Source organism: Xenopus laevis, chromosome 8L (assembly GCF_017654675.1).
Source record: "Xenopus laevis strain J_2021 chromosome 8L, Xenopus_laevis_v10.1, whole genome shotgun sequence".
Taxonomy (NCBI): Eukaryota; Metazoa; Chordata; class Amphibia; order Anura; family Pipidae; genus Xenopus; species Xenopus laevis.
In genome coordinates, this window is record NC_054385.1 from 132620487 (window position 1) to 132692575 (window position 72089).

The 72089-nt window shown below is 43.6% G+C and overlaps 4 protein-coding genes and 1 pseudogene across 5 annotated transcripts; 2 read left to right on the forward strand and 3 right to left on the reverse strand.

Annotated features, from left to right (window-relative positions):
* Window positions 1-1591: 1591 nt before the first annotated feature.
* LOC121397360 lies at window positions 1592-4004 on the forward strand (annotated as a pseudogene).
* Window positions 4005-4196: 192 nt separating this feature from the next.
* Window positions 4197-9959, forward strand: LOC108699460 (serine/threonine-protein kinase N2). Of its 2 annotated transcripts, XM_041573766.1 has the most exons (8): window positions 4197-5339; window positions 5516-5542; window positions 5799-6162; window positions 6445-8619; window positions 8828-8970; window positions 9182-9286; window positions 9468-9548; window positions 9718-9959. In XM_041573766.1, the coding sequence occupies exons 4-8, from the start codon at window positions 8502-8504 to the stop codon at window positions 9907-9909; spliced, it is 639 nt and encodes a 212-aa protein (XP_041429700.1). In that variant the 5' UTR covers window positions 4197-5339; window positions 5516-5542; window positions 5799-6162; window positions 6445-8501; the 3' UTR covers window positions 9910-9959. The 2 variants fall into 2 exon arrangements, with proteins under 2 accessions (XP_041429700.1, XP_041429699.1); XM_041573765.1 differs by lacking the exon at window positions 4197-5339 and having other exon boundaries at window positions 5352-6162.
* A 7200-nt stretch (window positions 9960-17159) lies between these two features.
* LOC108699461 (E3 ubiquitin/ISG15 ligase TRIM25) lies at window positions 17160-18773 on the reverse strand. The gene has a single exon (XM_018231548.2). It carries the CDS (start codon window positions 18467-18469, stop codon window positions 17276-17278), a length of 1194 nt encoding a protein of 397 aa, XP_018087037.1. The 5' UTR covers window positions 18470-18773; the 3' UTR covers window positions 17160-17275.
* A 6179-nt stretch (window positions 18774-24952) lies between these two features.
* LOC108699462 lies at window positions 24953-38864 on the reverse strand. Its single transcript, XM_018231549.2, has 4 exons — window positions 38303-38864; window positions 35933-36202; window positions 32988-33527; window positions 24953-25511 (listed from the first exon to the last, which is right to left on the reverse strand). The coding sequence occupies exons 1-4, from the start codon at window positions 38862-38864 to the stop codon at window positions 25021-25023; spliced, it is 1863 nt and encodes a 620-aa protein (XP_018087038.2). The 3' UTR covers window positions 24953-25020.
* Window positions 38865-46080: 7216 nt separating this feature from the next.
* hax1.L (HCLS1 associated protein X-1 L homeolog) lies at window positions 46081-50323 on the reverse strand. Its single transcript, NM_001086014.1, is given in 7 exon segments — window positions 46081-46691; window positions 46783-46906; window positions 47109-47224; window positions 47421-47469; window positions 47648-47832; window positions 48453-48679; window positions 50164-50323. Coding segments are annotated over 6 exon segments (786 nt in total). The 5' UTR covers window positions 48661-48679; window positions 50164-50323; the 3' UTR covers window positions 46081-46587.
* Window positions 50324-72089: the final 21766 nt, after the last annotated feature.

The following is a 72089-nucleotide window of genomic DNA, read 5'->3' on the forward strand; positions in this document are numbered from 1 at the left end:
CACGTTGTACTACATTTCCCAGCATCCCCTCAGTCTACTCCCTGTTACAATAAGGGCTTATTATTGGGGACAGGCGCAGATTCCTGTATCAACTACAATGTTCCTGACTCACCCCCATCTCTGTACCCATCTCTGTACATAATGGGGGGGGTGTTGTTTATCTTTGGCTCAAACCCCAATTAGGTCTCCTGCTGTTTCGAGTCTTGTCCTTTGTTATAGTGACACGTGGGATCATTCCCTTGCTGCTTCTGGACAATAAAGGGGAACTAAAGTACCGACGGCTCAGTTTAACATTTCTACTCCCCAAAAGCTCAGGTGCAGGGGGTGGAATATATATTTATATGTATATATATATATTATATAACTACAGAGCAAGCAGGGGGCCCATCCTTTGCATATTTGGGGGGCCCTAAAATAAATTTGCTGTGGGGCCCAATAGTTCCGCCACTGCCCAGACGCCTGATCCTTCTCTGGACACATCTCTTGCTCTTTGTTCTATGTTATAAAATGTCCAATTCTTAGCAACTTTGCAATTGGTCGTCATTGTTCATATTTTTTACTTTTTGAGCTGTTTGACTTGCTCTTTACAGGGCCACTGACCCCCATCTAAAAAAAACCAAACCCATTGTTATTGCAACTCCTCTTTCTATTCAGGCCTCTCCTATTCATGTTCCAGTCTCTTATTCAAATCAATGCATGGTTGCTAGGGGAAATTGGACCCTAGCAACCAGATGGCTGAAATCGCAAACTGGAGAGCTGCTGAATAAAAAGCTAAATAACTCAAAAACCACAAATAATAAAAAATGAAAACCAATTGCAAACGGTATTAGAATATCCCTCTCTATATCATACTAACGGTTAATTTAAAGGTGAACCACCCCTTTAAGGACTAAATTACACAGGAGATTGTTATCAGATGAGATTTGTTAGCCCTAAATCTAATAAACTGGTGATCAATGAGAGAAGAATGCAGAGATGCTGCAGGTTACTTTATTAAGGAAATCCAATATGGCGGCTGCTGTAGGAAAGGCACCGGGAGAGTGAACTTGGCAACAATGGGACTGAGTTTGATTGATACCCCCTGGGTGGAGCCGTTGATTAAATGGCTGTTTAACCTTCAAATTAACTTTTAGTTTGCTGTAGAATGCCTAATTTTAAGCAACTTTTCAATTGTTCTCCATTATTTACTTTTTATAGTTTTTTTAAAATTATTTGCCTTCTTCTTCTGACTCTTTGTAGCTTTCCAGTGGGGGTCACTGACCCCATTTAAAAACAAATGCTCTGTAAGGCTACAAGTGTATAGTTATTGCTACTTTTTATTCCTCATCTTTCTATTCAGGCCTCTCCTATTTATATTCCAGTGTCTTATTCAAATCCATGCAAGGTTGCTAGGGTCATTTGGACCCTAGCAACCAGATGTCGGAAAACGCAAACTGTACAGCTGCTGAATAAAAAGTTAAATAAGTCAAAAACCACAAATAATAAAAAATGAAAACCAATTGTAAACTGTCTCAGAGTATCACTCTCTAAATCATACTAACAGTTAATATAAAGGGGAACAGCCCATTTAAGCGAGTAAAAATAACAAACACTATGGCATCTCCTTTCAGTGGAGAAAAATAAACTGCTTCTAAATGGTAGCTGCTGCACTTTTATACCACACTTATGCTTATTGCATGTGGTCTATAGTATTACCTGCACACTGAGTATTTCTCCTGATATATTATCAGCCCCCCAGACAGCTTCATTTGCTCCCCTTTTCCCATTCTCCTCTGACACAGGGCACATAGTATCCCTATACCACAAAACTCACCTGTCTGACTTGCAGAACTAGTGTCCCTCAAGGAGAGCAGATCCACCATCCCCAGAGCTTATTTGCCCCATCACTTCTCCAGCAGGAAAGGTAAGGAGCACTGGTTTGGGGGAGCAATGCATTTCCAATCAGCACACACACCCCCTCCTATAGGGATAGAAGTGGCAGCAATAAATATCTGATTGATTACACTTTCCCCAGATACAGATTTCTCAGCACTTACCCTATGTCTCTGCTCCCCACATCCCTTGTACTATCATTAATATGACACCAGCTGAAAGGACAGGCACAGGTGATACAGGTGATTGAGCTGCAGTTTCATTCCTATCCAGCAGGTGTCGCTGTATTTCTGTGTAGCAGATACAATAGCTTAGAGTAGGTGCAGATCTCGTCCTATAGTGAATTCAGCCAATGATATTGAATCATAACAAGAAAGACTTAATCTTATTTCTCCTTTGTAGATTGGCCTTGGTGTGTGTTATGAACTCTGATTCCCAGAATTCTCCTTGGCACTGGCCCAACAAGGAGCAAAAGTTCTCACTTACCTTCTGCCTTTACCCTCACTACTGGTCTGGCACATTGTGAGGTTTGTATTGAATTTGTATTCTGCCAATATAGAAACTACCTACCCACATACCTACTGTACCTACTGTACTGGGACTGTGTATCCCTCCCCTCTCCCACCTGCACACAAACTACCTACCCACATACCTACTGTACCTACTGTACTGGGACTGTGTATCCCACCCCTCCCCCACCTGCACACAAACTACCTACCCACATACCTACTGTACCTACTGTACTGGGACTGTGTATCCCACCCCTCCCCCACCTGCACACAAACTACCTACCCACATACCTACTGTACCTACTGTACTGGGACTGTGTATCCCTCCCCTCTCCCACCTGCACACAAACTACCTACCCACATACCTACTGTACCTACTGTACTGGGACTGTGTATCCCTCCCCTCTCCCACCTGTACACAAACTACCTACCCACATACCTACTGTACTGGGACTGTGTATCCCTCCCCTCTCCCACCTGCACACAAACTACCTACCCACATACCTACTGTACCTACTGTACTGGGACTGTGTATCCCTCCCCTCTCCCACCTGTACACAAACTACCTACCCACATACCTACTGTACTGGGACTGTGTATCCCTCCCCTCTCCCACCTGCACACAAACTACCTACCCACATACCTACTGTACCTACTGTACTGGGACTGTGTATCCCTCCCCTCTCCCACCTGCACACAAACTACCTACCCACATACCTACTGTACCTACTGTACTGGGACTGTGTATCCCTCCCCTCTCCCACCTGCACACAAACTACCTACCCACATACCTACTGTACCTACTGTACTGGGACTGTGTATCCCTCCCCTCTCCCACCTGCACACAAACTACCTACCCACATACCTACTGTACCTACTGTACTGGGACTGTGTATCCCACCCCTCTCCCACCTGTACACAAACTACCTACCCACATACCTACTGTACCTACTGTACTGGGACTGTGTATCCCTCCCCTCTCCCACCTGTACACAAACTACCTACCCACATACCTACTGTACCTACTGTACTGGGACTGTGTATCCCTCCCCTCTCCCACCTGCACACAAACTACCTACCCACATACCTACTGTACCTACTGTACTGGGACTGTGTATCCCACCCCTCTCCCAATCTTGAATACACAGGAGTGACTTAGTCCCTAATTTGCTGTATATTTTCTGTACCAGGTGCTGCTGAGAGCCTGTTCCATAGAAACCCAGTGCTATGTAGTTGCAGCGACACAGACAGACAGACAGACAGACAGAATCAGAAGAGAGATCCTATGGTCACACATGTTGGTAGACCCTTGGGGTTTGGTCATTGGCCTGTGCCAAGAAGGAATAGGAATGTGTTATAATGAGATTGACATTCACTACATGGAGAGTGTGCGGTGGGACAAGTCAGTGTGACTCTATGGGAAAATCTCCTTTAATAAACCTGACTGACTCCTTAATGGATCCATGGATCAAGCTTTGTGCTGTCACCTGCACCTATGGGGGCAAAGATTTTCTCCTGATTGTCCAAATTCCTCAATCTGTGAATGACTTAAAAATTTGACTTGGAATTGCAGGTTATAGCCCTGACACTATGGGAACTGGAGTTTTCCGGATAATGGATCTTTAATTTATTTAGATCTTCATGCCTTGAGTCTACTAGAAAATCATGTAAAGATTAAATAAAGCCAATAGGCTGGTTTTGCTTCCGATAAGGATTCATTATATCTTAGTTGGGATCAAGTACAAGCGACTGTTTTATTATTAAAAAGAAAATCATTTTTAAAAATTTGGATTATTTGGATAAAATGGAGTCTATTCGAGACAGCCTTTCCGTAATTCAGAGCTTTCTGGATAACAGGTTTAAGGATAAAGGTACCTGTATTGTGACATTTGGTGACATTTAGTGCTTATGTTTTAGTGCATTTAGACTATTTTTTGTTTGGTTAGGACAATATTTTAATATAAGCATTTGATTCAGGAGTATTGTTACATCATGTGGTCAGGGACTCTATACACAGCTTGTAGGTGGGTCATGTGATGTTTACATCTACAGGTGCAGATGATGTCACAATGCCCCAACATCCTGGTCTTGGATGTCCAGCTTGTAATTACAGGTGGGTCATGTGATGTTTACACAGGTGCAGATGATGATGTCATAATTGACTTATGATGTCATAATGCCCCAACATCGTGGTTTTAGTTGTACAGCTTGATTTTCCAGGTGGTCATGTGATGTTTACACAGCTGCAGATGGTGATGTCATAATGTCCCAACATCTAGGTCTTGACTGGCCAGATTGTTGACAGATCAGTTGGTGTTCAGTCGCAGTAGAGTTAACAGCTCTGCTGCTTTTGTCATCAACTATCTTAGTTTGTGCCAGTGTTATTACTGTGTACCAAACTTCATCAGATTTAAACTTTTTTAGACTTTTATCACATTTCATCAAACTTCATCAGACTTAAACTTCATTAGATTTTCATCAAATTTCATCAAAAGAATTGACATTTAATCAAGTAAGTGCTCGGCTTTCTATGTCCAGGGAAGTAGTGTGAGAGCCTATATTGTGGCCCGCACCTTAGTTCTACTTATAGGATTGCCATTCCCTCATTATAGCAGGCGAAAGGCAGTTCGGGGAGATTGTCGGCCCGCAGAAGAGGCGATTAGTTGCCAGGCGACTAAATCTCCCCGAATCTGCCCGTGTGCCCCTGCCCTTAGAAGCGCAACACAACTTACTACTATGTACAGGGGCAGTTGCTGTTACCATTTCATTACTGACTTTAACTGGGAATAATATAATTGTATTGGGTTGTTTTATCTATGGAAAGTTCCTTTTGTTTCCAAATACAATTAGAGATAATGACCTATTTATCACTGTTTATGTTGCAGGAGTAGAACAATGTCGAGAAGAGAATGTCGATGTTTAAGAATTATCCGAAATGTATTTCGACGTAAAAACGAGGTAAGGCGGCTCTGACCCTTTCTCTGTGTGACGTCAATGAGACTCGGGCGGAATGAAGAGGCTCAGGCTACACCTGATTAAAGGGGCAGCGCAGTGCGATTATTCCTATTAAAGCAAATACTGTTCCCTGAATGTACAGAGATTTCCTACTGACTCCTCTTTATTCTTATTTACAGGTTCATCCTCTGATCATCGATGATACTGTGAGTCCCACTTTTAGCCATTATTACTATTTATATTTCCTTTAACATAAACTGGCACATTTACACTAAGATAGTGACACCTTTATCTCACCCCCAATTTCCACTTACCATCAACAATAATAAACAGAGCAATGTCCATAACTATAAATCATATATAAATATATATAAATATGTACATGACACAAAACTGCTGTCTTTATATGTTTCTAACTATATATGATTCTAACAAAATCCCATACGTGTTTATTAAATTCAGAAGCCGATGAACTACAACGTGCCGACCCCCGTGCACCTTTTCCAAGTGTCGCCGGTGATGTGTCCAGAAGCACGGATAGAGAAAGATCAGAACGAAAAGGAGATCGAAACAACGGTTATAATAGAAAAAACCGTAGAGGAAGAGAAAGTAGAAATCGAGGTGCTTCTTCCCCACAATAAATATTGCCCATATATGATTTATAGATATGTGTAAAGTGTCTATGAAACATTTGATTTTGCTCTAAACTCTTTTCTTTTCAACTTTATTTTGTAGGATTGTGAAAGCAGCTTTTCTGAGCCGATTCAGATGTTTCCAAGTTCTGTAGCGATATTGATGGTCGTACAAGAAGCTGAAAACCGACTCGGTATAGTACAATTTCAGTAGAATCCATGTCCTATAATGTTATTCATTGCTGTATTGGCAGTGCCCACAGTTCCCTGATGGTTGTAGCCACTGCTCAGCCAACCTCTAACCAACAGCTGGGGGCACGAGACAGATTATAGACAAATCAAACAAATACAAGTCCTTTAAAATTCCTTATCTTTACGCTTCTTAGTGAAATTGCTAATTTCCTCCATTCTCAGACCCCTCACTATATAACTTATTTATAGGCACTTTATAATGGATTATCTATTGTTTCCTACAGAATACACTACAGAAATCGCCCCTGCTGTTTCCTTACCTGCCGACTGTACTGAACTACTGGAGACACATAAGAGTCGTCAGATAGAAGGAAAAGTAAGTATATATAGAAAAAGTAGAATTGCTGGTTCTGCTCATGTCACTTATAAAACATATTTGTACAAAAGCAGTTGGGAATCCCAGTCTGTCCTTCTGCCAATGAGACCTTTCAGCTGATCTTTATATATTTCTCTTTCCAGGATCTTATAGATGACTCAGAGATCAGTACTTCATTAGTGATGGAACATCTAGCAAATGATTCAGATACAACAACAGGCAGTGTGAATATATTAAAGATTGAATATTCATCAGAAGTCAGTGACAACACTTCGTATGCGATATCCGAGGATCTGTCTGAAGACTCATATACCAGACCAGGCAGTGTAAATATATTAAAGATCGAAAATTCTTCAGAAGAATCATCATATTCAAATCTACCAGAAAGCAGTGAAAATACATCAGATTCCCTATCCGAGGATCTGTCGGAAGACTTGAATAGAAGTGGAAGTATCTCAGTGAGTATATTCTCTTTTACACAATAGAAAGGCTTTGCTATCAGACCAAGCGTCAGTATCACCATAAAGTATGAGAAACCTGTCCTGGACCTAATGATCTAATGTTCTAATTATGATTATGGTTCTAGTGATACAGTTGTAACAACATCATTGTAAGAAGATTATTTATAGAACATTGTAACAGGACAGTTTGCTTTGCATAATAAACCTCAATATTCACAAATGACTTTTTGCCACAAGGCATCTGAATTAAGTGTCTTTTTGCTTTTTAGGTTCCCTGGTCTCGTCCAAGTTCTTTCATTATTGCTCCTCCTGCCCAGACAGAGACATTGGCAGAGAGAGCAGAGACTGGAGCTGCTTGTGCCTATCAGAAGTGTCCTGGCTCAGTGTAAGTTAAACTGTTCCTGGTACCAATACTCTAACATAGAAGAATATTTACTGATGTGACTAAACTTGACTTTTATTTTCATTCAGTGGTCAGACCTCTTTGATCTCAACTGACGACTTCCAGTTCTGCCGATGGCTTGGCAGCGGATGCTTTGGACAGGTGAGTTACTCGTCCCTGGTTAACATTAGGCTGTTAGTTGCCACTTGCAGAGAAATATAATATTCTCGCTCTCGTTACAGGTCTATCAGGCAGAACACAAAAAAACGAAGAAGATGTTTGCCATCAAACGCGTCGACAAGAATAATTACCATGAAAATGGAATAATTGAAAGGTTGGTAGAGTTTTTTCTTTTAACATGCATGGACTGATTTATTAACATCGGAGCTAAATTGCACTGGAGCAGTTTCTCATAAAGTAACCAATCAGATCTTTGTTTACATTTTCTAACATGTAGAAAACTAATTATCCTATGCACATTAATTGCTATGGGTGAAGACCTATGTGAACTGTCCTGACATGTTGGTTGGCTTCTGTTTCAGGCTTTTCCTGGAGAGAGACATATTGAGATTGGCGAGGAACTCCAGGAACCCTTTCCTTGTGAGTCTGTTCTGCTCTTTCCAGAGTGAGCACCATGCGTATATAGCCATGGAATTCGCCGCTGGAGGCAGTTTAGCGTCCCGGCTGAAGAACGAAGCTCTCCCCTATGAAAGCACTTTGTAAGTATCACTGGGTAACTTCCTGCAATTTCTGTATATTCCCCATCTACTGTGTGTGTGTGTCTATAACAAGTGATTATGTGTTTATTTCACAGATTCTATTCTGCGTGCATCGTCCTGGGGATCAAGTTCTTACACGAGAACCGTTATGTCCACCGGTAAGTACTAGAGAGACAGGCAACCGGCTTGTAGCTCGGGAAAAAGAGACTAGGAGAATAGAGGTTGAGTGAGGAGAGGAAGAATAATAGTACTGAGAGTGGGCCCCTGGTCTAAAGTTTTTGGGTGGGCCCCTGGTGTCCCAGGCCGACACTAAGGTAGCAGTCCCAGTGGGCCCAGGACCCCCAGTCCAACACTGGGGTTCACAGTATATCTGAGCAACTGGGTGTGCCATTCAGCAGGGGAAATGATATTGATGGCCTTAACCTTATGTTTCTTTACTTGCAGAGATATAAAGCCTGAAAATATCGTTCTGGACAGCGCTGGTTATGCAAAATTGGCAGATTTTGGACTGTGCAGAGATGGTAAGATATACTGGTATAATGATATACGTTGGGCTGGGCTGTATTTAAGTCTGGTGCTTCTCTAGGCACCGGATATGAGTCCACCTCCACTCAGCCATCAGCTCATTTGCAGATGGAGCTGAGCCTATTGCAGAAGAGCAAGATACCCCCCTCAGATACTCCTAGTTGGGTCTAAGATAACACTGTTTTGTTTCTGCTTGTATTCAAGGTATTGAATTCAGTTCTGTAATGAGCTACCCATGCGGAGATTTTCGTTACGCAGCTCCTGAAATTCTCAGAGAAGACCTCTATAACAGAACAGTGGACTGGTGGGCTTTAGGTGTCACTATGTATGAAATGGCTGTTGGGAAGGTAAGTACAAAGCACCCATTGGTAGATCCCATTAGGCTCTAGAATTCTGTCTTCCTTTTACTTGATACTAGAGATGTCCCATAATCCCTCTTGCAATAATCCCCTCATTATACCCCCTAAATAATAACACAATCGGCTCAGAAACGATTGCCCTACCGTAACACTGCTGCCCTTTCCCAGCTCCTAAAGAAATGTGTTTTTGTTTCTGCAGTTGCCATTCACCGGAGAAATGGAGGAGTTATGTGAAAATGTTCTGAATACAGAACCAGAATATCCAACCAACCTGGATAACAGAACCGCTACAATAATAAGAGCAGTAAGTTGTCACGTTATATCACTGACTAACCCACTGGGATGACATTTGTCCCATATGTATGTGTGAGATATATATACACATACACAAGACTGGGTTTGAATTATTTAGTAGAATAGAAATACATAATAAATAGACATGATTTAATTGGTGCTGATGTGTAACTATTATTTTCCTTGTGCAGCTCCTAGAGAAAGACCCCAAATTCCGTCTGGGATCAGTTAGAAACGATGGGGAACAATTGCAGAAATTCTATTACTTTGAGGTAAGTTCATGTTTCAGACATCGAGCAGGGCAGATGTATTTGGGAAAGTGTGGGGGGGGGTAGATTTCACTTGCACATTAGTGACTGAGTTTCTCTGCTGGGTAATCTCATATGGCAATAAATCACTTAATTCAGCAGAAGATAAAACGGCTTTTATTTGTATTTCTAGCCAATAGACTGGAAAGCTCTGAGGGACAGGCAGTTGCAGGCGCCATTTATACCCAGCCAAGATGTCCAGGCTGCAGAAGAAGAAGAGCAAAGTGATTGTGGGGTTGTAACACCCACAGATTGTATGACACCACTTCCCTCAGACGTGCACAAGGCATTCACAAAATTTGAACAGCTGCCAGAAGACTTCTAAACTAATATATAACAGTCATATATATATATTTGTATTTATATTTTTAATGTTATTTATTTTTATAATAAAAATATATATATTTTCGTATATTTATATTTTTAATGTAAACTATTTTTATAATAAAACAAAATTATTTGTGTACATTTGCATGATCCTTGTTTGTTTCTAATGGTTCCTAAGCAGCCTGACATCATCACTTACCAAAGGCAGATATTTATGTAGAGGCAGTGATGTCATCAGTGTTCCACAAACTGAACGACAAATAGTTCATTTGGGTTGAAAAATAAGGCGACTGTAAAGTTTCGTTGTTTGTAAACACACAGTGTGAGGCCAGTGTAGAGCAGCAGATTAACTGATTGTCAGGCAGTATTTATCCACAGGCCAAGAATCAGCCCCGTGTGACATTGGCAACAGGCACCACCAGCCAGTGGTACATGTATATGAATAAACCATTTTGTTTTTATTAAGTATATTCCTGTGAAGAGGCCTGTCTGTAGAGGTGGTTGCCATACAGTAGGGATCACTTTAGTATATGACCCCTATACCCTGGCATGAGTATATATTATTATAACTATGTATTTTAAAGGTGCCTTACCCTACCTTTTTGTACTTGCACTGGGGAATCTATTTCCTGGTACTTGTCTGACACAAGAAAAGTTAGGATCCCATGTCCTCCTCCTACTCATTGAATGACTTATAAACATTTCCCACGTTGCTGTCAGGAATGCCTGTGGCTGCTGTAACAATGACAGTGATGGAAATAGGATCAGATACTACAATGGACACACTGCACATATTTACACTATTTATTATAAACATTATAAGCAGCACATACAGTATATTGACAACATATGCAGTAGTGCTGCACAGTGAATGGGTGTTTGTATCTGAACATACAGATTTATAAACAAAACCCTGCACAAGAGGTAAAGAGGGCACTGCCTAAAATAATTATAAACTAAAAGGTTCCTAGTGATTTTGGGGAACCCTGGGCTGTGCCCAATGGGTGAGAGGAAAGGTAAAGGCACCAGAACAGGAGTATTGGCAGAATATGTTGGAGGGGGATATACAAGGGATATGGAAGGATGTGGGCACCAATAGGACCCTTGTTCTTTGTCCAATGGGGCTCTAGGAAGACCCTGACAAGCTTATTGACATGGGTATGGGGCACAGAGAAGGCGCTGCCCAATTGATACCTGGCCGAACAATAAGAACATTTGCTAAAAAGCAAAAAAACAACAAAATCTCTCAAAATCTGTGTGAGAAAAACATTTTTCTAAGAAAAAAATACATGAACAAGGCCTATTAATGAACTCACTGCAGTTTTCTTATACAAATCACCACAGTATTTGTCTCACAATATAAAGTAAAAGGCACCACACGTTAAGCTGTGTCCAATATGATAAACTAATAAACACACTCATTTCAGCTCGACATTAATTAAAGGTTAAATTACAGATCCCACATATAAAGGAGATATTAACTTCCATGTTACATGTTAGTATTATGAAGAGCAGGGATTCTCAGACTATTCACTGGGCCCAACATCAGTTTTATTATTTTAATTTCCATTTTTTCTGGAAACAAATGTGACTGTATTAAAACTCTGACTCTGACTGAGGCCTTTTCTTCCCCTCAGAGAATTGAGGACAGGGCAAGCAATCCCCTACAACTACCTGTTTAGTCTTAAACCATATCTTATTGGACCCCTGAACGAGGTACAACAAACGGCAGTAAGCAAAAGCAGGATTGGTTCCTTTGTCTATCACTCTCTAATGTCTGAAAGGCAATTGGTTCACCGTGCAAAACCCTAATCTGAAGCCTTCTCTGCCCTGACTCAGCCCCGCCCCTTCTCCTCAGTCAGTAGCAAGTGAAATGGAGGAGAGTGAATGTCAGGGTGCAGAACTACTGAGTAAACATGTACAGTATATGCTGCTGCTGTGCGGGTTTATGTAGCATTGTCTTTCAGCATAACTCATGTCTGCCATTTGAGAGGGAAATCTGACAGACTGAGGCCTTTTCTTCCCCTCAGAGATTATGGGCGGGGCAAGCAATCCCATGCGTAACTGATCCAATTAGGATGTGCTTTCCCTTTAGCGCTGCCCCCTTACCTCACAACTGTAACCAATCAGCTACCTTTTTTTACATAAAAAATGTAATGATACATCTGAGATATGTAAACAAAACCCAAAACTAGTCTTTAGTACCAAATACAATTTGGGTACTAAAGATCTAGGGAATATGGTCAAAAGGCACTGGAATATTATTGGGGCAGACAGTGACTTGGCTAATGTACTTTCTGAACCACCTATGATTAGTTATAAGCGTGGAACTAACTTACGTGATTTACTGGTTAAGACTGACCCAGTGAATTGTTATATAACTAACAAAAAAACATGGTTAGCAGATTTAAAATTAGGGTGTTTCCGCTGCCCAAGCTGCACGTCTTGTCGCTACATGACTCCAGGCACATCTTTCTTACATCCTCATAGAGGTAAACGCTTCCAGATCCAACACCATATAACATGCACCACCACACACATAATTTATTTAGTAACATGTCCTTGTGGGCTTTCCTATGTAGGAAAAACGGATCAAACCCTCAGGCTACGAATGGATGGCCACCGGTCTGCGATTAGTACGGCTTTTAGGGATGGACAGACACAGAAACCAGTGGCCAAGCACTTCCTTGAGAGGGGACATAGGCTGCCCACCTTCAAATATATAGCCATTGATCACATTCCCCCCTTGAGTAGAGGTGGGAATAGATCTAAGATGCTACTGCAACGGGAAGTGTTTTGGATCAAAAAACTGAACACTTTGGCACCCTCGGGGTTAAATGAACACTGTTCCTTCTTATGCTTTTTGAATGAGCGTTGACAATCTTTTTGCCACTAGGGATGTATTGATTGAATTCAGATAGCGGATATGTGCAGATCTATTAGGTCTAGTTGAATAATTAACTACTGGAACAGTGTAACATTGAATATTGGTTTAAGATTTCATAACCTTACATTCTGCCTTGAAGAATCAGGTTTCTGTATGGTCCAATTGTCCAATTTTTGTTTTTATTTACATTTCCTTTTTTTGGTTTACCCGCGGCTGCACCTAACGTTGTTTGAAAATGCCTGAATCCATATAACAGGGCCAATATTTTGATTTAAAGTAAGCAGTGGTAGGGTAACCATTTGTGGGTGGGATTAATGTATCTATATATGTGCACTTTTTTAACCAACCATTTGGGTCTTGACAAAGGTCTAAGATGGAGACCGAAACGTTGACCTGACCATGTTTTAAGTATTTAAATAAAAGCGAGTTTTAACTTTTTTTTAAAAAATCCCGGTGTGCATCCATTTACTCAAATTTTTATATATATATATATATATATATATATATATATCAACATTGGAATATTGGCACTCTCGAAAAACAAAAAAAACTTCAAATTGTAGATCGAGGAAAAAACCGCACTGAGCAGTGCATTTTTTTGCTCGATCTATATAGATATATATATATATATATGTGTGTGTGTGTGTGTGTGTTTTTTGGAATAAAAGTTTTGCAGCACAGCACTGCGGATGCTTTGTGGCCTCCTTCATACAACTTGTATTGATGAATCTTTTGGTCTTTACGGTGTGACCCAATTAAGAAGGTGAGCCCACTTAATAAAAGTTAAGGGAATTGCTGGCAAAATTGCATAGGATTGATACCTTGGCCAAATGTGGATCTCACCCACCAGGGTAATATGGCACCCAGACAGTTAGCCCCTGGGGGCACTAAGGGGAGTAGGCACATTCCTTCTGTAACAGACTAGGAGATGAAGCGCACATATTGGAGGAGTGGTAGTAGGGAGGAACTCCAGACTGATTAGCAGACTGCAAGGTAAAAACTCTGCTGACTACACCTGCACAAAATCCACTTTGTGGGGCACCAAAGGTACTATGCCTCCTGAGGTTACTGAGGCCTGAACATCCCCCCTCGCCGATCGGATCGCATTGCTTGCTTGCTTCATTGGACACTCACGAACAGGGTTCCCTTCTCCTTTACTAGCTTCTGGATTAATCAGTGTGATGTTTTGGCACATCTCCAACTTCTGCATCATTGGTGCCTTTCCAACTCCCTCCCTTTAGCGAACTCCCTTCAACTAGTGGCTCCCTGTAGGCACTTGGGGTGCGCACAAGGCAAAGTATTACAGTGATGGGTAACTACTCGAGCAGTGGTGTCATCTCCACTTCCAGTGCAGTCAGGCCTGGAGTCACCTTCACTGCTGCAGTGACAGCCCGGTTTGGGCTTCTGCACCACTCTGCACAGGTTAGTGAGACACGGAGAGCAAGCGATATTGACTGTGTTACCATTCTGCTTAAGAGATGGGAACACCGGTAGCTCAATCTTTGGAATCTTTATGAAAGCAAATACATTAATACATATCTTAACAACTAGGGATTATGTCTGAAATATAAGACTTGATAAAGGGCAGAGACCTGGAACTGGCTAAATCGAAAAAGTTTTGCCGTTCAAACAGATGGTTGGTGCCCTACGTCATCATTTAATGTGGTACCTGACCCAGTACTGGGAAACATTGTACTGCACTGAGATAGGATCATGCCACACAGGGATATTAGTAGCTGCTACTTGTACCAGTTCCTTGGGGCTGGGACTTATTAACTGTACCATGTAAGGGTGGCCATACACGGGCAGATTAAAGCTGCCAATATCAGTCCTTTAGTCCAATTCTGCAGTTTATCAGCCCATGTATGGGGCATTCCGACGGGTCTCCCCGATCCATGTCAGGCCAAAAATCAGCCAGATATCAATCAGGGAGGTTTAATTTTTCTGGCAATCGAGGACCTCATTGGCTAGTTGATGCCGTCCTCGTCCCATCTACACCCATTTCCTTCATTATAATCTGATCTTTTGGCCCTAGAGACGATATTGTCCTGCTTTTGGTGAGCATATTGGGTTAAAATCCCATTTGGTGACCAGGGCTGGATTTACATAGCGGGTGCCCTTAGGCCTGCTACCGCTCATCACCCCTGTCCCCTCCCCTTCATTTGTGCACATGCACAAATTTTCATCATCATACCGGAAGCACTCGGGATTAGCGCATGGGAAATTTTAAAAAAAGTATGACTGAACATGATCAGCCACAGAGCTTCCAAACCAATGAGGGTGTGTTGGGCTCCATGCCACCCTCTAAAAGCCTGCTGCCCTAGGCCCGGGCCTTGGTAGCCTTTCCATAAATCCGGGCCTGTTGGTGACCTTGCCAAACGAGCTGATCTTAACGTGTATGGCCACCTTGAGACAATTAGAACAGGTTGGTTGCCATTAAATGATCAGGCACACAAGCTCTCAATTATTTGCTATGTATTGTTCTTTTTATTATTATAAAAAGGAAGAACAAGGAGGGGCAGTTTGCATATTGCCATTATAAAAACATGTAATCATTTGTACACAGATGAGAGAAAACCATAAACATGTCATTGCCCAATACATACACTGTGAGAAGAGACTGAGCTCATGGAACCCACAAACATAGAACATATTGAGCAGCATATTTATTATTCGAAGGAGAACAAGAAAGAGAAAGAACTGACCCATGTATTTGCACCCTCCCATCGAAGCATGTCCACAAGCTCGTATTTATACACCATTAAAACTTAACTTTTATTACTGATAAATAAGATAAAAAAGTCCCCGGTCCTAACCATGTTGACTTTTTTTTATCTCATTGCCCAAAGCAATGACTTCACCAATGTTATTTTCCCCAAGATTTTATATAAATGATATAAATGTGGAACTAGTACAATAAATGCAATTTTCTATTTTATCGGCACTTTCTGGTTTAAGAACAGGATTGCAGCCACTTATTATCTGTTATTTTACACCAGCAGCCAGTGCCGGGCCAACGCGGGCAGGCGCCCTAGGCAGCCTGGCCCGGCAAAGCGTCCAATACGCATGCGCGAAAAAACACAAGTCTGCGCACTCGTATTTTTTCGTGCATGCGCACTTGTGTTTTTTAACGCATGCGCACTCGCGTATTGGCCGCTTTGCAAAACAAAGATACGCGCAACGTCGGCCAGAGCAGGGACTGGACTAGGGGATAACAGAGGCAGAGAAGGTGCGTCCTCCAGCTTTGCGCCCTAGGCACGTGCCTACTCTTCCTACCCCTAGCTCCGGCCCTGCCAGCAGCTTCGAAAAGCCTTAAGAATATTCCCTTTCCTACCCAAATAAATAAACAATAACATTAAAATTTAATTTGAATCCAATTGAATATAATATATATAAAATGCAATGTTAACGTCCCAACTTCCCTCCATATAGCCTCCTCCCACTAACTGGTTTTGTTCTCCTGCAGCTTAAAGTCTGTTCCCCCATGCCCATATGAACCAACGTTGTTTCTGATGATCTCAGTTTCTTATTAAAGGGGCTGTTCACCTTTAAATTAACTGTTAGTATGATGTAGAGAGGGATATTCTGAGACAATTTGCAATTGGTTTTCATTTTTTTTTAACTTGTGGGTTTTGACTTATTTAGCTTTTTATTCAGCAGCTCTCCAGTTTGTAATTTCAGCAATCTGGTTGCTAGGCTCCAAATTCCCCTAGCAACCATGCATTTATTTGAATAAGATACTGGAATATGAATAGGAGATAGGCTGAATAGAAAGAGGAGTAATAAACAGTAGAAATAACAATACATCTATAGCCTTACAGAGCATTTGATTTTTAGATAACCTCCATTAAAAAGCTGGAAAGAGTCAGAAGAAAAAGACAAATAATGCAAAAACTATAAAAAAAAAAGACATAACAAAGACTAATGGAAAAGTTGCTTAGAATTACCTATTCTATAACATATTGAAAGGTGAACCATCCCTTTAAACCAGCTAAGCAGATGGAGAAACAGCAAAACTATAAAGCAAAATTGCCCTCCGCTCTTCACCGAGTTTGTATCAAAACTCTTGTTAATTACAGACACGACGGGCCATTTGCAAGCACTTCATGGCGGTCGCGTGGTTAAGGCAGTATAATGGTGCAGTTGTCATTACTACTAACACCCAGCGCTGGGGTCCTGAGATCAATCCCAGCTTAACCACTAAAGAGTAAGCTCACTGGGGCAGGGAATGATCTGTATGAATAGTTTGTCATTTCTCTGTAATATGTCGGCACTATATAACTGATAATACAGTAGAAATGCTATCAGTTTTGTCTGTGTAATGCCAATGCCAGGATATGGGGTGTAAGATAAAAGGGAAATGTGATACAATGCATTTATTATGATCAAGAAACAAGTTTGAGTACAACATTGTCATTTTTATATTGTGATGTGCATTATACGCTTGTGCCAATGGCATGACCTATATGCTGTTGCCCTACAAACCAAACAGGGCCTTCACGAAACCGCATTTTAGATCCATTCTTGTATCCAATGTATTCCCTATCATTGCTAACTGACTACTTACATGTCTCAAAAACATCTCCCCTTGAAATAATCTCATCTTCACCCCTTCCACTATATCAGCTAAGCCTTTGAGTAATGTCTCTGAGATCAGTACCACATCCAGATCCCCTATAGCAGGGGCATTTATATTATCTCTGTATCTACCCTCAATATCTGCCCCTTCAATAACATCTTCCACTCTGCCCTCAGTATCTGCCCCCACAGCCCAATGAAACTCCGGTTCCTGTAGGACAGTGAGTGGATCTGCCATGTTGCACAGCTCCTCAATGTGATGGATCTTCCTGGACAGTTTGTCCTTCTTTATCTCCAGCTGTTGGATCAGATCATGGAGTTTGTGGGAAGTCTTCTCTTGTTCCCTGGAGATGTCACTCAGGAGTCTCTCCTCTAGGGCTTCCAGCTGTCCCCTGATGTCTCTAAACAGGGCAGCGACTCTCTCTGTCTCACTGGCTGCTTTTTCTGGCATTTCATTCCTGCGCTCCTGCAGCATCTGGATTTGTCTCTCAGTCTCCTCTCTCTTTGGGTTCAGTTTCTCCAGAACTTTCCTCAGTTTCTCTTTCTTCTTCTCAGAGGCCTCGCTCAGTGGCTCCACCTTGTGGCCCCTGTGCTCTCCCACCAGGCAGCAGGAGGCACAGATATGGACACCATCCTCAGTGCAGTAAAACTCCAGGATCTTTTTGTGTACAGAACATTTTCTGCCTTCAAAATAAGCGGTAGGTTTAGTAAATACATGTTCTGGTGACTTGCTATGTACCCGCACGTGTGTAACACATAGAGAAGCCTCACACAGGAGACAGGATTTAGCAGCAGCTACAGGGGAGTCACAGTAAGTGCAGAAGATCCCAGAACATTCCTGCTCTGGGTGAGTCGGGAGAAATTTCTCTGCTACGTTACGCAGAGTCATGTTTCTGTTCAGTTCAGGCCTTTTCTTGTATTTCCGTCTGCATTCAGGGCATGAAGGATCTTCCTCTATCCCCTCCTGCCAGTCCCATGTTCTCTCAATACATCTCAGGCAGAAGTTATGGCCACACGGCAGGGTTACTGGGTCTGTATAAATCTCCCAGCACACGGGGCAGCTCAGCTCAGATCTCACACTAGCAGTCGCCATCGCTGAAACCAGGAAGAAACCAGGAAACAAACTAAACGGAAACTGAGAACCTGGTGTTTGTTAACTCCTTCAGAGCACTTTCCAGATCTAGGTTTCTGTTATGAGTGTGGAGAAGAAGTAAATTCGCTCTTTACATGACTGCTTGTAGAACTTGTGAGAGGAGACGTTGAGCCTCATCCAGTGCCATCTTGACTATGCCTGCTGCTGTATTAGTTGAGATTTTAAGAAGACTTTGGAGGGCTTTTTAGGTTTCGATTTTCTCCCATGGATGCTGGCAGTGAGTCTTGCAAAGCAGTTGCATTGTGGTTAGTATTTTATATAACCAGATCTCTATGGCACCATACATCATATTGGGGTCCAGCCTTACAAAACAGTAACCCCAATGCTGGGTTGGGCTAACCTTCTGGGCCAATCCATTCATTGACACAAGTCAACTGCTAGATGGCCCCAGTATTATGGATGCTAACAGACATTGGAGCATTGGTGTAACTTTAGCCAAGCCAGCTGGGTGCACTGGACAACTCAGCTGGCCCCTTTGCTCCCCTCCCCCCGCTATGAGTGTGTGCAAATGAGTACTTATGTAGTGTGTGGGTAGAAGTACAAAACATGCAGGGTTGGGGGTAGACAAGTCCTTTGTACTGAGGGTACATACCTAGCACCCCACCACTACCCACCTATTCCGCCTACCCCTAGATTCGGCCCTGATTTCATTAATATTTTTTGTGCCTGATCCCTAAGTGGATGTTGGGACACTCACAAATGAGCTGGGGGTCACTACCGTCTACTAGTTTGAAGGATTCAGCACTGCCCCTCTCTTGCAGCTGCACTACTTTGGACATGATGCTAAAGTATTTGTTGAAGCATTACTATAGCTCCTGTAGTCAGGGTGGGATCATTTATTAACACTGGGAAAATTTGTACCTGGGCAGTAACCCATGGCAACCGATCAGATGATCGAACACAACACGACATGGGGTACCAAACACTGCACCCCGGTGCCCTAACTGGCCCAGGAGCTGAAATACACAAAACTCCAAGATGAGAAATAATGTGCTGGGAACATAAAAGGACCCATGGCCCATATGTACAAAAGGATATAATAATAAAATTCCATTCTGTAAATGTTAAAAAATTTATAAAATCCAAGTAACAGAACCAGTGATCTATATAGTTACTTGTAGAATGAATTATGTAAAAAAGAAAATAATGGTGGAAATGACTAGCATATGCCAAGCTAGGTTTTAATGCAGGGCCCAGAACTAGGGGTAGGGAGAAGAGTCACATGCCTTGGGGCGCAACGAAGTGGGGGTGCCATGCAAATACCTCTTCTTTTGCCTTGTCCCCCCGCTGGTACTCTCCGCCGCACCTTTGTGTGCTCCTCCTTCAAATCATCACATTGCATGCATGTGAGGGGGCCAGCCGGGTTGCCTTGGGTGCATGACTGGCTTGCCCAGGGACTGGCTACTAACATGTAACATGGACGTGAATCTCCCTTTATTTCTGGAATCTGTCATTAGATCTCTAGGTGGCCAAGTTAACATCTCTACATCAAGTAACTTGAGCACTAGACACATTTTCACTTATGGCCACATTTTATAAAGACCTAGGTGAAAATTTATTTAGATCTTGATAATAAAAAACATATTGGGTTTTGTTTTTGCTTTTTATCAAATATTATTGGCCAGGTATTGATTGGGCAGCACCTTCCTAGTTCCCCATACAAATAAGTTAATGACTTGGTCTGGGGGGGGGGGGCTAAGTTTGGAGCCTTTATTGGCTAATGGCCAGTGTACAGCCATTTTCACATTATTTATTTACGATGTCACTGGCAGGGTCTTCTTAGAGACAACGTTTGTACAGGGTTTTGTATTTAAATCTGTATGTTCAATATATAAACCCATTCATTGTGCATCTCAGGCAATATATGTGCTGCTTATAATGTTTATAATAAATAGTGTAAATATGTGCAGTGTGTCCATTGTAGTATCTGATCCTATTTCCATCACTGTCATTGTTACAGCAGCCACAGGCATTCCTGACAGCAACGTGGGAAATGTTTATAAGTCATTCAATGAAGAGGCGCATGAGAGCCTAACTTTTCTTGTGGGACAGTGAAATAGTCAGACAACTACCGTGAAATAGATTCCCCAGTGCAAGCACAAAAAGGTAGGGTAAGGCACCTTTAAAATACATAGTTATAATAATATATATTCATGCCAGGGTCTAGGGGTCGTATACTAAAGTGATCCCTACAGCAGACAAAACTCCCTTACTTTATGGCAACCACCTCTACCAGCAGGCCTCTTCACAGGCAGGGCCGCCATCAGGGGGGCACAGGGGGTACAACTATACCGGGCCCAGGCCTGAAGGGGGGCATGACTTCGGTGCTGCCAAGGGGGGCCTGGCTATTTCAAAAACTGCAGCACAGCTGGGCCCCCCTTGGCAGCACCGAAGTCATCCCGCCTTTTCGTAGGTCCTGAACCGCCAAAAAGCTGAAGTCCCGAACTGACGAAGAGGCGAAAAGAGCCGAACTTGACGTCCCAAAGCCACAAAAAGACCCGAAGTGACATAAAGAGCCGAACTTGACGTCCCGAAGCCACGAAAAGTGGCAAAAAGAGCCGAACTTGACATCCCGAAGCCACGAAAAGATCTGAAGTGACGAAAAGAGCCGAACCTTAAGTCCTGAAGCCACGAAAAGACCCAAAGTGACAAAAAGAGCCGAACTTGACGTCCCAAAGTGACGAAAAGACCCAAAGTGACGAAAAGAGCAGAACTTGAAGTCCTGAAGCTGCGAAAAACCCAAAGTGACTAAAAGAGCCGAACTTGATGTCCCAAAGCCACGAAAAGACCCGAAGTGACGAAAAGAGCAGAAATTGACATCCCAAAGCCATGAAAAACCCCGAAGTGGCGAAAAGACCCAAACTTGAAGTCCTGAAGCCGCGAAAAGACCCGAAGTGCAGAAAAGAGCCAAACTTGAAGTCCTATTGCTGAGATGCATTTTCAGTTTTTGGTTTTACTGTTCCTTTAAAAAAAGATATAAATGAGTTGGATAGAGTGCAGAGATGTACAACTAAACTATTTAAGGGGACAGAAGATTTAAACTGTAAGAGGGGAGACTGTCAAGGTTGGGGTTGTTTTCTATGGAAAAAAAACACTTGAGAGGGGACATGATTACACTTTATATGTATTTTTTTTTTTTTCAAACAACATTTTTTATTTGAGCAACAGTTGTAAGATCAGTTATCCATTATTACATACATACTGTCCTGCACAGAAACCAAGTACAATTTTACAGTAGAGGTATAATAACGACCGTGCTGAACAGTCGCAAAGATTACCAACAAGCAAAGCATATACTCAACATGCCGCGGCCAGTTCAGGTTGGGTCTGTGCGGCCAAGGTTACATTCAGAATCCACGTGTGCAAAGATGGAGGGTGAATTGCATTAGTGAATGCCAGATACATATAAAAAAAAAAAAAAAAAAACAACTCAACACAGTATGTAAATGTGGATAACATAAAAACCACTATGTTCTGCAACAAACAAAGAAAGAAAGAAGAAAAAAAAAAAAAAAAAAAAAGAAGAAAAAGATGATGATCATTTAAAGAACACTGTCTATCTCCGTACAGGTCTCACCATGTCTCCAAAGCTGCGATGCCAGAAGCCCCATCCAATATGCCGGACACACCAAGCTACAGATTGATAGGAGGGTCACCACTCACCGTCCTAGTGATATACCATTCTGTATAGTGAAAACAGTCATGTAGCCTTGTCTTTACCGCATGTGGACATATGTCAATAAATGTTTCCCAAGTTTCAAAGAACCGTTTGACAATTGTATTCTTATTTAAAGAGGCTTCTGTCCAGTCCATGTGAAAAACTCTGTCTAACTTTTCCAAGAATAGTTTAATGGTGGGGGGGGTAGTCGTTATCCATACTTGTAATATCGTCTTCCTTGCTACCGCTGATATTATCAATAAAAGCCTCCTAGCACCCTGCGTAATTCTACAATGATCAGTCGGAATTTTACCCCAGATTGCCCAGGCAGCTGATAATGGGACGAAATTCACTAGATGCCTGGTTGCATAATCTCGTACCTGAGTCCAAAACCGTCTAATGTATGGACAGGACCACAAGCAATGTATGAGATTAGCTCCAGTTTGTTCACATTTAGGGCAGCTACTACTATCCCTTCTCTGCATTACATGAAGGATTTCCGGGGTCAGATAAGTTCGGTGCAGCAGGTTCAAAAACATTTCCCTATAGATGCTAGATGGCAGGGTGCGCCATGAGTACATATACAGTTTAAATACCTCTTCCGTGGTCAACTCTGGTATGTCTACTGTCCACTGTCTAGGTCCTTTAGGTACACTGTCATAGTCTATAGAGTTGTGTAGGAACTTATAATTCAGCGATATGGTGCCCCTCGTGGAGTTAGTTCGTAAAAGGAACCTGTCCAATGCATTGTCCCAATCCTCATCTGTTAGGAGCCGTATAGTCCTGCTGGTATATGTTTGAGCTTGTAGAACAGCAAACACATTATGTTGTAGGAAGGGAAAAGTGTTTTGTAATTGTACAAACGTTAATGGCTTACGTGTGTCCCTCATTGTTAATTGGCGAATTGTCGTCACCCCTTCTTTATCCCAATTCTGATAAATTGTCAAAGCCCGCCCATTCTGGAATTCAGGGTTGGATAAGAGAGGTAGGTATAAAGAGTGGCTGCTATTCAAGTTATTCTGTTTTCTTAACTCTTTCCACGTTTGCCAAGTGGAGTATAACAGGGGGTTATCTGTAATGTCAGTTGTAAGCTCCGCTCTATGCATGTGTAGGAGATATAGTAGATTCGTCTGAGAGACAAACTGTTGTTCTTGGGAGGTGTTCGTGTATATTTCTGAATTATGAAGCCAATCCTTCAAATGTCTCATCATGGCTGCCAGATTGTATTGTTTAAGATTGGGAAAGTTAAGTCCCCCGTTTAAGGTGGTTTGCTGAAGTTTCCTTAAAATAATACGAGCTTTTTTACCATTCTTTATATGTATATTAGAGGACATTACAGACAAATAACAGGGGAACTTTTTTCCTGCACTGCGCCAGAGCCCCCCTTTTGACTAGAGCAGGCATGTCCAAAGTCAGGCCCGCGGACCAATTGTGGCCGTCTTCAAATTTACACCGGCCCACAGCCTCCATCATGAAATTAATAATAATGCGGCAGCCAGCACAGTGCGATCAGGAATCGTCTAGCCGTAATATTTGGGCACATTAGTGAAATGATGTGCCACTAGGTCTATACTGCTGCCTGTGAGCTGAAGGTGTTAGTAATAGACACGTACTGGCATTTAGTTTACTGTACTGGCACGTCAGTACGTCTATTGCACCTTCAGCCTTCGGCTACATGATTCCTTGTTTAAATGAGTTAAATGATGTTAATGTTACAAAGAATGTCAGGCTGAATGGTCGGCCGCCACACATTTTCACCTCACCAAATCTGGCCCTCATTGCAAAAAGTTTGGACACCCCTGGACTAGAGGAACTGAAATTTAATTTAAACGAGTAGGGCAGGAGTGCCCATACTAATGAAGGGTCTACTTTTAGTGATATTGTCCCATTATGATCTACATCCATAAAAGCATTGTTAGCATTCTGTTCCATGGAAACTATTACTTAAATACTGATTCATGAGAAAATGTATATTGCTATATTTAACAAACAACTATTTTTTATGTAACCTTAATGTAATAAATATCTGAATAAAAAGAATGTGACCCCCTCAGTGACTTCTAATATCCTTATCATTTACAGTAGGGGGTACATTATCCCTTATAATACATGAGTGATACTCAGAGTTCCCTGTATAACTCAGCCTGCAGCCTTGTGTCTTTATATGGTCACAGAACAACCCCTCAGTGACTTCTAATATCCTTATCATTTACAGTAGGGGGTACATTATCCCTTATAATACATGAGTGATACTCAGAGTTCCCTGTATAACTCAGCCTGTAGCCTTGTGCCTTTATATGGTCACAGAACAACCCCTCAGTGACTTCTAATATCCTTATCATTTACAGTAGGGGGTACATTATCCCTTATAATACATGAGTGATACTCAGAGTTCCCTGTATAACTCAGCCTGCAGCCTTGTGTCTTTATATGGTCACAGAACAACCCCTCAGTGACTTCTAATATCCTTATCATTTACAGTAGGGGGTACATTATCCCTTATAATACATGAGTGATACTCAGAGTTCCCTGTATAACTCAGCCTGTAGCCTTGTGCCTTTATATGGTCACAGAACAACCCCTCAGTGACTTCTAATATCCTTATCATTTACAGTAGGGGGTACATTATCCCTTATAATACATGAGTGATACTCAGAGTTCCCTGTATAACTCAGCCTGTAGCCTTGTGCCTTTATATGGTCACAGAACAACCCCTCAGTGACTTCTAATATCCTTATCATTTACAGTAGGGGGTACATTATCCCTTATAATACATGAGTGATACTCAGAGTTCCCTGTATAACTCAGCCTGCAGCCTTGTGCCTTTATATAGTCAAAGGCCCCACTCATACATATCAGTATCTAGACTTAGCTTACTAAAACCGTTTCTTATTTCCTCCTGATGGAACATTTGCACCCTGTGTCCCCGGTGCTCCCCAGCCAGACAGCAGGACACACAGACACGGGCCCCATCCTCAGTGCAGAGATATCGGAGCAGTTCGCTGTGTGCGGAGCAGTTTGTTTGGGAAGCGCTGGGTTCAGATGAGACATGTTCTGCTGACTTGCTGTGCTTGGATACACAAGAGGTGGCACCATGATGCTGCTCAGGCACAAGTAACTGCACTATGTTATACATTGAATGGTTCTTGCTCACTTCTGTCTGTCTCATACATGTCTGTCTGCATTCAGGGCAGGAAGGATCTTCTCTCTTCTCCCTCTGCTCTTCCCATGTTCTCTCAATACATCTCAGGCAGAAGTTATGGCCACACTGCAGGGTTACTGGCTCTGTATAAATCTCCCGGCACACGGAGCAGATGAGTTTGGCTGAAAAACAAAAATAAACAATACAAGGGGATGTGTATGAGTAGCACAATGGGGCACTAATATCCGTTCACACTCACACATCTCATTGAGTTTCACTGAATAACATGACACTGTTGAATATTACAGTCCCATTCACCGTGCAATAGGCACAAATGCAGTTGCCTGCAGCAGCTAATTAGCTGTTAGCTTTTATATTTATAACTGCAATAGGCTGCTGATTGGCTGCAATGAGAAGACTGGACTGGGACACCAGATCTTTGAAAAACTACACTGTAGTAAAATACCCCAGTTACACTTTTCTTGCCTATTCCCCCTGCCCTGATCATTGCTTCAATGTCCCACTTCTCCAGCCCCCTAATAACTACAGAGGAAGCAGACCCTGCAGGGGGCCAAGAGGGGTCCAAATGAATCAGAAATGTCTATATAGTGTGTGTAATGAGTGGCCTCTTCCTCTTTGGCTGCTGAATGCTGATCCGGCTGGGTGTGCCCAGGGGAGCCTGGGTACAGCAAGGCCCAGAGAAGCCAAGTCGGGACCAGGCAACAGGTGAGCTCCCAGTACTACTACACTCTAGGAGTGTAAGATAGTCAGGGTTGAGCTAGATGAGAGCAGTTCTGAGCTCCAACGCAGGAGTGATAGATTGGAGGTATCTCTCCCAGGCCATACTGCCTGTAGTATAGGGATCCCAGCAAAGAGGGAAACAGGAGAGAGTGATTGCCCTGAGGTTGATCCAGAGACCACTACTGGAATATGTCGCAGAGGTGAAGTGGGATACCTGCCAAGTCTGCCCTAAGGGAGTGTCAGCCTGTGTAAAACTGCATGTGATGTGCCTGTGCCTTTTTCCTCTAACCCACTGTGATGTGAGTAAACCTGAGGTCATTGTCTCTGACTAATAAACAGTTTCTTTGTTTGCACCATAAGAACCTCCTGGCGCCCAATCATTTTATGCACAGTAGCCTGGGAGTTGTAGTTGCACATCATCTGTTGGGGGAATGCTTCCACTTAGCGAAGGCCCGGATCCTGAAGAGAGAGTCCAATGTAATCTATGCTCCTACCTTAGCTGGACATTAACTATCTGTGGTCTTGGTAGCCCAGATTAGCATTACAATGGTAATAGAATTGATCAATTTACCAATAATTTAGATCCCTACATTGAACCTTCTATGGGGCCCAGTAGCATCTAGTTACCCCATTGCCCTAGTCTGTGTGCAATTGTTATTGTAATGAGCTACAAAGAACTGGCCTAATAACTACAGCAAATGGATTGCAGCTCCTCTGTTGGACAAAAGTGCCCTTGTTTAACCATTTAAGTACCAGCAGAAGTTATAATTTCATGTACACACAGAGCCAGTTTTTATTTGGGCATTTCCCAGGGGGAGGGGGTGTTTGGTTTACTTTGGAAAAACTATACAATGTTTTGATCAGGACAAAAAAAGGTAAAGTGCTCATCTAAACCTGAATTTATGTGTATTTCTACATCTGCAATAAGATTTTGAGCTCTGAATACTAAAAATAAATTATTAAAAACACATATATTTCATGATATGAGCTGAGCTCAGATACATCACCAACAAGATTTATTTTTCATTTCAGATACTTTTTCTATGTTAGTCCATGAGGACAGGAAAAGGTATGAAAGGTATGCTTCAGCGCTGCCCCTGGTTACACGGCAACTTATTGCACAGCCATTTACAAGGTATGCTTCAGCGCTGCCACACCACCTTCCCCATGGGGAAACCTCAATGCGGTCAGGTCCCGGCTAACTTAGAACTCAGCAGTGCGCAAAAGATTCAATTCTCGCGTCAACTCGCACAAACCTCCATCGTCATCTTAGGAGCGCAGTTTGCGGCAACGGAAGTGCTCAACCGCACTGCCATTTACACAGAGCGAAGGCTGCAGAAGCAGGTGGTCCAGACACAGCAGAGGGATCAAACCTAGTAACGGTTCTCGGCCGGTTACTTCTGGTACAGCTTATACCCCTTCTTTTCGTCAGCTCTGTACTGCTCTATTACTCTTGCCTCTATTGCTGACCATGCATTGAGGGGCACATACAGCTCATTCCTAACACTCTGTCCATAGCCTATCATGGCATCTGACCTTTCTAAAACACAAGATAAAATAGGAAATAGTTGTTGACTTCAGGAGAACACGTGGGGATCATTCTCCACTGTACATTGACAGATCTCCGGTGGAAATTGTCAAGAGCATCAAATTCCTTGGGGTACATCTGGCAGAGAACCTGTCCTGGTCCCTTAACACCAGCTCTATAGTGAAGAAAGCACAGCAGAGTCTCTACTTTCTGCGAAAGCTGAAAAAAGCCCACCTTCCACCACCCATTCTCTCTTCTACAGAGGGTCTATTGAAAGCATTTTATGCAGTTGCATCACTACCTGGTATGGAAACTGCTCTGTATCAGATCGCAAGATCCTGCAGCGGGTGGTGAGGACAGCGAAAAAGATCATTGGGCTCTCGCTTCCTGCCATTATGGATATTTACCACAGCCGCTGTCTCCAGAAGGCTACCAGTATTGTCAGGGATAGCACCCACCCTGCACATCATCTCTTTACCCTCTTGCCATCCTGTAAAAGATACCGCAGTATTCGAGCGCTGACTTCCAGAATGCGCAACAGTCTATTTCCACAAGCCATCAGGTATATCAACTACCAATGACTGAACTGAATATATTTATAAGGAACTGAAATGTCCACTTTGCCCAGCATGACCGTGTACTAGAGTTGTTGTATAGCACCGGGGGGTTCTGGAGGAACGTCATTTCGTTTCTACTATGTACTTTATTTACTGTATATGGCTGAAATGACAATAAAATCCACTTGGCTTGACTTGACTTGATAAACTAGACACACAAGCAGGCTCTGATACAGCCTCAGAGTCATCAAAAAAGAAACATAAGGACAAGGAGGTACAACAGTCCCAGAAAAGACGCAAAACCAACACAGAAGGGAGAGCAGATTCCATGTTGGCCTCTGGTTCACAAATTACGGATTGGTTTAAACCCTTCCAAGCATCTCTGTTGACAATGTCATCAGCCATAGAAAAAATAGCCTCAAACCAGACAGCTCAAACTGTACCTGCAACACCTCACAACCCACCTCGGGCAGAGGTGGATGATTCCCCTTCCTCAGAGGAAGAAGGGGTAATTCTAGATCAGTGAGCCCCAACCAGTAGCTCGCGAGCAACATGTTGCTCTCCAACCCCTTGGATGTTGCTCTCTGTGTCCTCAGAGCAGATGCTTATTTTTGAATTCCAGGCTTGGAAGCAAGTTTTAATTGCATAAAAACTAAGTATAGTACCAAGTAGAGCCTCTTGTAGGCTGCCAGTCCACATAGGGGCAACCAAATAGCCAATCACAGCCCTTATTTGGCACCCCAAGGGACTATTTTATGTTTGTGTTGCTCCCCAACTCTTTTTACATTTGAATTTGGCTCACGGGTAAAAAAAGGTTGGGGACCCCTGTTCTAGATGATGACTCAGAATGGGATGATTCAGAACAGACTTATCCTCATTTAGAAATCTCACACAAATCCCGATCTGAGGCTATTCACTCACTCCTAGCCGACATATTCCACACGCTAAGCATTCAAGAAGAACAAAAAGAGTCCAACACTTTAGATAAACTTTAATAAGATGTTCATCCCCCTTGTCCATGAGATGGTACAGGAGGTCATTAATAAAGAATGGAAGACCCCAGACTGCAGGGCAGTCAAAGATAAAAGAATGGATATACTGTACCCTTTCAGCCAGGCTCATAGGGATAAATGGGAAACCATACCCAAAGTAGACGCTCCTATAGCCAGATTATCTAAACGTACAACCATACCTCTAGGGGACGGGACTGCCTTCAGAGATCCTATGGACAGAGAGGCCAAAAACCTTTTGAAGAGCTCCTTTGCGTCCTCTACAGCTGCTTTTAAACCTTCAATTGCAGCAGCATGTGTTGCTCATACCATGGTACTGTGGCTGGAAGAGGCATTGTCAGGCTCTTCAGATGAGTCTTTCGACGTGCAAGGTTATCTTTTAAAGGTGCTCAATGCAGCACAATTTTTATGTGATGCCTCTATGTACATGCTCCAAATACAGGCCAGCCCTTTCTGTAGCAGCCAGATGAGCACAATGTCTCAAATCTTGGAGTGCAGACCCAGCCTCCAAGAAAAATCTTATTACTCTACCATTTTTAGGGTCATCACTCTTCGGTCCTGACTTAGATGCTCTAATAAACAAAATCACTGGAGGGAAGAGCAACTTCTTACCTCAAGAAAAAAATCCAGACATTTAAACACACAATCAAGAAGGTCTTTTAGATCATCAAATTTCACAAGACGTTCCCTGCAACGGTCCAGACAAACAACATACCTGAATGAAACCAAGGGTAATCTTCCTTGGGCGCACTCCCAGGGGAACACCAGACAATCCACAAGATGCATGAAGGGGCAGCCACCCCCGATCTTACGGAGGCGATAGGGGGGCACCTCCTAAAGTTCAGGGAGACCTGGCTAGCAACAACTTTGGATGCCTGGGTCCACAACATAATTTCAATTGGCTACAAACTGCAATTTCAAAGACCACCCCCCAACAATTTATCCATTCATCTATATCATCCCTACCAAGCAAGAGGAGAGCTCTGAGTTTGTCAATCCAAGTTATGCTCAGGGCCAACTCCATAATAGCAGTACTGAACAACATGGTCTAGGGTTTTACTCAAATCTTTTTCTAATACCCAAAAAAGATGGTTAACTGCGCCCAGTACTAGATCTAAATTTTTTTAACAAATTCCTTCACGTTCCCTCGTTCAAAATGGAATCACTATGGTCCGTGATTGCAAACGTAGGAGATTTTTTCACAACATAGACTTAAAGGACGCTAATCTACATGTTACAATTCATGTAGACTCTCAACAGTTTCTACGCTTTTGATTCAAGGAGATCACTACCAATGCCAAGCTTTACCCTTAGCCCTTGCAACAGCACCCAGGTTTTTCACAAAGATTTTGGCAGCATTAGTGGCACACTTGAGACAACTAGATATTTGTGTGCTGCCATATCTAGACAATCTGTTAATTCGGGCACCATCATACACAACAGCACTAAACCACACCAACCTCTGCACAGAAATTTTGGAATATCATGGCTGGAAGATCCACCTTTCAAAAAGTACATTAATTCCAACACAGTCTATCATTTTTTTGGGATCAAAGCAGACTCTCTACAACACAAAGTTTTTCTCACTCCTCAAAAGCAGCTTGGAAAGAGGTGTCCCGCATTCTACAATGGGCAGAAAACAGTTCTTGCCGGCTAGCGGCCTTTTACATACCAGGACAGCTGGGAGGCGTAATTCCCAAGTCGAACAACCATCGACCCAGGAGAGTGGGTGCTACACAAAGAAGTGTTCCACCAACTTACAACAAGGTGGGGGATCCCTCAGGTAGATCTGATGACCAGCAAGTTCAATCACCAAATAGTACACTATTGTTCCAGGTACCACTATCTGGGAGCATGGTCCGTAGATGCAATGACAACAGCTTGGGACTTTCAGCTCGTATACATTTTTCCGCCCATACCAATGATTCTTCCTGTTCTCCGAAGTCTATGCCTATTCCAAATGACAGAAATAGTGAAAGCACCTTTTTGGCCCAGGAGAGCATGGTTCTCAGATCTAAGAAGGCTCTCAATCGCTCCCCTGTGGCCATTTCTACAAAGACCGGATCTGCTACTGCAAGGCCCCTGTTTCTGACGGCATGGCCATTGAAAGCTCCATATGGAAGAACAAGGGATTCTCAGAGAAAGTAACCACTACCATGTTAAAGGACCAGTAACATCAAATTTTTTGAAAAAATAATTCGTTAGTATACAGCAAAAAAAAAAAAAATACACCTACACAAATTAAAGTTTAAAATCGCAAATCCTTTATTAAGAAATAACTTATTGAAACTCCACTTCCTGTCCTCTTCTGAAAAGGCGACAGGGCGACGATCTATTGTTTGCCGCTGGATTTCTCCTCCCTGGCTCTATCCCATATTCTGACATTATGTGAAGGAGCCGTGGTCCTTGGTAAGAAGCAGGCAGCACTGGGCCAGCGGAAGTGTGACTCCGGCGATCGGTCTAGTGGGTCTAAGTCCGGGAAGAAGAGTCTTGTGAGTCTGCGAGGAATGAGGCCGCTCAACTGAAATCTCTCTCCCTTGTTAGCGATTTCTGGAGGAAGCTGTGGTAGTGGAGGCGGCCATGATCCTCAGGCTGCTGGTCTCCTAGCCGCGCACACTCCCCCTCACATTGAACTCGGCCGGTCAGCCTTTCTGCAGCTCCCCTGGCTGTTCCCGTCATATCACACAGCCCACGTACTACGGACAATTCCATCTTTCCTTCCTAAGGTGGCATCTGAATTCCACCTCAACCAAGAAATTGTCCTTCCTTCGTTCTGTCCAAGACCATCTTCCAAAATGGAAAAACGCTTACACAATCTGGATGTGGTAAGAGCACTCAAGTTCTATTTACATAGGACAGAAAACATCAGAAAAACAGAAGCTCTATTTGTGCTTTATGGTCCAAACAGCAAGGGTGACAAAGCTTCAAAGATATCCATTGCAAGATGGATCAAGAACCAGATATTGTTCATCTACAAACTCAAAGGCTTACCCACACCATTAAAAGTAGGGGCCCATTCCACAAGGGGCATGAGTGTTTCATGGGCGCTCTACAACCAAACTTCCATGGAACAAATTTATAAGGCAGCTACTTGGTCGTCATTACAAACGTTTATAAAGCTCTGTAGATTAAATGTTTTTGCATCAGCTGATGTCAGGTTTGGCAGACAAGTTCTACAAGCAGTTATTTAACAAGTAAATGTCATTCACACATGTTAGTGCCTTTCACATTAAGCCCAACAGACCTTAGTTTAGAAAGCAGTCGTTTGTGGAGCACAGTATCAAACGCTTTGGCAAAATCCAAATAGATCACATCTACTGCCCCCCCCCAAAATCTTTTACTTCCCTCGGGACCCAACTGTGACTGCTGATTCTGCTTCCTCTATAGTTACACCACTGTGTAATGTTTGTGCCATACAAGTCTGTCATGAAATACATGAGATATAAATGGTGACTTGGGGAGTCTGTTTATTTTCCTTTCACATTCCCCCAGTGTACTGAGACTTCATAAAGGAGTGATTGACTGTCTCATAAACTGTCTTGTCATCTCCCCAAATCCTCCTGTCAATCAAAAACCTGCTGATAATCAGCCAACACTGAGCTCCCACTAAACAACTAGGCTACAGCTATGGGAACAGGTATTTCCTCTTGTATTAAGAGAAAAGAGGTATCAGCATCAGCAGGAGATGGGGAGCCTGACCCCCACCATTGTGTGAAGTTAAATGAAGTACTGTGGGTTTGGTTGGAGGAGGGAATATAGAAACCTTTAGTTAGTGACATCAGCCCGCACATCACAAAGTCAGTTTCATTTTCTTTTATTTACCTTGAATATTTCTTATGTCTGTGGCCTCATTCAGCAGCTCCACCCTGTGTCCCCGGTGCTCCCCAGCCAGACAGCAGGACACACAGACACGGGCCCCGTCCTCAGTGCAGAAATATCTCAGCAGCTCCTGGTGGGCGGAGCATCTTGTGGCGGGGTCAGTTAATTCATGTTCTGGTGATTGGCTGTGCTGTGTCACATGATCCTCACACAGAGAGGCGGCACAGTGCAGGCAGGATTTAGTTGCTGGAACAGCTGAGGGGACAACTGAGTGGAGACAGTAAGTGCAGAAGACTGAGAGGAAAGTATCGCTCTGAGTGAATCTCTGCACAATGTGACCCAGACTGGGGTTCTTGTACAGTCCAGGGAAGATCATACATCTGTCTCCACATTCAGGGCAGGAAGGAGTTCTACTCTTCTCTCTCTGCTCTTTCCATGTTCTCCCAATACAGTCCTGACAGAAGTTATGGCCACACGGCAGGGTTACCGGCTCTGTATAAATCTCCCGGCACACGGAGCAGGTCAGACACGAATCCCACTTCACTGTCAGGAGAGAAAACAGCTTGTTTATATAAACTATAGTAGTACTTATCTGTTATCTACTGTGTATCCTGTGCTTGAATGGCTGCCCCCATGGCTACACAGCAGCTTGTTTATATAAACTATAGTAGTACTTATCTGTTATCTACTGTGTATCCTGTGCTTGTATGGTTGCCCCATGGCTACACAGCAGCTTGTTTATATAAACTATAGTAGTACTTATCTGTTATCTACTGTGTATCCTGTGCTTGAATGGCTGCCCCCATGGCTACACAGCAGCTTGTTTATATAAACTATAGTAGTACTTATCTGTTATCTACTGTGTATCCTGTGCTTGAATGGCTGCCCCCATAGCTACACAGCAGCTTGTTTATATAAACTATAGTAGTACTTATCTGTTATCTACTGTGTATCCTGTGCTTGAATGGCTGCCCCCATGGCTACACAGCAGCTTGTTTATATAAACTATAGTAGTACTTATCTGTTATCTACTGTGTATCCTGTGCTTGAATGGCTGCCCCCATGGCTAAACATCAGCTTGTTTATATAAACTATAGTAGTACTTATCTGTTATCTACTGTGTATCCTGTGCTTGAATGGCTGCCACCATGGCTACACAGCAGCCTGTTTATATAAACTATAGTAGTACTTATCTGTTATCTACTGTGTATCCTGTGCTTGAATGGCTGCCCCCATGGCTACACAGCAGTTTGTTTATATAAACTATAGTAGTACTTATCTGTTATCTACTGTGTATCCTGTGCTTGAATGGCTGCCCCCATAGCTACACAGCAGCTTGTTTATAAAAACTATAGTAGTACTTATCTGTTATCTACTGTGTATCCTGTGCTTGAATGGCTGCCCCCATGGCTACACAGCAGCTTGTTTATATAAACTATAGTAGTACTTATCTGTTATCTACTGTGTATCCTGTGCTTGAATGGCTGCCCCCATGGCTACACATCAGCTTGTTTATATAAACTATAGTAGTACTTATCTGTTATCTACTGTGTAGCCTGTGCTTGAATGGCTGCCCCCATGGCTACACAGCAGCTTGTTTATATGAACTATAGTAGTACTTATCTGTTATCTACTGTGTATCCTGTGCTTGAATGGCTGCCCCCATGGCTACACATCAGCTTGTTTATATAAACTATAGTAGTACTTATCTGTTATCTACTGTGTAGCCTGTGCTTGAATGGCTGCCCCCATGGCTACACAGCAGCTTGTTTATATAAACTATAGTAGTACTTATCTGTTATCTACTGTGTATCCTGTGCTTGAATGGCTGCCCCCATGGCTACACATCAGCTTGTTTATATAAACTATAGTAGTACTTATCTGTTATCTACTGTGTATCCTGTGCTTGAATGGCTGCCCCCATGGCTACACATCAGCTTGTTTATATAAACTATAGTAGTACTTATCTGTTATCTACTGTGTAACCTGTGCTTGAATGGCTGCCCCATGGCTACACAGCAGCTTGTTTATATAAACTATAGTAGTACTTATCTGTTATCTACTGTGTATCCTGTGCTTGAATGGCTGCCCCCATGGCTACACATCAGCTTGTTTATATAAACTATAGTAGTACTTATCTGTTATCTACTGTGTAGCCTGTGCTTGAATGGCTGCCCCCATGGCTACACAGCAGCTTGTTTATATAAACTATAGTAGTACTTATCTGTTATCTACTGTGTATCCTGTGCTTGAATGGCTGCCCCCATGGCTACACATCAGCTTGTTTATATAAACTATAGTAGTACTTATCTGTTATCTACTGTGTAACCTGTGCTTGAATGGCTGCCCCATGGCTACACAGCAGCTTTTTTATATAAACTATAGTAGTACTTATCTGTTATCTACTGTGTATCCTGTGCTTGAATGGCTGCCCCCATGGCTACACAGCAGCTTGTTTATATAAACTATAGTAGCGTTTCTGAAGCAAACATACCAGTGTAGGGCAATACTACATCATATTTTAATTACTTAAAAACAATTTCATGAGTTGGTGTTACTGTTCCCCAGCTACACAACAGCACCCCTAGTTACACAATTATGGAAATGACTAGCACATTCTGGGCTGTGCCACTAAATCCATTTTCATACTAACCTGGCATCACATTAGCCCCCTGCCAGCTCCTCGGCACTCATGTTATTATATGTCATTTACAATTTCTCCTATTAGTCCGATGGGCAAATACACGGTGAGTATTGAGTGATGTGAGTAGGCCAATCCCAATAGGCCAATAGGCCGGGCACCAGCATTATCTCAGCAGATATCTCTCTGTGTAGGGAGCAGTTTGTGTGCCCAAGTAAAGGAGTTGGCACAGTTAATACATGTTCTGGTGCTCTGTACCCACACGTGTGTAGCACATAGAGAAGCCTCACACACAGGGAGGACTTACCTGCAGACATAGGGCGGGTCCCAGTCTTTTTGTAGAGAAGAAAAGGCTTTGCTGAGTTACATAGAGTCACATTTGTCTTAAGCTGAGGCTCTTTCCTGTATCTCTGGCCACATTCAGGGCAACGTTTCTTCCTCTCTCTCTGCCAGTCCCATGTTCTCTCAATACAACTCAGGCACAAGCTGTGGCCACACGGTAGTGTTACAGGCTCCGTATAAATCTCCCGGCACACGGAGCAGTTCTCTTTGTATTTCAGCTCTGAATAGCGCATCACTGAGAGGAGACAAATTTGGAAACCCGCTGTGAATATTGTATCCCATAAATGCAGAATGGTCCTATATACCCCTGTATCATTGCTGGTTCCTACTCATGAATCCCAGGACATGTCAGTGAGCTGCATAGAGGCTCTGTATAATACCATTTATATCCTGGGCAGAATAAAGGAGAGTGGGGCTCTATGGCTATTGTATTGTACAGGGAAAGCCTTGGGACAAGGAGACCCTTTGCTCATATGTATGGAAAGCAGAGGGAATTCTCAGAAGAAACTCCAATATTAGGCTACAGGGAATTCCATAAATGCTACGGATGCACCAAATGCATTAATTTTGGATCTTCCCCCTAGGGCCCACAATCGGATTAGCCCAATATCACCCACCTCAAGATGGGCATATCAGGGAGAGATCTGCTAGTTTTGCAACATAACCCAAACAAGCGGATCTCCCTGTGTATAGGAAACTTTACTTACCCCTATTGAGACAATCATTTATGATGGGTAAAAGTTTGCATAAAGGGAAACAAAATCCCCAGTTTCTGCTATGAAGACAGCCTAAGGCAGATGAGGGAAAATGAGTTAAGGCCCCATACACGGGCCGATAAAAGCTGCCGACAAACTTAGTCAACAGCTTATACAACGGGCTTTCCTGATCGATATCTGCCCGAAAGTCGGGCAGATCTCGATCGGGCAGGTTAAAAAAATCCTGTCGGATTGCGGCTGCATCTCTGCGTTGATGCGCTGTCCGTGATACGACTGCCCACCTCACCTTTGTATCAGTTATTGGCCGCTATGTATGTTCTTTGTATAAACACGTTCATTTTACAGCACTGCCAAATATGTTGGCACTTAAACCTAATAATAATATTAATAATAATGCTGGAGGAATGAGTAACAAAATCCTTAACCATTTAAGTGCCACAAATTGTAGAATCTATGTTCTGTGGATAAAAGAACCAAAGTGCCACAGAACATGCATTCTATGGTCAGTAATTCCAGGTATGTGGCTTTTAAAGGGGAAGTAAAGTCTAAAATAGAATAAGGCTAGAAATGCTGTATTTTGTATACTAAACATAAACATGAACTTACTGCACCACAAGCCTAATCAAACAAATGATTTATGCTTTCAAAGTTGGCCACAGGGGGTCACCATCTTGTAACTTTGTTATACATCTTTGCACGACCAAGACTGTGCACATGCTCAGTGTGATCATTCTGGGCTGCTTAGGGATCGTCATAAACAAAGCTGATTGAGTTCTGCATGACTGGGAAGTAAGGCAGGGGCTGCCCCTGCTGTTCATAAGTATGATTGTTTCCCTGCAGAGCAGTTAGGTTTGTGTTGGCAATAAACACAGAAGTTTGAGCAGTTAATCTGCAGTACTGCCTTTTTCTTGTGATCTTAATTTCACCCTTTAAGTGTAAGCTCACTGGGGCAGGGGCTGATGTGAATGTCATGGGGATATCAGATTGTAAACTCACTGGGGCAGGGACTGATGGGAATGTGATAGGGACCTTAGATTGTAAGCTCACTGGGGCAGGGACTGATGGGAATGTGATAGGGACCTTAGATTGTAAACTCACTGGGGCAGGGACTGATGGGAATGTGATAGGGACCTTAGATTGTAAACTCACTGGGGCAGGGACTGATGGGAATGTGATAGGGACCTTAGATTGTAAACTCACTGGGGCAGGGAGTGATGGGAATGTGATAGGGACCTTAGATTGTAAACTCACTGGGGCAGGGAGTGATGGGAATGTGATAGGGACCTTAGATTGTAAGCTCACTGGGGCAGGGACTGATGGGAATGTGATAGGGACCTTAGATTATAAACTCACTGGGGCAGGGACTGATGGGAATGTGATGGGGATATGAGATTGTAAACTCACTGGGGCAGGGACTGATAGGAATGATGTATAATCTCTGCACAGCACAATTATATGGGTAAATGATTATGGGGAAAATGTCATAACTTACATGATTGATTACAGAACTCTGACTTGGCCATGTATTTCCATCTTTAGCAGCTCTGACTCTGTGTTGGATCTCTATGAGAACCGCACCTTTAAATAAAAGAACACTTTTCTCTCTGGGATTAGTTTACCTTGAATGTATTTCTCCATATTCTCCTCATTCAGCAGCTCCACCCTGTGTCCCCGGTGCTCCCCAGCCAGACAGCAGGACACACAGACACAGGCCCCGTCCTCAGTACAGACATATCGGAGCAGTTCGCTGTGTGCGGAGCATTTGCTGTGCCAGAATGAAGCAGTTGGTAGAGTTAATGTATGTACTATTGACTTGCTGTGTAGCCGCACATGATAAGAACACACAGACACCTGACAGTACCAACAGGATTCAGCAGCAGCTACAGGGGGGTCACAGTAAGTGCAGGGGATCCATATGTCGCCATGATGTGGGTCAGTCACATGAAATCGCTCTGCTATGTTACACACAGTCATGTTCTTGTTCAGTGCAGGACGTTTCCCATATCTCCGCCGACATTCAGGGCACGAGGGATTATCCCCAAAATTCCTCTTCTCACCTTCCCATGTTCTCTCAATACATCTCAGGCAGAAGTTATGGCCACACGGGAGGGTTACAGGCTCTGTATAAATCTCCCGGCACACGGAGCAGCTCAGCTCCTCTATAACTTGAGCAGCCGCCATCACTGAAACTGAAAGTGAAAGTAGAATATAATTTCTGTTTCCCCTCTTACAGTCCCCACATTGTTACACTATATTAATGGGGTTGTTCATCTTTAAATGAAATGTTAGTATGATGTAGAGAGGGATATTCTGAGATAATTTTTAATTTAATTTTTTATTATTTGTGGTTTTTGACTTATTTAGCTTTTTATTCAGCAGCTCTCCAGTTTGTAATTTCAGCAATCTGGTTGTTATGGTCCAAAGTCCCCTAGCAACCATGCATTGATATGAATTAGTGACTGGAATATGAATAGGAGAGACTGAATAGAAAGATGAGCAATAAAAAGTAGCAACAACAATACATTTGTAGCCTTACAGAGCATTTGTTTTTTTAGAAGGAGTCAGTGACGCCCATTTGAAAGCTGCAAAAAATCAGAAGAAAAAGATAAATAACTATAAAACTATAAAATAAAAAAAATAATGAAAACCAATTGAAAAGTTGCTTAGAATTGACCGTTCTGAAACATAATAAAAGGTGAACCAACCCTTTAAGTATGAAGTAGAGAGGGATAATCTGAGACAATTTGCAATTGGTTTTCATTTTTTATCATTTGTGGCTTTTGAGTTATTTAGCTTTTTATTCAGCAGCTCTCCAGTTTGCAGAAGTCTGGTTGCTAGGATCCAGATTCCCTTAGCGACCATGCACTGATTTGAATAAGAGACTGGAATATGAATAGGAGAGGAACTGAATAGAAAGAGGATGAATAAAAAGTAGCAATAACAATAAATGTGGAGCCTTACAGAGCATTTGTTGGGGTCAGTGACCCTCATTTGAAAGCTGGAAAGAAGAATTCAAAAACGTTAAAAAAAAATAATGAAGACCAATTGAAAAGTTGCTTAAAATTGGCCATTCTATAACATACTAAAAGTTAACTTGAAGGCGAAACACCCCTTTAAGAAATGTCCAGCCATGTGTCTGGTTTGGGAGTTTCCCACTGCTCATAAACATCCCTGGCTTCAATAACAACAGTCACATAGAAGTGATACTTTTATTTGTTATTATTTGTGGTTTTTGACTTATTTAGCTTTTTATTCAGCAGCTCTCCAGTTTGCAACTTCAGCCATCTGGTAGCTAGGGTCCAAATTCCTCTAGCAACCATGCACTGATTTGAATAAGAGACAGGAATATGAATAGGAGAGGCCTGAATAGAAAGATGAGGAATAAAAAGTAACAATAACAATACATTTGTAGCCTTACAGAGCATTTGTTTTTTAGATGGGCCCCCATTTGTAAGCTGGAAGGAGTCAGAAAAAAACAATTCAAAACATATAAAAAAATAAAGGCAAATTGAAAAGTTGCTTAGAATTAGCCTTTCTGTAACTAATAGATAACTTAAAGGTGAAGCACCCCCATACCTCTCAACTGTCCTGTTTTGAGCAGGACAAGTCCCACTTTTGACAGCTCAACTCGCAGTCCCGCGTTAGTACTGTACTGTCCCGACTTTCTCTTTCATCTCCAGCACTGAACAGCCAGAAAAAGATACAAAGTTTCTACACTTAATTGGCTTTTGGCAGAGACCCCAGAACAGCCACCAGGTGCAACTAAGATACTTTTGTTACAAATTTGAGATAGGGAAATGAGTAATTGTAATAATATAAGATAACAGGTCTCTTGGGAACAGTTAGGGGTCCGTTTACTAAAGTGCGTTAAACTTGACTTTAAGGGGCCGATTCATCAATAGTCGAATATCGAGGGTTAATTAACCCTCGATATTCGACTGGGAACTAAAATCGCTCAACTTCGAATATCGAAGTCGAACGATTTTGCGCAAATCCTGCGATCGATCGATCGAAGGATTTTTCGTTCGATCGAACGATTAAATCCTTCGAATCGAACGATTCGAAGGATTTGAATCCAACGATCGAAGGAAAATCCTTCGAACAAAAAATCACAGGCAAGCCTATGGGGACCTTCCCCATAGGCTAACATTGACTTCGGTAGGTTTTATCTACCGAAGTAGGTGGTCGAAGTATTTTTTAAAGAGACAGTACTTAGATTATCGAATGGTCGAATAGTCGAACGATTTTTACTTCGAATCGTTCGAATTCGATCGAATTCGATCGAATTTAACCAATTCGATGGTCGAAGTACCCAAAAAATACTTCGAAATTCGAATTTTTTTACATTCAAATTCTTCACTCGAATTTTGTAAATCTGCCCCCAAGTTTCCGCATGTTATCGCTGAGAATATTTTTCCGCCAGAACATTCACAGCGACTGCGTTTTCTGAACAGCAATGTGCTCAGAAGTCATTGCGATCACTTGCGGCAACAACGTTAAAGAAGCAGCTTTCGTTAGCGGTAATTTTAGCGAGTTGCGAATTTTCTGGCGACAAATTAAATTTTTTGCAAATATTTTTGCTATAAAATAGTCTTGTTTTATGGCAGTTATTATGGCAATTTTTACTGTGACATTTCTGCATCTTCAAAACTCATAAACGTTATTGACTGATGATTATACCATCCAACAACATCACCAGAGTAACACCAATCAAACACGTCTGCATCATATAAACCCTTCTGCCAATAGAATCATAGGAACAAGAAATCATACCAGTCATCTCTTTGCTTCATAGAAATGCACAGTTTAATGTAGCCAATCACAATGAAACCAAAAAAGCGTAGAGACTGACGAATCCTTGGACTGAGATGCCGCTGCCAATAATACGACTCTGAGCTGAAGCTGCTGCTGTTGCAGAAAGAAGCAGAAGCCAAAACATCCTGCCAGCAATAGCTACAGATCTCTCTCCTGTCTGCAAAGAATGATGGGTAAAAAAGAAAGTATTATGGGATATTTCCTGCCCCTTGAGAAAACACTTTTACGCCACTACATAGGTGGCGGCAAAATTTTGCAAATATTCTTGCGTAAATTTTGTGTTTTGCACATTTTTCTGTTTAGTAAACCAGGCATTAAGCGTTATCTTCAGCAAATGTGATAACTGGCGAACACATATTCTTGCGCAAGAAAATTTGAAAATTTATATTTACCGCAGATTAGTAAACTGGTGAAAACATATTCGGCGGTAAATTTGTCTGTATTTTGTGCGCATATTTTTACCGCGCTTTAGTAAACGGACCGCTTAGACTCACAGCTTAAAGGGGATGTCAAGTCAAAAAATTTAATTCCTTTAACGGGTCCACTGTCTAAAAATAAACCTACCGTCAATATACTTCCATTAAAAATTCTGTACCTTTTTCATAAAATCATGATTTTCTGCGCTCCAGCTCCCCCTTCTCTCTATGCACACGGACTTCAGCCTGCATGAATTCCTCAACACAGTCGGTCGGCCCGTGGCTGCTTTTCAATCTCCCCTCCTCCGAGTTCTGTAGTGTCAGAGAAAGCGTGTGGAGTTGTCATAGAGGTCAGCTTTAAGAACGAGAAGATAAATTAACCGGAAGTATCTCTTATCTTGAAGTAAAACAGCCACAGGCCGGCCCACTGTGTTGAGGAATTCATGCAGGCTGAAGTCCATGCGCATAGAGAGCAGGGGGAGCTGGAGCGCAGATAATCATGATTTTTATAAAAAAAGGTACCGAATTTTTAATGGAAGTATATTGAAGATAGGTTTATTTTTAGATAGTGGACCCATTAAAGGAATTACATTTTTTGATTTACATCCCCTTTAGGGTAAGGCCACACGAGGAGATTCGGGGAGATTTTGTCGCCTGGCGACTAATCACCTTGTCTTTTGAGCGACCTCAGTGAGGCAACTTCAGGCGACTATAGAAAACGCATTGCCGCGTGTGCATTAGCGCAGGCGACTTTTCATTCTAGCCTATGGGGAAAAACGCTGAGGCAGTACGGGGAGATAGTCGCTCAAAAGACGAGGCGATTAGTTGCCAGGTGACAAAATATCCCCGAATCTCCTTGTGTGGACTAGCCCTTAAAGGGAAATTCACCTTCATAAGCAAAACTGTAGTAACTGGAAAAAGAAAACACAGAAATGAGTTCAAACTAGGGATGCATTATTTTGGATTTGTCCTTTGTGAAAGATTCGGCTGAATACTGAACCGAATCTGAGCCCTAATTTGCATATGATAATTATGGGTGGGAATGGGAAAACATTTTTTACTTCCATGTTTTGTGACAAAAAGTCACGCATTTTCCCTTCCTTGCTCCTAATTTGCATATGCATATTGGATTTGGATTCGGTTCGGCTGGGCAGAAGGATTTGGCTGAATCCAAATCCTGCTGAAAAAGGCCGAATCCCGAACCGAATCCCGAACCGAATCCTGGATTTGGTGCCTCCCTAGTTCAAACTTTCATAACTGAAATGGTAATTAAGGTGTGGCCACAAAAATCTTCATCACGCTACGTGCGCCAACTCTTTTTGTCCCTTTTTCTATTTCCAAAATGTTGGGAGGTGTGTGTGTAAATAAATGGACTGATAGACACACCCAGAAGCAAACAAATACCACACACTGGCCACAGACACGCACAGGAGTAGAAATAGTCTATGATACAGTTACACACTGAAACATTATTAACAAGTCAAACTCATAAGTTACTCTCAGACAAGCTCCTCGCTGCTCATGTGACTGGATTGTTTCCTCACAGGCTGACGAGTAGAAAGACAGATTATGCTGCAGGGGTCTTATAAAGGGGAAGCTTATCACAGCATTAACGGCTGGTGCTGACAGTCTAGTCCCTGAATGCCGTTTAGCGACACACTCCCAAAAAACAAAAACAGTATATAGAGTCTGACTAGCAGTGACTTTATTTGTGCCCATAGATTGCTTCTCCCTGACACCAGGTGCTTCATGCAGATCCCGCCTCTTCCTGCTCCTGTTACACAACCTGCACACACTCCTCACAGCAATAAACACTACAACGGCTGCTTGTATTTCTGATTGGCCAACTGGTCACCTGTCAATCATATCTAACCAACTCCCCCTTGTCCAGCTTAAAGGAGAATTCAACCGTAACGTTAAAAAAACCCTACACTCCATCCCCACCAAGACCCCCCTCCCTCCAGCCAGACTTCACGGGCACCATCTTCAGCCGCTTCGGTAAACTTCGGAATGAGACCGGCATATCGGTGCATGCGCAGTTGGAGCGCATGTGCCGAAACTCACAAAAATTGCCGAAGTGCAGGCCTCCTTCCAAAGATTACTGAAGCGGCTGAAGGTGGCGCCCGTTAAGTCTGATGGCTGAGTCTGCACCGAGGGGCAAGTAAAACTTATGGTGCATTTGCCCGGGGTAACACTTAGGCTGGAGGGAGAAGAGAGGGGGGTCTTGGTGGGGATGGGGGGTAGGGGTTTTAACATTAGGAAAGTCAGTAGAATTGTGACCGCTCAAGACTCACCCCACCACGCCGTGTCCCTACAATCGGCTCCGAAACCGCCGTGTGCACAGCCACCAGCGTCCCAGCTGTGATACAAGTCCAAATGAGCAAATCAGGGGGCACTCCGGACAGGTTTGAGGAGGTTTTATTGCAACATTTGAGGTAACAGCATCGCCTTACGCGTTTCGGGAAAGCATTCCCTTAATCATAGGCCTACAGAGGGATATTCATCACTTCCCTAAATAGACAGTGACCTCTGCTGGGCTGAGCATGTAACAGACACCCATAATGATACAATTGTTATAGTGCTGATAATATTTATACAACGTTTAAAATCATCTTTTATTGTTGTATTAAAAAACCATAAATGGGGAATATGCATAAAATGAGAAACAGCTTGGGATTTAGCGGTTTCTCAATTATAAATAAAATATTGTTACCCGTATGGGGATTTGTCAGTATTGCTAGAAATAACCTGGGTGGCGGAAATATGTAACCAGACCACAGGGGTTCCATTAATTATGGTTAAAAGATTATAATAAATTAAAAAGTTCCCTTTAAGGCTCGTCAAGGTGGCCCCCACCAATCAGAAAGATGATTTTAAACATTGTATAAATATTATCAGTACTATAACAATTGAATCATTATGGGTGTCTGTTACATGCTCAGCCCAGCAGAGGTCACTGTCTATTTAAGGAAATTATAAATATCCCTCTGTATGCCTATGATTAAGGGAATGCTTTCCCGAAACGCGTAAGGCGTAAATCCTAAAAATGAATGTGGCTAAAAATGTCCTATTTTCTATAGTGAACTTATTGCACGAGGCTAAAGTTTGAGCTTGTCAATAGCAGCAATGATCCAGGACTTCAAACTTGTCACAGGGGGTCACCATCTTGGAAAGTGTCTGTGACACTCACATGCTCAGTGGGCTCTGATTGGCTGTTGAGAAGCTAAGCTTAGGGCTCGTCACTAATTATCCAGCAGAAAATGAGCTTCCCTGGCTGTAATATAAGCTGATGCTACAGGTTTGCTGATTATTCAATTCTGATGCTAATTGCACTGGTTTCTGTGCTGCCATGTAGTAATTATCTGTATTAATTACTAATCAGCCTTATAGGAATGGGATTTGTATATTAGATTGTAAGCTCACTGGGGCAGGGACGGATAGGAATGTGATTGGTATATTAGACTGTAAGCTCACTGGGGCAGGGACTGATGGGAATGTGAAAGGGACTTTAGATTGTAAGCTCACTGGGGCAGGGACGGATGGGAATGTGATTGGTATATTAGACTGTGAGCTCACTGGGGCAGGGACTGATGGGAATGTGAAAGGGACCGTAGATTGTAAGCTCACTGGGGCAAGGACAGATGGGAATGTGATTGGTATGTTAGATTGTAAGCTCCACTGGAGCTGATGGGAATGATGTATAATGCCCAGAGCTGCAGAATATGTCAGGGCTATATGATTAAGGATATCTGGCTATGACCAAATTTAGTGGCTTGGGGTCAATCAGCATCAGCCTGTCTGCAAGAAACTCCCTGTGACAGTTAAATTGATTAGAATACGTTTCTCCTCATTCAGCAGCTCCACCCTGTGTCCCCGGTGCTCCCCAGACAGACACCTGCAGGACACACAGACACAGGACCTCAGTGCAGACATATCTCAGCAGTTCCCTGTGTCCGATATTGCGGTACTGCCCGTGTGCTTAAACCCTAAACAGACCAATGTGGTTAATAACTTGGGGTACCGACCCCAGCGTTGGTGACCAAGGATTGATGATCTGGGAGCCAAATCTGAGTTACTTTGCCCACTTATACCCCCATACCTGGGCACCATCAGTTTTTACTGATATCGTCCCAAAATCCAAAGCAAAGTTAAGAACAGCACACAGATTTAGTTTTTCTTTCTTTATTTTTAAATATATACATGGCACAAACCCTACTTGGCTCCCTATGGGTGTTCCCTGGGTATCAGTGCTCAACCTGACGCAGGACTCCTGGGACTTACGTTGGGGATAAACACAACTATGTAACTATGGAAGGGGCTTCCTCATCTAACATGGCAGCTCCCAGACATTGTAATTAACAGCTGTCCCATAGCCCCCGGCTCCCCAGTGAATGAGACACAGAGAGTGGGATATTATGGAGGTCAGAGACAGAATATAAATTAAGAGAAATAAAAGAGCATTTGCTCCTAGTGGGCTGAACCAATAAGGCGGGGGTGGGACATATAGAGAAGCAGCCTGGAAGTCGTTACTACACAGCAGTTCTATATCACACGTGGGACATTGGCAGCAGACAGAATATTTATCTACAGATCAGGGTCGCAGGGTTTATTGGTAGAAACGTGTCCATGTAACCCCCCCATTAGAGCAGAAATGGACTGATGAAGCTGAGACTCTATCGCTGGGAGAACCATTTCTGGAGGATCCTGCTGAGTAAAGTCTGAGAGTCGGACAGATCTGGAGGGGAGTAATGATCCGAGGGTCTGTGTATGTGATCCCCTGGAGGAACAAAGAGATTGCGACTCATGAGTTTGTGTAGGATGTTCCGACTGGAGCCGCTACTTCAGCTCAGTGTTTCAGTGGCACTCACCAATGTTTGGCCCCTGGGGGCCGTCTTGAGTCTCACTGCTGAGGATCTCGTCCCCTCTCTGCACTGTCACTGTGGTGCTCGAGTTCCCTTGGCCGTCACGTACAGTGCGTCTCTCCTCTATCGTCTGTCACGGGGTGGAGGAGAAACATGGAGGTGATTTGTTGTACAGCGCTGAGCACATAGACAGGCATGCATGCAGGGAGACGCAGTGGTGCATGGAGGGGTGCAAATAAGGACACGCAGGGGTGCAAATAAGGACATGCAGGGGTGCATGCAGGGACCCTCTAACTGCCCTATAGTCACACTCAGGGACACAGACAACTCACCCCATCGGGTCTGACAATCTTCGACACAGAAACACTCTGGAAAAAGGAGGAGGATCTCGGCTCTGCCGGTCTCAGAATTGTGTCCAAACCCCGAGAGGAGACTTCTGAATCCAGATCTACACAGATGGGGGGCAATAGCAGGGCATTAGGATTTAGGTTACAGGATGGAGGAAGAGCAATGAGCTGGGGGAAATCCTTAAACGGAGACAGATGGGGACACAACTCACCCAGTGATCTAATAGTCCCCACATTCTCCCCTGCCTGCAGTGTAACCCCCAGAACTGCATGATACACCCCCAAACATGGACTCACCTCGGTCTTGCTTGGTGTCCCCTTGTGAGATTCCAACCTCCCCATCATCCTGTTACACAATAAAGAGACACAAATTGACAAGCTATAAGAGAAAACCAGCCTGAACCCAAATGCAGCGCCACCCAGTGGTACCAAGTGGAGCCTGACAATAAGAGGTTAATGGGGTTAATGTTCTAGATCTAGAACATTCTTAGCATGAAGTGATAACTGGGAAAGGTTAAACTGACCCATCTGTATCTGCCCCACGGTGTTGTCCTTGGAAGTCTGGGAGGGGCCTGGGAGCTGGGGCTTTGGGATTGTGGGGGCTGATCCCTTGGGAGGTGCGAGTCTGGGGATTTCAGCATGAAGTCCCGAAGTGACTTTCCTCTAGGAACCTCTGGCCTCTGCAATGGGGGATCCACTCCTGGCAGCTCTAATGGGGAAAATAAAGGGGAAATAGGAACATGATTAGGAACATGCTGCTACTCCTAATTATCCAACTATGTGCAAATATAAGGGATAAAGGGGAAATAAAAAGCACTGTTCCTGCTAACCCAATGAGTGACTTCCGATGCTTCTAATCCAACTCCTGGATTATTTTCCAGTAGTCGGTGGTATCGCAGTAGTAACTCAGTAGTAACTCAGTAGTAACCCAGCAGTAACCCAGCAGTAACCCAGCAGTAACCCAGCAGTAACCCAGCAGTAACCCAGCAGTAAGAGGGAGGAATCTTGTGCATTCGGTAAGTACTCAAGTGTGGCACAATAAAGAGCAAGGGGCTGTATATAAAGTACTTCTATAAACTTGGACTGGGGTTAGTTTCTCTTTAAAGACCATCTAGCTCTTCCTTTCCACATATTACCCCTATCTTCTGACTCAGGACTGGTAGATACATTCGAAAGTTTTAAGAAAGGGTCGGATGCCTTTTTAAGTTACTCATATTAACACTCTGTTGATCCAGTGAATCCCGAATACTGAGGTTCCCAAAATGATTACTTTTGTTTCTGACCCCCTAAGGAATGCTGTGGCAGCTCCTCTTTCTGGCCCAAACTTACCGGGAACCACTTGCGTTATTGATCCGAAATCTGCAAAAAGTTCATTGAAATCCCTGAAGAATTCCTCGAAACCAAAGACATTGGCCATCGGGTCACGGCCCGGTCCAAATGAGAATCCAAAGTGGGAACCAGGAGGCCGAGCGAAGGGATAACCAAAGCTTTCACCTTCCTCCTCGTCATCATCATCATCATCATCATCCTGGGTCATCCCACCAAAGAACGGGTCTCTGGAATAACACAGGACATTAGACAGACAGGGGAAACATCTGAAACCTTATACACATGCCTCCCTCTCCCCAAACGTCTCTCTATATAAATCTAATTATTTGATTCAAAGCAGTTAACTTTCCCTTTACTTTAGAAAGTGTCTAGGGCAGAATTGAACTCAGGACCCCAGCTTTTGCTTTAAATGTTCAGTATTCAGTTGCCCCCTATAAAGTGCCCCAAAAGCTGGTGAAGTTCCCCTTGTAATACTAGAATAACATAATACAAGCAAATAAATAGCAGTGGATTTACTTGGCTTTTTCTGTAGAGGGGGAGGAAGGTTTGTGATTGGCCATTAGTGACCCCCAGATATTGGGGTGCAAATCCCAGCATTCCCTGCTGCAGCCACAGCTCACATATCACGGTTGCCAGGTTGGTGGGTTTCCAGCCAAATTGGGCTACTAATTTAAAGCCCAGGCAGGTTTTGAAAGTACAAACTAGCCAATGTACAAACTAGCCAATGTATGGCTCTGGGCTACTTATTGGGCCTTTAGCTGGTTTGTATTTTGAAAACTAGCCAAATTTTTTTCTTGCCCTAATGTGTCAAGCCTGTGTCTCCCAATTAGGGTTGCCACCGGTAGGGGTGGATCTTGATGTCAGGGGGCGTGGCTGTTGGCTGATCGCTGTGTCAATCATGGGGCAGCCTTTCAAATGAGCGGGGTGTCCCAGTCAAAACCAGACAAGTGGCAACTCTACTCTCAATGCATGTTGGGTAATGTCATTCTGTTTAACTATTTGTCAACTGCCAGTCAGGAGTTCCCACAATTTGGCCTCTGTACCCCAGTCTCCCGGCACTCTTAAGCATTCTCACATTTTCCGGTGACTTTCCTTAATTTCAGACGATTTTGAGGCAAAAAATCTGCCGAACACCAAAATGTCCACAGGTTGAGCTGTTTTACCAATATTTATGAAAGTTGTATTTGTATTAGGGACCCCTATAGCTCCTGGGCCCCCTCTGTAGTTACGCCCCCTGGTTACAGGCAAATCTGTCCCATTTTACTTCATGGAAACCAGTGAAAATTTAAAATTTTCACATACATTTCTTTATTTTTTCCCTGCTCATATTGCACTAGTTTTGAGCTATATCTGAACTGTCTCTTGGTTAGTTTTGGGCTGGTTTTGAAAATGAGACCTGACAACCCTGATACACAAATACCTGAGCTTCTCACACACACACTGTCCAGCTCCAAACCTCCAGCAAATGATGTTGGACTACAACTCCCATCAGCCCAGGGCAGCCAGAGGCCTCCAGTGATCTCTCTATAGGTTTATACAGACACATTATACACATATATAAAGATATATACACACACACAGACAGTAGAACTGAAACCTGCCCCTCCTGAAAAGCAGAGAACCCCCAGTCCTTCTCCAGAGCAAGAGGAGCTGCAGCAGCTGACAGACAGACAGACAGACAGGACATTGACACATCTAATGGCGCCATTACCTTCTCCCTCCCGGCTCAAAGAACCTCCTGAACAGCTCAAACAAGCTCATGTCTCCTCTGTCACCTCATCCAGCAGCTGGAACTTTCTCACCCTGCCCCTCTTCCGGCAACGCTACCACCCCACTTCCGTCCGGACTCAAGCTCAAGACTAACAGCTGTTCCGCCCTTACGGCAGTCACGTGGGGAGCTTCTCCTATTAGAACTATGCGGCTTCCGTCTGCCTGTTATCAGCAACCCGCTGTCCTGACTTTCCTACAATCTACACAGGAAGTGCTGCCCTCATCTGCTGCCAGTAAATGGGCGGGAGAATGATTAAAGGGCCAGTAACTTGTAGCTTAAACATTTTCTTCCGAGCTTCAGAGAATTCTGTGCAAGTTTCCTAAGCATTTCTGCTGGAGGATTCCGAAGCTCTCTGACAGTCTCCCATGTCCACATGTGAGTGACCCCTATACAGCCCTGCTGGGTGCAACAGGTTGGGGAGGAGGGGTTTTGGGGTCAGTTGCATTGAGTGGGGGTGAGTCTGGAGGAGAAGGATCACAGGCTGGAGGTGGGGGGAGGGGATTATGGAAAGTAGGAGGAGCTGCTTAACTACTTGGGGTGTTAAACAAGCCCCTTATGTCTGTGGCCTTGGTAAGGCCCCACCAACACACTTACATGACTATATTGCAGTTGGTCCGTTTTTGAAGAGGTTAAGTTTCCCTAAACCATCTTTATTCGCTGGTAGGTACCCAGTTACGTCATAACTCTCCATACTACCTACTCCTGGACTGTTCTCTTTCCCATGGTCAGACAGGAACCTCCCCCTGGGTAAGTGAATCCAATCTCCCCCAGTACTTACCCAGGTACAGAGATCTGATTCTCTGTACTTCCTGCTCCTGGACTGTTCTCTTTCCCATGGTCAGACAGGAACCTCCCCCTGGGTAAGTGAATCCAATCTCCCCCAGTACTTACCCAGGTACAGTGATCTGATTCTCTGTACTTCCTGCTCCTGGGCTGTTCTCTTTCCCATGGTCAGACAGGAACCTCCCCCTGGGTAAGTGAATCCAATCTCCCCCAGTACTTACCCAGGTACAGAGCTCTGATTCTCTGTACTTCCTGCTCCTCGGCTGTTCTCTTCCCCATGGCAAGACAGGAACCTCCCCCTGGGTAAGTGAATCCAATCTCCCCCAGTACTTACCCAGGTACAGAGCTCTGATTCTCTGTACTTCCTGCTCCTGGGCTGTTCTCTTTCCCATGGTCAGACAGGAACCTCCCCCTGGGTAAGTGAATCCAATCTCCCCCAGTACTTACCCAGGTACAGAGCTCTGATTCTCTCTACTTCCTGCTCCTGGGCTGCTCTCTTTCCCATGGTCAGACAGGAACCTCCCCCTGGGTAAGTGAATCCAATCTCCCCAGTACTTACCCAGGTACAGAGCTCTGATTCTCTGTACTTCCTGCTCCTCGGCTTGTTCTCTTCCCATGGCAAGACAGGAACCTCCCCCTGGGTAAGTGAATCCAATCTCCCCCAGTACTTACCCAGGTACAGAGCTCTGATTCTCTGTACTTCCTGCTCCTGGGCTGTTCTCTTTCCCATGGTTCAGACAGGAACCTCCCCCTGGGTAAGTGAATCCAATCTCCCCCAGTACTTACCCAGGTACAGAGCTCTGTTTCTCTGTACTTCCTGCTCCTGGGCTGTTCTCTTTCCCTTGGTCAGACAGGAACCTCCCCCTGGGTAAGTGAATCCAATCTCCCCCAGTACTTACCCAGGTACAGAGCTCTGATTCTCTGTACTTCCTGCTCCTGGGCTGCTCTCTTTCCCATGGTCAGACAGGAACCTCCCCCTGGGTAAGTGAATCCAATCTCCCCCAGTACTTACCCAGGTACAGAGCTCTGATTCTCTGTACTACCTGCTCCTGGGCTGTTCTCTTTCCCAGGAACCTGTTGCCCGCGGAAGTTTCTTTAAATGCAGACAGTTCACTTGCAGAAGAAGAAGAAGAAAAGGCAGCAGAAGTTAGGAACCCTGGGATAATCGGTCTGCCATGTAAAGCTGTGGCAGAGAGGGGAATTAGGGGAACAGAAGGCAGAGTTCCATGAAAGATAAATAAATGAGGTTCCCCTCAGCTCCAGAATTCAGGAGAGCTTGGCAGGAGAATGGTCTAGACAAGTAAGAAAAGATGACTGACTATAATGAAGTCTCAGATACGAGGATTTTCAGGAGTGAATTTAAGTTGCCCAGATGTGACTCCCAAGACCTAGACTGAATCATTTCCCTTTGCGTAGGCTTATTAGGGCAGGACTTGACCAAAGCTTCCATTACATACACAAGCCTGAAGTTCTCCTGATGGTTCTCTCCTCAGGAGGCTCCGAGCTGCATGGGGTCCCCCCCCCCAAGATGTCCGGACTGAAGAAGGCTCAGAGCAGTGCCTATTCTGTGCACATGGACTGCCTTTCCTTTACCTTTGTGTCTTTATGGATGACTAGAGACACCAGGTCCTCAAAAAGTGGGGCAGGTCCTGGGCTGTGAGTTCCTCTTAAAGATCTTCATTGAGGCCCTGCCAGAGAGCAGATTCCAAAGTGTCATTTGTCCAAAACTCCTCTGCAGCTAAGGACAACTCTAATAAAGATAGTTGGTTCTTATGGGCACTTTGTTGCCTACAGGAGAACTGATTACCCACAGCCCATGTGTCATTGCCCTTAGAGGATTCTCTTACTCCAACTATGAGGAGGCCCATCCTATACTTTCCCAATCAGCAGGACAATAATTGAGGAAATAATGTGACTTGGAATTAAATCTTGCACTGGTTTCAGATTCCTCCTTGTGGGTGGGTGCAGGGGTTCTAATGTTATTCCCTGTCTCATGTATAGACAATTGAATCTTCTATGTTTAACATGTGGAAAACGGACCATATATAATATAATTCATTATGATTAAGTTGAAATTACAAAAAATATGAGTAGTCAAGTTATAAATGTTAAAAATTTCCCATCATTATAGTCAATATAAAATCCAAAATACTCCCTTGTACTTTCCTCACCCTTGTATGCCATAAGTATCAATATAGTTATCAAAAAACATATATCAAGGACAATTCAAAAGACACCTCTGCAGGACTTTTAGGTGTTAAAAAATGTGTACCGTATTTATAAGAAACCTGACTGTATGCAGTGGAATTCTCCCTTCATTTACTGCTGTGGATAGGAATTGTCAGACGGTCCCTAACTGCTCTGCAGGGAAACAATCATACTTATGAACAGCAGGGGGAGCCCCCGCCTTACTTCCCAGCCATACAGAACTCAAGCAGCTTTGTTTGTTTCCCTGTAGAGCAGTCGGCGACTGTGTAGAGATTTGTATTGGATTTTATTTTTCCCTTTACTGTTTCCAACTCCAGCTGCAGCGACAAAGATCATGGAGCCAGATTTAAACAGATAAACTGGGATTCTATTTGGAGGATTATTTTGCTGCAGCCACTGGTTCTGCAGAGTTGGAGAAAGTTTGTATTAAACAATACAAAAACGATAAAATCCACATTAGATTACATGATAACACAGGACCCAGTGCAGTCTGTATATTCTGATTATTAATCAGTCTTGTGTATCGGCTTCTGGCAGATATTAATTGACTTGTGCTGTTTTGATCATTTATGAAGATCCCTAAGCAGCCCAGACCTCACTGAGCATGTGCACAGTCTTGGTCTTGCAAAGATGTATAACAAAGTTACATAGTTAAATCGGGTTGAAAAAAGACAAAGTCCATCAAGTCCAACCCCTCCAAATGAAAACCCAGCCCCATACACACACCCCTCCCTACTGTCACATAAATGATATATACCCATATCTATACTAACTATAGAGTTTAGTATCACAATAGCCTTTGTATTATGTCTGTCCAAGAAATCATCCAAGTCCCTCTTATAGTCATTAACTGAATCATCACCCGGCAGTGCATTCCCCAACCTCACTGTCCTCACTGTGATGAACCCCCTACTCTGTTCCTTTAAATGAAACTTCTTTTCCTCTAGTCTGAAGGGGAGGCCTCTGGTACGTGATTCTCTTTATGGGTAAAAAGGTCCCCTGCTATTTGTCTATAATGTCCTCTAATGTACTTGTAAAGTCTAATCATGTCCCCTCACAAGCGCCTTTTTTCCCCCAGAGAAAACAACCCCAACCTTGTCAGTCTCCCCTCATAATTTAACTCTTCCCTCCCTCTAACCAGTTTAGTTGCACTTAGTCTCTGCACTCTCTCCAGCTCATTTATATCCCTCTTAAGGACTGGAGTCCAAAACTGCCCCCATACTCCAGATGAGGCCTCACCAGGGACCTATAAAGAGACACAATTATGTTTCATCCCTTGAGTTAATGCCCTTTTTTATACAAGAACTTTATTTGCTTTAGTAGCCACAGAATGACACTGCCCAGAATTAGACAACTTGTTATCTACAAAGACCCCAAGATCCTTCTCATTTAAGGAAACTCCCAACACACTGCCATTTAGTGTATAACTTGCATTTATATTATTTTTGCCAAAGTGCATAACCTGCATTTATCAACATTGAACCTCATTTTCCAGTTTGCTGCCCAGTTTTCCAGTTTAGACAAATCACTGTGCAAAGTGGCAGCATCCTGCATGGAACCTATAGTTCTGCACAATTTAGTCTCATCTGCGAAAATAGAAACAGTACTTTCAATGGCCACCTCCAGGTCATTAATAAACAAGTTGAAAAGCAAGGGACCTAGTACAGAGCCCTGCGGTACTCCACTAACAACACTGGTCCAATTAGAAAATGTTCCATTTACCACCACTCTTTGTAGTCTATCTTTTAGCCAGTTCTCTATCCAGGTACAAATACTATGTTCCAGGCCAACATTCCTTCATTTAACCAGTAACCTTCTGTGTGGCACTGTATCAAATGCTTTAGCAAAGTCTAAGTAAATCACATCCACTGCCATCCCAGAATCCAGGTCTCTACTTACCTTCTCATAAAAAGAAATTAAGTTAGTCTGGCAAGATCTATTACGCATAAAACCATGCTGGCACACACTCATAGTATTATGATTTGCTATGAAGTCCAGTATCTTATCCTTTATTAACCCTTCGAAAAGCTTTCCACTGATGTCAGACTAACTGGCCTATAATTTTGAGGCTGAGAACGGGATCCTTTTTTGAATAGAGGCACCACATTAGCAATTCACCAGTCTCTCTGCACTATGCCAGATCTCAATGAATCCTGAAAAATTAAGTTACAAGATGGTGAAGAGGTTTTGTTTGGGGGTTGAGCTGCTGGGGTTACTTTCTGTGGCACCTGTCCTTCTGACAGATATTTTAATCAATCCCTGAGGGTCTCTTTCTGTGAGGGTGACCCCAATACCAAATAGACTTTTGCATTGTTTATGGTTAAACAAACAAGTATATATTCCTGTAACCTTTGCAACCTAGTGCAACATTTTTCCATCTGAATATAGTCTACCTCAGGGCAATTTCTTTGACCTAAGAATTTCAGAAAGCTATTTCATCTACCAGCCATCACGTAGCTGATGTGTTTTATGAGACTTATAGAGTTCAAATTTTACACTCCTGCAATAAACTAATACAGCCATTGCCCTGATAAAACCCATGTACAGTATATGCAGAACTGTTCCTGCTGGAGGTTATGAAAGAACTGGACTCATTTTAGGGAATGAACAAGAGTGTCGCGGTCGGCACCCTAAATTCGGAACCAATGCTAAACTCCCTGTTCTCAGCTCTCACTTCCGCCTTTAACAGCCGCCTTTCACCTCGGGAGGAGCCCTCAGCTAATCGGATGCCGCCAGGTCTTATTAAGAGAGGTGCCAAGTGAAGGGTTCTGAACCAGCAAAGGGGCACGAGGGTAATGCTAAGTCTTTTGGGCAGAAGGTCGCGGTACAAGGCGTAAACAGAAAGCGTAGTCAGACCAGACCGGGTCTGGGCAGGCAGAGTACAAACGGAGTCAGGCAGGCAAGGGTCAAACCAGGAGATCAATCAGAAGGGATAAGGAATAAGCGGAGTTGGTTACCAGGCAAGGTCAGGATACAGAAGTCAGAATCGTCCAAAAACAGGCAGGGGTCACAACAAGAATCAGATCACAGAAGCTATAAAGCACAGAGGCACCAGGAAACTCACAAGGAACAAATCCTATAACGGGCAATGTGGCTTTAAATATTTTTGAAATGCACGCCATTGCGCGCTGGCATTAACACACCAGCGGGCCTTCGCCTACAAATACAGAAGACGCGCCGTGCGCGCCCTAGCTGACTGGCACAGAGAAGTGATGAGACGGGTTTCCACGCTGGATCACTAGGGAGGCAAGTTGTCAGAAAGAGTTTTGTTATGGGGCAACTTTCTGCAACCTTCTAAACGATAATTGACAATGTCCGATATCCAGTCTACTTCTTGCAATTATACGTCACCCATTTACATCATGTTCTCATTGCATTTGCACACAGTGCGTCTCAACAAATAATATCACTTTCTACAAATTAGCATCTGATATCACCACTTTATGTTAAACATTAGCAGACATAACATTAGTGAACAACTGAAACGTCATTATTTAAACCAGTATGTTCGAAAGGAATTTCAGAAACAAATTGAGGATGGACTGAGCGGGGGGGGGGGAGCACCGACGGACACAGAGAGAGAAAACAGTTTTTTGCTTATCATTTACTTTTTGCCTTTGTTTTCTAACTTGAGTACCTGCATCAGCCTTAAAGGAACAGTAACATTATGTGGACCCTTATTACACATGAACTGAGCGTCATTGGTACCTTTACAGCATTTATTACCCATGGTTAGATTGATTTAAACCCACACACATATACACACAGAGTTATTTATTCCTGTTATCTTCTCACACAGACTATGGACTAAGGTCAAATCTATCTCTTTGTTGGTCTCACTAGACTTTTACACTTAAAGGGATACTGTCATTGGAAAACATGTTTTTTCCAAAACCCATCAGTTAATAGTGCTACTAGAATTCTGAACTGAAATCCATTACTCAAAAGAGCAAACAGATTTTTTTATATTTAATTTTGAAATCTGACATGGGGCTAGACATTTTGTCAATTTCCCAGCTGCCCCAAGTCATGTGACTTGTGCCTGCACTTTAGGGGGCAAATTCACTAAGCCGCGAAGCGCCGAACGCTAGCGTTAATTCGCTAGCGTTTGGCATTTTCGCTACTGCGCAAATTCACTAACGAACGCTGGCGTAGTTTCGCTAGTGTTACTTCGCACCCTTACGCCAGGCGAATTTTCGCTAGCGTCGAAACTACGCAAATTCACTAACTTGCGCAGTGTACTGAACGCTACCTTTTACGCTAGACTTCCTTCGCCACCTCAGACCTGGCGAAGCGCAATAGAGTAGATAGGGATTGTTTAAAAAAAAGTAAAATTTTTTTCTAAGTCCCAAAAACGCTGGCGTGTTTTCTACATGATGGCTGATAGGCTGAAAAAGATCGAAATTTTTTTTGGGGCTCCCCTTCCTCCCCCCTACATTTCCTGACTCATGGCAACTTACCTAGACAGTGGGCACATGTGTAGGGCAAAATAACATTTTTATTTGCTGATTTGAAGGTTTTCTAGGCATTTGTAGTGCAGATACGTGTTCCTCCATTGAAATTTGAATTTCGCGCCATATGCAAATTAGCCTTCGCTAGCGTAACTTCGCTTTATATAGCGAATCAACGCTAGCGCAACTCCGCAACCTTACGCTACCCCTGTGCACAACTTCGGATTTTAGTGAATTTGCGGAGCCCTGGCGAAACTACGCCTGGCGAAGTGCGGCGAAGTTGCGCCTGGCGCAACTTCGCATCTTAGTGAATTTGCCCCTAGGAGAGAAATGCTTTCTGGCAGGCTGCTGTTTTTCCTTCTCAATGTAACTGAATGTGTCTCAGTGGGACCTGGATTTCACTATTAAGTGTTGCTCTTATATCTACCAGGCAGCTGTTATCTTTTGTTAGGGAGCTGTTATCTGGTTACCTTCCCATTGTTCTTTTGTTTGGCTGCTGGGGGGGAAAGGGAGGGGGTGATATCACTCCAACTTGCAGTACAGCAGTAAAGAGTGATTGAAGTTTATCAGAGCACAAGTCACATGACCAGGGGCAGCTGGGAAATTGACAATATGTTTAGCCCCATGTCAGATTTCAAAATTGAATATAAAAAAATCTGCTTGCTCTTTTGAGAAATGGATTTCAGTGCAGAATTCTGCTGGAGCAGCACCATTAACTGATTCATTTTGGAAAAAAATTTTTTCCCATGACAGTGTCCCTTTAAATCTTCACCGTTAAAAGATAATGATCTATCTAGTCGGTTAAGCAATTAGAGTTTACTTGTTAAATCCACATCTGCCTTTTCTGTTGGTCTCAATAGACTTTTACACTTAAATCTTCACCTTTAAAAGATAATGATTTATCTAGTCGGTTCCAGACGAATTTAAGTTCTTGACACACCAATTGATAATGACACTGGAATTTTGAATTGTTGGATGTTGGATTCCGGCTGGAAGGACCAAGTTGTTAGAGAAAAGTTCACAAGAGACGTCAGCTCATCAAGGCTGTTTATTCGCAGTTACACACGCAGCCTGGTGACAAGTTCAGTGATTCCCAAAGTTGTCCAACATTAGCTAAAATTTGATCTTTTATACAGATTGTTACACCCTGCGGCTGTGAGGGGATAACTAGTTTGTGCCTGTTCATAGGGGGGATGAGGAGAAAAAGGGCAACTATAGTTGTACAGCAGTTTAGATAAGCAAAGTATTGGTATTTCAACCTTGAGTGGCCTCACCTCCCTGTACATATCAAACACACAGCACACAACTTCTAAGAATTACACAATTTATAAGAATTACACAAATTATAAGAATTACACAAATTATAAGAATTACACAATTTATAAGAATTACACAATTTATAAGAATTACACAAATTATAAGAATTACACAATTTATAAGAATTACACAATTTATAAGAATTACACAATTTATAAGAATTACACAATTTATAAGAATTACACAATTTATAAGAATTAACTCTTCCAACAGATTATACAATTATACTGATTTACTGGAAATTGGGTGGAATTTGGGGGTGGCTGGGGATTACTGCCAATGGGCAGTTGATGAGTATGGCTTGATTTTTAAAATGACAATAAAATACCTGTATAAGGCAAATCCACCCTGCAGCCAAATTCCCAGCATCCTCTCTGAAACCCTCCTCTTTATCTAGTCTTATATACTACTACGATTTGCAAGACCGGTCTCCCATCCCATGGACCTCCCTTGGTTCCAATCCCATTTATCTTTTTGGGATTTTTATGAATCAAAAATGGCTCCTTGTTCTTTAACATATGTTTTACTAAATATCTGTTAGATAATAAATCATTTTGTGGCAATCAAACATCTAAAGGAGGTGGGGGCGTTTTAGTTATTTTTAGGGTGGATTATGAAGGACAATATACCCCTATGCTGCTGCTGAGGTATTAAAGGGCAACCTACTTACTGTTCCTTAATTAGCCCCATGGAGCGCTCAGGCACAGCTTTCCCTTTCCTCTAGTGACTCCCACCACTATAACAACCCACCATGTCCCAGTATTCATGTGTTGAGCGAGAACTCTGGCAACTTTCACTGCTGGGGGTTATTTTGTTAAATTCCCCAGGGTGCAGGAATACTGAGATATTTTTCGCGGGTGCAGTGCTATCCACTAAATTGTCTGTAGACCCCACCCCATGGAACATGTACATAACCCAAGACTCTATATTGGCTAAGCCTGTGACTAATGCCTCTGAGATGTGATCCACGTATAAAAACTTTATAGCATCTCTGTCTACCTGCTTGTGTGCATCTTTATCATATGCATTTCCTAGATACCTAGATAAGAAATATTTCATTCTGTCCATATTAGCACCCCCGTCAGTGTCATAACATTGCTTGGAGGTCTCAGATTCCCGTTCCTGTAGGACAGTGAGTGGATCTGCCCTGTTGCACAGCTCCTCAATGTGATGGATCTTATTGTATAGCTTGTCCTTCTTTGTCTCCAGCTGTTGGATCAGATCCTGGAGTTTGAGGGAAACTTCCTCTTCTTCCCTTAAGATGTCATTCTGGACTTGCTGCTTTAGGGCTTCCACCCTTTTCCTGATGTCTCTAAACAGGTCAGTGACTCTCTCTGTCTCCCAGTCTGCTATTGCTGCCACATTTCTCCTGCATTGTTCCAGGTTCTGGATTTGCCCCTCAGTCTCCTCTCTCTCTGGGCTCAGTTTCTCCAGAATTTCTCTCAGTTTCTCTTTCTTCTTCTCAGAGGCCTCACTCAGCGGCTCCACCTTGTGCCCCTCATGGTCTCCCACCAGTGAGCAGGTTGAACAGATACAGACGCCATCCTCAGGGCAGTAAAACTCCAGCATCTTCCTGTGTGTGGAACATTTTCTTTCCTCAAAGGAAGTGGTAGGTTTAGTAAATACATGTTCTGGTGACTTGCTGTGCTTTCTTACATGATATCCACACAGAGAAGCCTCACAGTGCAGACAGGATTTAGCAGCAGGTACAGGGGAGTCACAGTAAGTGCAGGGGACCCCAGTCCAGCCATGCTGGGGCTCATTAAACATGAATTGTTTCGCTATGTTACACAGAGTCACATTTTTGTTCAGTTCAGGTTGTTTCCCAAATCTCCGTCTACATTCAGGGCAGGAAGGATTATCCCCAAAATTCTTCATCTCACCTTCCCATGTTCTCTTAATACAGATGAGGCAGAAGTTGTGGCCACACGGGAGGGTTACGGGGTCTGTATAAATCTCCCAGCACACGGAGCAGGTCAGCTCAGATCTCGCATCAGCAGTCGCCATCGCTGAAACCAGGTAGAATCCAGGGAACTGAAAGTAACTGCTCTGCCGGAAAGTCTGTTTGTTGAACTCTTTATTATGGGTGCTTATCTGAGTTTTCTGTTACGTGTGGGAGTATACTGGCTTCTTTATTTGCGACTTTTAGAAATATGTGATATATTTTTTAAAACAATCTGTGCTGAACGGAGATTTAGCACTTGACTGGAAAAAACCTGTTTCTCTAGTCCAGTGATCCCCAACCAGTAGCTCGTGAGTAACATGTTGCTCTCCAACTCCTTGAATGTTGCTCTCCGTGTCCTCAAAGCAGGTGATTTTTTTCAAATTCCAGGCTTGGAGGCAAGTTTTGGTTGTAGAAAAACTAGTTGTACTGCCAAACAGAGCCTCAATGTTGGTTGACAATCCATATAGGGGCTACTATAAGGCCAATCACAGCCCTTATTTGGCACCCAAAGAACATTTTTCATGCTAGTGTTGCTCCCCAACTCCTTTTACTTCTGAATGTTGCTCACGGGTTCTAAAGGTTGGGGATCCCTGCTCTAGTCGGCCCTCCTGTCAGTGCAGACGTCAGGGTTTTGTCTTGATTCGCCTCTGGAGGCAGGACAGAAAGATTGATGCCTCTTGGCTCCTCCTTCATATAAGTGCTGGCTCCACCATCTTCCCTCAGTTTTTTGTCCTGCCTCGGAGGTGAAGGACAGTTTATTTTTATTTTATTTTTTATTATTTTTTTTTTTTTAATTATAGTTCTTATTTATTATAATTCTACTTCACAAGGAAGACTTCTGCCACTCAGGATAGGCTGAGCTATCCATGAGAGTGTAATGCGAGCAGAGCACCTCACAGGCTAAGTGAGAGTTCATACTCTGCTGTAAACGCTGAACTGTTCAGTGAACAGAACTGGGAAAAGGTCGACATAATTGTTACTGGGGCACGCTGATGCTGCCTAGATGTGACCAAATTACAAGTTTATTCTGCTGAACACGCTGAGCTGTTCACTAAGCAGATCAAAGACATGGACGCCACATTATGGAGGTAAATTCCATATAACAAGAAGGGACACCTTGTGACACATAGCTAGTCTAGTAGCGAGCAGGGCGCACATCATGCTAGGTAACATGTTCTTTCCATAGCGCAACGGCAGCGTATCTCTCGCGCAGAACCGAGAGAGCCGCTCTGACGTCATCACTGTGCGCGGTCCACTCGCGCCAAAATGCAGAGTGCGTACTGAGCGCGCTGACGTCACTGATCGCGACTACAGGCAAACGGCGCTAGTCTTAACCGCGCATTTACAGGAACAGCAACGCGAGACAGCTTGTCGAAAGATTGAGAGTAAAACAGTGAGTTACTGCGGTTCTCTGCATATAAATACCATGGATCAGACAGATTCCCTCACCGAGTTAAGAGCAGAGATTAACACTGCCAAGAAAAGGGAGACAAGGTCTCAGAAGAGACCAGATAAATTGCCAAAATGCAAGACATGTAAGCATTCCCTAAGGAAATCTGAAAAGAACTATTGTTCCGATTGCAGCTCAGATTCGTTGGAGGCCCCAATACTGTCCCCACACCCTCCACAACAGGCTGACAGGGTGGATTCTGCTCCTAATACCCCTCCCCAGGGTATAAATTCTAGTGGACCCACCACACCTACACCTTTTATCCCATCAACCTCTATGTTATCTCAAAGGGCTACAGAGGCCTTAACATCTAGCCCACGTGACCAGGGTGCTACGTCCCAACCACCATTACCAACACCACATCAATTTGGTGACTTCCTCCAGTGGATAATGAATACAGTTCAACCTCCACAACCCTCAACATCTAGGGAACCTAAAAAGCGTAAATCGACCATCCTTTCAGATTCATCTGAGTCAGAGGAGGGTCTGGTTTCAGAGTTAGAAGATGAACTACTTCCCCACCTACTATCAGAAAAATCTGATCATTCCAATGACACTTCTGACAGTGATTCTGATGAGGAAAAACAGTCATTGATAAACCCAGAAGTGTCAAAGAAACTGTTACGACAAATGCTTCAAACACTTGAAATTAAGGATGAAACAATTCCTCTCTCAAAGGCAGATAAGCTACTAGGGGGGCGCAAAAAATCTAAGCCAACATATCCAGTTTTCAAGTCAATTACTCAGGCAGTTGAAGCAGAATGGAATCATCCAGACAGGCGCATTGCGCCCACTCAGAGATTTTTTAACACCTTTCCTATTCCAGAAGAATTCGAAAAGAAGTGGGATAGAGCACCTAAGGTGGGTTCAGCAGTGGCCCGCCTCTCCAGACAAACAGCACTACCAGCAGAAGAAGCTGCATTCAAGGACCCTTTAGATCGGTGGATGGAATCAACACTAAAGAAGGCCTATGTTCAAGCGGCCGCCACCTTAAGACCAGCAGTCGATTTGGCGGGTTTGGCCCGTACGGCTAGGCACTGGGCCCTAGAGTTGGCACGCCAACCACCATCCTCTCAACAACAATTACAGTCCGAAGTAGATAAATTAGCAACAGCTCTAGCATTTCTTGGCGAAGCATCCATCGAGGTAGTCAAACTAGCAGCAAAGGCAACTGCGAATGCAGTAGTACTACGGCGAGCTCTCTGGCTTCGTCACTGGACAGGTGACACTGCCTCAAAACTCAAATTTTTATCTCTCAAGTTTACGGGAGACACTTTATTCGGTCCAGATCTCAAACAGATTATATCCGAAGTCACTGGGGGCAAAAGCACCTTCTTACCAGCAGGGAAGAGGCAGAGATTTGATAACTCTAACAAATTTTCAGGCAAGAGACCATGGAATCCGCAAGCTAAGCCCTTTCGTTCCTTTCGCAACTACAGGTCGTCCCAGACAGACCAGAATAACAAACGCGGTAGGCCCGCTTGGCATCACCAGAACAGAAACACGAAGGCCACAGGCAAACCCAGTTCTGCCTGACTCCATCAGGCAGCAGAAGGGGGCAGTCGGGGGCAGACTGCAAAGATACGTGGGCAAATGGGAGACTCATGTGACAGATACATGGGTGATCACCATTCTTCAACAGGGTTACAGAATTCCCTTCTCCCCTCACTTACCACCAAGAAGGTTCGTTCCAACCACTATACCACCACACAAGGAACACATTCTATGGGACACAGTGGAAAATCTACTTATCACGGAGGTGATAGAAAAAGTTCCAACACACCTAGAGTTCAAGGGCTTCTACTCCAACCTCTTTCTCATACAGAAAAAGGAAGGTTCGTTCAGACCAATTCTGAATTTGAAACCATTGAATCACATGGTTTACAACAAGAAGTTCAAAATGGAATCCATAAGATCGGTCATAGCATCCATGGAGCCAAACATCTTCATGACCTCGATAGATTTACAAGACGCTTACCTCCACATACCCATACACCCTGTATCCAGACAGTATCTCCGGTTCGCCATCCACAATCAACATTACCAATTCACTGCATTGCCTTTTGGACTTTGTACTGCGCCACGTACCAAAATACTGACTCCAGTGGTGGCCTACCTCAGATCCCTGGGAATACATATTATACCGTATTTAGACGACCTACTGATCATGGCTTATTCGGAGGCACAATCAGCCAGGGACACAGACATGTGCATACGAGTACTCACCCAACACGGTTGGCTTCTCAACAACTGCAAGAGCTGCCTAAAGCCTTGCCAGACAATTCAATTCCTCGGACTCTTATTCAATTCCGTCACACAGAAGGTGTCCTTACCTCAGCAAAAGATCATCAAATTGATCTCCACGACTCAAACATTTCTGACACGGACTACAAGGTCAGCCGAAGACTGCCTACACCTTCTCGGTCTCATGGTATCCGCCTTAGAGGCCATTCCATTTGCCAGGTTTCACATGAGACCCCTCCAACAAAATTTCCTAACTCATTGGAACAAGAATCACAAGGACCTCCACCAAGTGATACCAATAGAGGAAATAACATGCAAACAATTGACATGGTGGACCTTTTCGCAGAATCTACAAACAGGCCGCAGCTGGGCTCTTCCCCAGTGGGAGATAGTCACGACAGACGCCAGCCTCAAGGGCTGGGGAGCAGTTTACAGATCAAACAATCTTCAGGGACTATGGTCTCCACAGGAGAGTCTGCTACCCATCAATGTGCTCGAACTACGGGCTATCGCCCTAGCCTTAGAGAGTTTAACACAGCTGCTCACCTCCCTACCAGTCCGAATCCAGTCCGACAACGCCACAGCTGTAGCGTATATCAACAAGCAGGGTGGAACCCGCAGCAAGGGAGCAATGAACGAGGTAACCCGCATCCTGAGTTGGGCGGAACGGACCGTACCGATGATTTCAGCAGTATTCATCCCGGGAGTCCAGAACTGGGAAGCGGATTACTTAAGCAGAACAACCATAGACCACGGGGAGTGGTCACTCAACAGCAACACCTTCCTTCTTCTGACTCAAAGATGGGGAAGGCCACAGGTGGATATGCTAGTCTCAAAGCACAACTTCAAGGTCCCCAGCTACTGCGCCAGATCATGGGACCCAGGGGCAGCCTTTGTCGACTCCCTCGTCATCCCCTGGGATTTCATGCTCATATACGCATTCCCACCGTTACCGCTTCTACCTCAGATAATTCGGAAGATAAAACACAGCAGAGCAACGGTGATTCTCATTGCACCAGGCTGGCCCAACAGAGTTTGGTACTCAGATCTAGTACAGTTCTCCATAGCAAGACCATGGCGACTTCCCTTTCGGCCAGATCTGCTCACCCAAGGCCCTATTTGACACCCCAACCTACCTATGCTCCGTTTGACGGCCTGGCTGTTGAGACCCAATGGTGGAAACAGCAGGGTTTCTCACAGAATGCAATAGAGATTCTACTTCAAGCACGAAAACCAACTACTGCTAGAGTGTACCATCGAGTATGGAGACTTTTCATATGCTGGTGTGCCCACCGTCACATCATTTGGGAACATGTCACTACCCGATCGATGATAGAATTTCTCACCGATGGTTTCCAGAAGGGTCTGGCTTTACGTACCCTCAAGACTCAAGTATCGGCTCTATCTGCGCTTACTCATGTACAGTGGGCAGAAGACACTGCTATACGACAATTCTTCAGAGGGGTGCTCAGGAAGAGACCCCCTGTACGAGATCCGACCCCAGCTTGGGATCTGCCATTGGTTCTAGCTGCTTTGCAACAACCTCCTTTTGAGCCGATGGCGACATGTGCTTTAAAGTGGCTGTCGTTCAAGGTTACCTTCCTCATCGCTATTACATCTGTGAAGCGAGTTTCTGAGATAGCGGCTTTCTCTTGCAAAGAGCCCTGGTTAATCCTCCATGAAGATAAAGTAGTTTTGAGAACTATCCCAGAGTTTTTACCTAAGGTGGTGTCTAGCTTTCATTTGAATGAAGAGATTGTTTTACCTTCATTTTGTCCTCGGCCACAAAATGTCAAAGAGGAACTCCTTCACAAACTAGATGTAGTGCGAGCAGTCCGCATCTATTTGAAACGATCAAGTTCGTATCGCACTGCAAACGGCCTCCTAGTGTCTTACGCAGGAGCGACTAAAGGAAGTGTGGTCTCTAAACGGACAATAGCACGGTGGCTGGTGGACACAATCAATTCGGCCTATGATCACAGCCAGAAGGCCAGACCTTTTTCAGTAAAAGCCCACTCTACCAGAGCACAAAGTACTTCTTGGGCTTTACAGAACATGGCATCACCAGAGCAGATCTGCAAAGCAGCCACTTGGGCGTCACCAAACACTTTTGTTCAGTTTTATAAGTTAAATGTTTTTGCTTCTCGAATGGCCACGTTTGGCCGGAAAGTTCTGCAAGCAGCAGCAGTACAGAAGTTCAGTTGAGACTTTATGCAGCTACCCACCCTATAAAAGGGACAGCTTTTGGACGTCCCCTGACGTCTGCACTGACAGGAGGGCCGACTAGAGAAAAAAGGGTTTTCTACTTACCGGAAAATCCTTTTCTAGTAGCCCCGAACTGTCAGTGCAGTAAGTCCCACCCAGGCTGATTTTAGTATAGGCACAGGGACATCTTTTTCGCTATCCTTTCTTTTCTCTCTGTTGTCACTTGGCTTCTTTCTATCCTTATCTCCACCAACTATGCTTTACAAATAACTGAGGGAAGATGGTGGAGCCAGCACTTATATGAAGGAGGAGGAGGAGCCAAGAGGCATCAATCTTTCTGTCCTGCCTCCAGAGGTGAATCAAGACAAAACCCTGACGTCTGCACTGACAGTTCGGGCCTACTAGAAAAGGATTTTCCGGTAAGTAGAAAACCCTTTTTTCTCGTAGGGTCTTCCTTCACCTCTTACGCCAGGAGAGATAAATAAGAGTTTAGCTCTACCCCAGGGATATACGTTGGTTCTATCTCTGTTCCAAAGTTCTTTTGTCCCGCCTTGGACAACAACCTTCTTAGATTAGTTTGTTATTCCTACCAAGCAGTACACAGAGTTGTCTCTAAAGGTGGCCATACATGCTCCAATGTGTATACGAGGGTCATTGCCCTGGTAGATCTACATCCTTGGGTGTAATTGCCCGGGGAGGGAAGGCAAATACCCTATTGAAGCTGCACACAACGCAAGCACCAGTGGTCCTGGCAGCAGAATTTTACAATTTTGTCATATTTATCTATGGCGTTCCCCACCTGTGACTATTTGCTGAAACACCACCTTGTGTATGGACCACTTTACTTGATCATGTTGTTTCCCTTCCCAGGTCAGAACTCCTCTTGTATGGCTCTTCTTCTGTATTTGCCCCCTGATTGTTGAGATATTCAACTGCCGTGGCATTTCCAGACTGAATCCTCACTGGTAATATTCTTCTGTTAACTCTTCCTTGGTAAAAGTAAATTCTATCTGCCTGACCATTGGGTAACTAAATGCCACTTCTTCAGCTTCTACTTATATATCTTGCTACAATCTAATTAGGTGCCTTGTCCTATACATAGTAGCAAAGTAAGTGAGGTTGAAAAAAGACACACGTCCATCAAGTTCAACCTTAAGTCTATATATAACCTGCCTAACTGTCAGTTGATCCAGAGGAAGGCAAAAAAAAACCATCTGAAGCCTCTCCAAAGGGGGAAAAAAATCCTTCCTGACTCCAAAATGGCAATGGGACCAGTCCCTGGATCAACTTGTACTATGAGCTATCTCCCATATCCCTGTATTCCCTCACTTGCTAAACACCATCCAACCCCTTCTTATACCTATCTAATGTATCAGCCTGTACCCCTGATTCACTTCCCAGCTCTCCCTGTAACACCCCTTTCCATCCTCTAATCTCATTGGCTCCCTCCTGTCTGCTGGGAGGAGCTACTGGTGAATAAAGCATCCGACCCTTCCTTGTACCTATCTAATGTATCAGCCTGTACCCCTGATTCACTTCCCAGCTCTCCCTGTAACACCCCTTTCCATCCTCTAATCTCATTGGCTCCCTCCTGTCTGCTGGGAGGAGCTACTGGTGAATAAAGCATCCGACCCTTCCTTGTACCTATATAATGTATCAGCCTGTACCACTGATTCACTTCTTAGCTCTCCCTGTAACACCCCTTTCCCTCCTCTAATCTCATTGGCTCCCTCCTGTCTGCTGGGAGGAGCTACTGGTGAATAAAGCATCCGACCCTTCCTTATACCTATCTAATGCATCAGCCTGTACCACTGATTCACTTCCCAGCTCTCCCTGTAACACACCTTTCCCTCCTCTAATCTCATTGGCTCCCTCATGTCTGCTGGGAGGAGCTACTGGTGAATAAAGCATCCGACCCTTCCTTGTACCTATCTAATGTATCAGCCTGTACCACTGATTCAGGGAGACAATTCCACATCTTCACAGCTCTCACTATAACAAACCCCTTCCCAATATATAGGAGGAACCTGCCATTGTTCCTTGAGAATAGGATAAGTATTTCTCAGCCTTTGAGTTAGGACAACCCTTCTGTCTAGCTGTGACCTCTCTTTTTCAATAAAATATAGTTTTGTAAATTGGGTAAATACTTATATATTTTTCTGCTGGACACATAGGACTCGGCCTTTACAATGGTTACTGGTGTGTCTTTTAATGTCAAGAGTGTCCATTTATGAGAATCTTTCTGGAACCACCAGGTTTGACCGCGGAACTCGCCCGAGCTTGCTTGAGCTGCAGCGCCAATCCTCTTCAGCCACTGACCCCTTTTGTCCTTTTTTGGACTGTTCTATGGATTTGGCTATAGCAGTTTGTACAGTTGTATTGTGTTTCTATCTGGGATGTAGAAGGTTTTTCTGCATACACTGATGATGATGATGAGGAATCATGTACAGTGTAGGAAATTGGACCAACTCAGGTATCTCTTTTAGGAGAAAGGATGGGTACCTTGTGAATAGTCTTGCAATCTCAACAATATGTTGTATTTTTTGCTTTCCTCAAAGTGTGCTTCCATTTGCTACACTTGGTTACTTCTACTTTCTTGGCTTAGGTTTTTTGGCCACCTGATGTCTGATCAAACATAATGTAGAAGTACACAATGATGTACAGTGGACTAAGGAAGGGATCTAGATACTTTGAAGATTCAATGTCTGAGTTTGTCATTTAGTTTTATTCTGAAGATGGACCTGGAGATGATGATTACACAAGTCTTTGAAAAATCTAAGATGTCACCCAGATACACAACCACTGATCATCCTAACAAGTCATTCACACAGTCTTGGAAGAAGGGGGCATAAACAAATATTCATAATGTCCATCTCTGGTCTTCCACTCATTGCTTTCTCCTACATTATTGGCCCCACAAACATCAAGCTTAATGAAAATTTGGTCAAATAGTTCAGAGATGAGAGGCAGAGGATAACATTTATTTTGCCAAGACCTGTCTGTTTCCACACAAAGAAGACGTCCCAGCTACACTGTTGACTGAATATACTCCTTCATTGCTAGAGTTTTTCCAGGAGACAGAGGGTCAAGACAACCACAAGAATGGGACAAACTTTTGAGAGAAGTCTTTCTAGGCAGCTGGTGTCTATCTATCAGCTATTTATCTATCATCTATCTAGAATCTAAAAATGTATCTAGAGATGCTGACTCCCCCTCACACACACATCATTTGAGTAGTTAATCCTCCTGCTGGTAACTACATACCCCTAGTGGTCTAGTTCCTGAAGTCACACATTTAAATATTTCACTTAGTACAGGAAACAACTGGGTCTCCAACTGGGTGCAGTGGCCAAGGGTCAGACTTGGTGTGTATGTGTAGGTTCAGAGTCAGTGTAGTTTGTGTCTTTGTACTGTACTCCTTCTGAACATACTATAGATAATTATTCAGTTCCTCCTGCTAATTCATTTATATTAAACAGAAGACTTCCCATGCAAAAGAAAACAAACTAAGGAAGTAGAGACAGTCACACGAGTACCAGGAAATACTCTTCCCCATCCAAAGAAAGTAGAGACAGTCACACAAGTAACAGGAAATACATTCCCATGCAAAGGAAGTAGAGACAGTCACACGAGTATCAGGAAATACACTTCCCCATGCAAAGGAAGTAGAGACAGTCACACGAGTACCAGGAAATACACTTCCCCATGCAAAGGAAGTAGAGACAGTCACACAAGTAACAGGAAATACATTCCCCATGCAAAGGAAGTAGAGAAAGTCCCACGAGTACCAGGAAATACACTCCCCATGCAAAGAAAGTAGAGATAGTCACACACAGGGGTTTAACTACCAGGGGAGCAGGGGGTGCAACTGGGCCAGGGCCCGCACCCCCGCAGGGCCCCCCGGGCAGATCGCGCGCGCTGCAGCCGGCTGAATTCGGCTGCAGCCACAGAGAAAAATCACACGGACGAGGGTGGGGGCGGGCCCGGCTGCATGGCCCGCACCAGGGCCCGCCCCCACCTAGTTCCGTTACTGGTCACACAGGTACCAGGAAGTACACTTCCCCATGCAAAGGAAGTAGAGACAGTCACCCGAGTACCAGGAAATACACTCCCCATGCAAAGGAAGTAGAGACAGTCACCCGAGTACCAGGAAATACACTCCCCATGCAAAGGAAGTAGAGAGTCACACGAGTACCAGGAAATGCACTCCCCATGCAAAGGAAGTAGAGACAGTCACACGAGTACCAGGAAATACACTCCCCCATGCAAAGGAAGTAGAGACAGTCACACGAGTACCAGGAAATAAACCCCCCATGCAAAGGAAGTAGAGACAGTCATACGAGTACCAGGAAATACACTCCCCATGCAAAGGAAGTAGAGACAGTCATACGAGTACCAGGAAATACACTCCCCATGCAAAAGAAGTAGAGAGTCACATGAGTACCATGAAATACACCCCCCCATGCAAAAGAATTAGAGACAGTCACACGAGTACCAGGAAATACACTCCCCATGCAAAAGAAGTAGAGACAGTCACACGAGTACCAGGAAATACACTCCCCATGCAAAAGAAGTAGAGACAGTCACACGAGTACCAGGAAATACACTCCCCATGCAAAAGAAGTAGAGAGTCACACGAGTACCAGGAAATACACTCCCCATGCAAAGGAAGTAGAGAGTCACACGAGTACCAGGAAATGCACTCCCCATGCAAAGGAAGTAGAGACAGTCACACGAATACCAGGAAATACACTACCCCATGCAAAAGAAGTAGAGACAGTCACACGAGTACCAGGAAATACACTCCCCATGCAAAAGAAGTAGAGACAGTCACACGAGTACCAGGAAATATACTCCCCGTGCAAAGGAAGTAGAGAGTCACACGAGTACCAGGAAATACACTCCCCATGCAAAAGAAGTAGAGACAGTCACACGAGTACCAGGAAATACACTCCCCATGCAAAGGAAGTAGAGAGTCACACAAGTACCAGGAAATACACTACCCCATGCAAAAGAAGTAGAGACAGTCACACGAGTACTAGGAAATACACTCCCCATGCAAAAGAAGTAGAGACAGTCACACGAGTACCAGGAAATACACTCCCCGTGCAAAGGAAGTAGAGAGTCACACGAGTACCATGAAATATACACCCCCATGCAAAAGAAGTAGAGACAGTCACACGAGTACCAGGAAATACACTCCCCATGCAAAAGAAGTAGAGACAGTCACACGAGTACTAGGAAATACACTCCCCATGCAAAA

Coding starts and splice junctions, on each gene's coding strand:
- LOC108699460 (XM_041573766.1), top strand. CDS start 8,502: ATGATATTGATGGCCTTAACCTTATGTTTCTTTACTTGCAGAGATATA. Junction 9,287..9,467: donor CCGCTACAATAATAAGAGCA/GTAAGTTGTCAC, acceptor TTCCTTGTGCAG/CTCCTAGAGAAAGACCCCAA. Junction 9,549..9,717: donor AGAAATTCTATTACTTTGAG/GTAAGTTCATGT, acceptor TTGTATTTCTAG/CCAATAGACTGGAAAGCTCT.
- LOC108699461 (XM_018231548.2), bottom strand. CDS start 18,469: ATGGCGACTGCTAGTGTGAGATCTGAGCTGAGCTGCCCCGTGTGCTGG.
- LOC108699462 (XM_018231549.2), bottom strand. CDS start 38,864: ATGGCGGCTGCTCAAGTTATAGAGGAGCTGAGCTGCTCCGTGTGCCGG. Junction 33,528..35,932: donor GACCCGCCCTATGTCTGCAG/GTAAGTCCTCCC, acceptor CTCTCCTGACAG/TGAAGTGGGATTCGTGTCTG. Junction 25,512..32,987: donor AGACATAAGAAATATTCAAG/GTAAATAAAAGA, acceptor TTTGTTTTTCAG/CCAAACTCATCTGCTCCGTG.